Below are 72,089 nucleotides of genomic sequence, written 5' to 3' on the forward strand. Positions count from 1 at the left end.
GTTACAATTCTGGTAGTGGGAGATTTGGAAGAGAAAACTAACAATGGATGAATGTATATTTTCCTAGGTCCTACAAGCTATGTACAATATGGTCACATGGATATATTCCATCATACAGTCTTGCCTCTGAAAAACGAATTTAGTGTTACATAGCCAGATATTTTTTTAAGAAATATTTGTGGATGATGATTGGCCCCTCTGCAGGACACATATAAGGAAGCTTGTCATTTGTGACCCAAATTCAATAGTGCATTGGACTAAAAAGCTTCATTTTTCTTCTCATCCTAAATTGCCCCTTTCTTTTGCTAAAATATTTCCTTTGCTCTTAAATAACACATTGAAGTTATATTGACTCTCCAAATATTAAGGTAAAAGTTTAATACCACCAGTTCCCAATTTGCTAACTAGTTATGTTTTAATCATTTAATATTAAGTAGATATTTACAATTCAGAACAAGCTCTTCTGTAGCAGTCCATAAAATGCATCACATATTTGCCATATAGTACTCTGCTAACTAGTTCAGCCAGGCATACACATGTGGATATCATAGCTCCTGTCAGAAAATCCACCCTGTCCTCTGGCTATGGTTACAAGATCAATCTCTGCTTGGTGGTATCTGGAACAAGTCCGGTAGGAAGAAGAAGGCAAGGTGGACACTTATGGGCATCAAAAATATGGTAATTCTCCATAACTACTTAAGAGTTGGATTTCCTCTTAGTCCTTATTTTCCAAATGATGTCCTGCCATACAGAAGTATCCTAGAATTTGTTTAAACACGTTCTTTCATAAAAGCTTTTTGTGGCTAATGAAGTTGAAGAAGTGTTGGATTAAACATAGTGAAGCAGGGTTCTGTCCTCCGGGATTTTTAGGATTTTTAATGTGGGACATTCTCTGTGAATCTCTAAGTGGGGACCATAGTGTGCAGGGTTCCCTTCACTTATGAGATTTCAGAACCTCTGATCAGGGCTCTACAGGGCCCTAGGTCTCTCTGAAACAGCAAGTAGGAAATGTTCTGGTTATTCCTTGTTTAAGCAACCTCAGCTGGCAGTAGCGGGGGCACGAGGAGCCCCCTCCACAGAGACCTGGCTCGGGTCTTCCATCTGGGGTCTCTGCTATCTCTTTGTGTATGTAAACCATTCATAAATTGGGAACTGACAAGATCCTCCTTTATTGGGCAAAATAATTTATAAAAATATTTCAGCACCTCCTAACGTGACGGTACCAAAAAAAAAAATTATGTGGGAAAAAACTACTAGATAATCTGGCCAATACAGTTCTGCTTGCTTAAAAGTAGGATTAGATCCATTGCAGAGAATACTATCAGCTGTGCAGTAGGTACATATTAATTTATTGCAAATATATAGCAGCTACCTAGGGACTTGATTAAAACATAACAAAGCAATCTACCTTTCAAGACTAACCCTGTTTAAAGAAAAGAAAAATATTTGAATAAAAAGGAAAAATAAAAGAAACCTGATTTATAATCTATCTTTGTATTTTCATCAGGTGCTTTACACATTTCATACTAGACTTTATAGACTGTGCAACGTGGTCACAGAGTGAAATGCTCAGTTGCTGGTTTGCAGCAACCAGGAATGTGGCAGGGACCCACATACAAGAAGCCCACAAACTCAATTATTTCTGCAGAGTGGCGCTATTACTGCAGTTCATAGATGTGATTTTTTTTTCTGCCAAGAAGTCAGTGATGATAAAATCCATCCATTGCTTCACTGTAACTCTTGAGGCAGCATGAGCTGTGTGTTACATCAGTGTGGATGAAGAGGAGGCAAGTTTGGGCATTTTGCAGATTATGTAGACCAGAGGAATGCAGATTGCCACCTGAGAAGATAGCATTTACAGATAGAGGGCTGAAGTATTTTTGCACTTGCTATAACAATTGTGTTATAAAAAAGCAACTGTTCCCACACAGATCAAAATGATTCACAAAGAACCTAAAGAGATTACAGAATGAGGACTATGATGATGAACCTTCAAACAGGACCAGGAAATAGACACTTCCCATAGAAAATCCAGTTCTGCCAGTTCTTTCATGAGGAGAGAATTTGAGTATAATCTAAATTAGTGGTTCTCAAACTTTTGAGTCTCAGGAACACCTCACCTCTTAAAAATTAAGAGGATAAAAGGCTTCAAGAATGTGGGGTTGTACTTACTGATGTTTATTGCATTAGAAATTTAAAGTAAGATTTTTTTCAGATATATGTATAAATTTAGTGAGAAGAGTGACATTACACTTTGCAGCTCATGGTGCTGAACAGAAGACAGGTAGATCCTCCCATCTGCTTCTACATCCAAATCCCTACAATGTCATTAGGCGTCTGGAAAATGCTATTGTCCACTCCCAGAGAAGGAGCGAAAAGGCAAACCAGGACTTAGTACTATTATGAGAAACGTTAGACCCTGCAGACATCTTGAAAGAGTGACAAGGACCCAGAGGAGTGCCCGAACTGTACTTTGAAAACCAAGGAGCTGAAAAACTTTGTGTGTCCAATATATTTACATATATCCACATACTGTATATAGACTTCTCAGGTTAACTACTTACTAACCTGTAGGTAGATCATTTTATAGCATAAGTTCAAACATCCTTCACTGTTTCATTTCTTTCAGCTGTATAAAGCCTGCAATACATATTGTAAACCAGAATGGCAATAAAGATAAATAGGTCACATACTAAATGGAGACTTAACAAGATGCATTCTGGACTGTCAGTACTAAACATTATATTTTCACATGAGGTACTACTGTGTCCTAATAGTGAGGTAGATGGAGTGAGCATTATTCCATTTTGTAGAGGAGAAAAGTACACAGACAGGGGGTAAGTGACTTATCCAAGTACCATAACTAATCTATGACAGAGCTGGGACTGGATCCAGCCCAGTGCTGCTTTGGGCGTATTACTAGGCCAACATATGTTGCCAAAACACATGGTTGAAAAGTGAAAATTATTGCTGGAGTGTTGTGTTGCCTGATCTGTTTCTTCATAATTCTTCACTTACTCTGCCAGATAGCTATTTTGGTAGATATGTGGTTGGTGCTTTGATATCACTTTGCTAAATGTTCTGTTTTAATATTTTGAAAATGCATAATTACTCCCTCTGGCCTTAATTTTCCTTACATGTAAAGTCTGGATCAAAATACCATGAATGTTCCAGCAACAACAATGTCTTAATAACTAATAGAAAAAGGCATATCAGAATTTACAATTTAAAAAAAAAGAAAATGTTCCCTCAAATTGAGCAAACATGTAAGGACACTTTTTGTTTGCTCCATGATGGCGGATGGTACCAGAATTTTTTGGAAGCCAGGGGCTGGGGAAGCTTGACATCCTGCAACATTATGGAGAATATTGCAAAATCAAGTCTTGTCCCATGTCCCCATACAAGTTTGAAATGTCACATACGTAAAAACCTTGTTTATAATTTTCTGAACCTGGATACCAGTCGTGTTTTACATATAAAAGCAAATTATTTGTGCAGAGTTTTAGTATGCAATGATTTTCCCAAAAATACAGCTCCCATGTAAAGTAAAGGACAACTGTACTTTGTTCTGTCTGCAAGTTTACCAAGAATGGCTCACCAATTCAGAAAATTGTGTTGTGGTACTGGTGTTGTCATAGCAGTCCACGTGCACAGCTGTCATAGTCATAGTGATTCTACACGTGGGTGTGAGGATCCCACTACTTCAACAGATCTTCGGGTATATAGATACATATGCATTTACATATATATTAAAATATTTGACTGTAAATTGTTTTCCACAATTTCTCCTTTCTATTGTAATTAAGATGTTTTATCAATATTTTAATGGGGGGGGTGGGTAGCTTATATTATGTATGCTTTTCACTGCAGGATAGTAAAAAGGCATTCCTCAATTTTTTTTTTTTTTAACAGAGTGTTGTGTCTGGTAAGATCAAGAACCACTGGGTTAATTTCCCTCAGAAATTCCAATTTTTTTCCTTTCTGAAAAATTTAGTTTTAGAGTCGGTATGAATAGATACTTTAAAAATTCAATCCTTCCTGGAAAATTATTTATGGTTACTCCCGCTGTGTTAAAACAGCGTGAATACAGCTTGTCATGTTCCTGACTGGAAGGTTTGATGTTGGGGTTTTTTTCAGGGGAAGAAGAGAGGATGATACCTTGGATCAACTTCAAAAGTCATAAAAGCTATACTTGGTTACCTACTTTAGAGAGCGTCAAGCTCCTCCACGTGGGTCAAAAACCCAGGACCCTCTCCACCACCACTGCCAACACCACAACCAAGTACAAACATACTTGAGAAAAGACAAGGTCTCTCTGCTTTACCTACCAACATAAAAAGAAAAGATGTAGATAAAACCACTATTAATTAAATGAGGGAAGCCACAGCTTCTACTTATACTAGAACATTCTCCTGAATATTATCCCTTGAAATGCATGCCATTGGTTCAAAAGGGAGTATTCTTTTTAAAAAAATGAATGATCTTCATTTATAATTAAATATTAAATATTGAAAACAATTTCAGTGACAAATGTGTGCCATTTACCAAAATTAGATAAAGGTAATTGAGAGTTTTAAAATCTCAGTGAAGTTTTGAAGAATGTATTCTACAGAACAAATAATTATCATGTTTATTTTGCTACCTGCATATAAAGATTTCCTTGGTTGCTTTCCCAAGCCAATTATGTTAAGATGTATTTTTCACACTCTCTGCAGGCTGAGATATATATTTTGAAAATTGAAAATAAAATGACTTTTGTTAATCACATCATTTTCCCCTATGGAAGACACTGCCTTTTTTACTAACTGTTTTTAAAAACTGCCCAAATCAATACAACTTTCATAGTTGGGTACTGGACTACTTGATTATGTTAGGAGAATGTGTACAGTGCTGGAAATAGCACTTCCTTCTCCAGCTCTATTAGTTTTGCAGCAATAGTTCATTAACAGCATACACCATTAATTTAGAGTTAGCCCTGCACTAATAATGACAATTGATTTCTTTGTTTAATTTCTCTATAACCATATGGCACACTTTACTATGAACCCCAATTTAAAGTCTCTTTGGGACTTTGGATTACATTACATGTTTTTAAAAGGTTATGTTTGATAACCTAACTCACTTGATATTTTTATTTTTGCAACATTTAAGATATAAAAATAGAGCTAATTGCACTATTACAATTTTACTTATTATGTTTTATTAAAAGATTGATAAGCATTTTTAAAAATAAAAAGAATGCTTCCATACATAAATTTCCCTTTCGACTTGGGCTAACATCCATTTTATAATGAACTACAATGTATAGCATATTTCTAGTTTCAAAAATACAATCTCCATCATTCTCTGTGGGCTAAAAGTAAAAATTTTAGTGTGCCAACAACTACTCCCTCTGAATACATTGACCCTGAGCTACTCAGACACTTTTTCTGCCATAACTTTCTCAGCTATAAAACAGATTGATATCTTGAAATACATGTTTTTAAAAATATATATTAATGAAAACCTTCAATTGTCAACTAATACAACTGACTACATCTCTCAGTATGATGTATAATAAACCCTTGTTTGCATAAATATAAATCCTGAGCACAGAATCCCTGAATTCAAGCTCTGACTCTGTCACTTATAAACTGGGTCATCTTGCCATGTCATTTTATGTTTCTGAGTGTCTATTTCTGCATACATCAAAAGTGCTTAATAATATATATTCTACAATACTTCACTCCCACGGCATTTGTAAACATAAAATAAGAAAACTCAGATGTTTTTCAAATCACAATAATAAGATGATGAATAGAAGGAAAAAATATATATATTTCAAAGATCATTATGTGCTATCGGCTCTCTGGAATTCTGAATCCAACAGATGTATTTCTAAATAATCAACATAGTATAAACCTGAGTGGAATGTTGTAAACTAAGCAAAGTCACATCTATATGACTACCATAAACTGAAATAAGGATAAACTTCATGGGCCACCTGACTGTAGTAAGTCCCAAATAATTCAATTTCATTCCTTCAGCTATGGCCAAAGCAAGGACTTATGACAATAGGAATATAACATTAAATCTATTATTTTGTTAGAACTTCACCTCTTATTTTTAATGCCTAGAACAATTTGTTGGGGGTTGGAGGCTAAGGTAAGCTCTGTACCTATGAACATGATACAAACATTACTCAAAATCATGGCTTTGATTATTATCCTATTTTTTAATTGAATTACAGTTGATTTACACGGTTGTGTTAATTTCATGTATACAGCAAAGTGATTCAAATATATATATATTTACATACACATATATGTTCTTTTTCAGATTCTTTTCCACTATAAGTTATTGCAAGATATTGAATATACCTCCCTGTGCTATACAGTAGGTCCTTGTTGTTTATTTATCTTATATATAGTAATGTGTATCTGTTAATCACAAACTCCTAATTTATCCCTCCTTCCCACCCCCCTTTCCACTTTGGTAATCATAAGTTTGTTTTCTATGTCCATGAGTCTATTTCTATTTTATAAATAAGTTCATTTGTATAATTTTTTAAGTTCCACATATAAGTGACATCATATGACATTTGTCTTTGTCTGACTTACTTCACTTAGTATGATAATCTCTAGGTCCATCCGTGTTGCTGCAAAATGGCATTATTTCATTCTTTGTGGCTGAGTAATATTCCAGTGTGTGTGTGTGTGTGTGTGTGTGTGTGTGTGTGTGTGTCACATCTTCTTTATCCATTCATCTGTTGATGGACACTTAGGTTGCTTCCATATCCTGGCTATTATAAATAGTGCTGCTATGAACATTGGGGTGTGTGTATCTTTTCAAATTAGACCTTTCATCTTTTCCAGATATACGCCCAGGAGTGGGATTGCTGGATCATATGGTAATTATTTTTAGATTTTTTAGGAACCTCCATACTGTTTCCTACAGTGGCTGCATCAATTTACATTCCTACCAACAGTGTAGGGGGTTTCCCTTTTCTCCACACCTTCCCCAACATTTATTATTTGTAGACTTTTTGATGATGGTCATTCTGACCAGTGTGAGGTGATACCTCATTGCTGTTCTGATTTGCATTTCTCTACTAATTAGCAATGTTGAGCATCTTTTCATTTTTTATAGGCAAATCGTAAACATGGATTTCTAGTCCCAACCTTATCCTGAGCTCCAAACTAATTTTTTTCCTCTGTGCTATAAATCTCAAACCGTATATCAAAACCAAACACATCCACTTTGCACTTAAATGCAGTAGAGCTTTTGCTTACTTTTTCTGTGTAGTTCTTAGTTTGTGCACATTTCCTATAAAAGCCCACATAATGGCAAAGGTGAAATAAAATAATGAATTTATATATTTCACTAACTCTTAGTAAGTGTCCAGGATGTAAGTATGAAGATGAACTCATCTAAAACTTTACCTATCTACTAAAAATCAATATTTGACAAGGAAAATATAACTGAAAATGTACATACAAACACCAGTTTATCACAAATTGTACAACCAGTATAACCCTTGTATTTGAAACAGAGAAAATAAAATGAAATCTACTTTCTAATGACTGATGCAACATGCTTAACTGAAATCAACTCTACCCTCTGTTGAGAAAAAGCCCACTGAGAAACAGTTGTGCAGCACATTTGCAAAGTCCAAATAGCACAACAAAAAGACAATGGTTAGGAAATGTTGTAGTAAAGTGTGATGTGAATAATTAACAAACGAGAACTTCTTATTCCCTTCTAAGGGCAGCAAGAGATTAAATAATGCCAACTGAGTAGTTCATTTTGAGAATAAAAAATGAACAGCTTAAATCAAATCCTCATGCTAACAGGTAACAAGAATAGTTCCTTGAGAGAAGAAGCAACATGTTCATAATAAGCAGTAAAAACAATTAGATTGGCACATCTTCTAAGCAGCTGTGAATACTGTTAAGAAGGAGCTGGGGGGAGGCGGGACCTTCAAGATGGCAGAGGAGTAAGACATGGAGATCACCTTCCTCCCCAGAAATACATCAAAAATACACCTACATGTGGAACAACTCCTACAGAACAACTACTGATGGCTGGCAGAAGACCTCAGACTTCCCAAAAGGCAAGAAACTTCCCACAAACCTGGGTAGGGCAAAAGAAAAAAGGAAAAACAGAGGCAAAAGAATAGGGATGGGACCTGCACCAGTGGGAGGGAGCTGTGAAGGAGGAAAGGTTTCCACACACTAGGAATCCCCTTCACTGGTGGACATGGGGGATGGGCATGGGGGGAAGCTTCAGAATCACAGAGGAGAGCGCAGCAAGAGGGGTGCAGAGGGCAAAGCAGAGAGATTCCCGCACAGAGGATCACCGCCGACCAGCACTCACCAGCCTGAGAGGATTGTCTGCTCACCCACCAGGGAGAGTGGAGGCTGGGAGCTGAGGCTCAGGTTTTGGAGGTCAGATCCCAGGGAGAGGACTGGTGTTGGTTGCATGAACACAACCTGAAGGGGGCTAGGGCGCCACAGCTAGCTGGGAGGGAGTCCAGGAAAAAGTCTGGAGATGCCTAAGTGGCAAGAGACCATTGTTTCAGGGTACAAGAGGAGAGGGGATTCAGAGCATGGCCTAAATGAATTACAGAGATGGGCACGAGCCACGGCTATCAGCATGGACACCAGAGACGGGCATGAAACGCTAAGGCTGCTGCTGCAGCCACCAAGAAGCCTGTGTGCAAGCACAGGTCACTATCCACACCTCCCCTCCCGGGAGCCTGTGCAGTCCGCCACTGCAAGGGTCCCGTGATCCAGGGACAACTTCCCGAGGAGAACACACGGCGCACCTCAGGCTGTTGGAATGTCACGCCAGCCTCTGCCGCTGCAGGCTCGCCCCGCATTCTGTACCCCTCCCTCCTCCCGGCCTGAGTGAGCCAGAGCCCCCTAATCAGCGGCTCCTTTAACCCCGTCCAGTCTGGGCGGGAACAGACACCCTCAGGTGACCTACATGCAGAGGCGGGGCCAAGTCCAAAGCTGAACTCCAGCAGCTGTGGGAACAAAGAAGAGAAAGGGAACTCTCTCCAAGCAGCCTCAGGAGCAGCGGATTAATCTCCACAATCAACGTGATGTACCCTGCAAATGTGGAATAACTGAATAGACAACAAATCATCCCAAAATTGAGGAGGTGGGCTTGGGGTTTGCTTTCTGCATGTAATTTGTTTCTGGTTTTATGTTTATCTTAGTTTAGTACTTAGAGCTTATTATCATTGGTAGATTTGTCTATTGATTTGGTTGCTCTCTTCCTTTTTGTTTTATATATATATATATATATATTTTCATTTTTCCCTTTTTGTCACTGTGTATGTGTATGATTCTTTGTGTGATTTTGCCTGTATAGCTTTGCCTTTACCATTTGTCTTAGGGTTCTGTCTGTTTTTTTGTTTGTTTTTGGTTTTTTTATTTTTAGTATAGTTTTTAGCACTTGTTATCACTGGTGGATCTGTCTATTAGTTTGGTTGTTCTTGTCTTTCTTTCTTTTTCTTTTATTACTTATTTATATTTTTAATAATATTGTTTATTTTAATAACTTTATTTTTTTTCTTTCGTTCGTTCTTTTTTTTTCTCCCTTTTCTTCTGAACTGTGTGGCTGACAGGGTCTTGGTCCTCCAGCCAGGTCTCAGGCTTGAGCCTTTGAGTTGGGAGAGCTGAGTTCAGGACATTGGCCCACCAGAGACCTCCAGACCCCATGTAATATCAAAGGATGAAAGCTCTCCCAGAGATCTCCATCTCAACGCTAAGACCCAGCTCCACTCAATGACGAGCAAGCTACAGAGCTGGACACCCCATGCCAAACAACTAGCAAAACAGGAACACAACCCACCAATTAGCAGAGAGGCTGCCTAAAATCATAATAAGCTCACAGACACCCCAAAACACACCACCGGATACGGTCCTGCCCACCAGAAAAACAAGATCCAGCCTCATCCACCAGAACACAGGCACCAGTCCCCTCCATCAGAAGCCTATAAAACCCACTGAACCAACCTCACCCACAGGCACCAGACCCCTCCACCAGGAAGCCTACACAACCCACTGAACCAACACCAAAAGCAACGGGAACTACGAGCCTGAAGCCTGCGAAAAGGAGACCTCAAATGCAGTAAATTAAGCAAAATGACAAGACAGAGAAATACACAGCAGATGAAAGGAGCAAATTAAAAACCCACCAGACCAAACAAATGAAGAGGAAATAGGCAGTCTACCTGAAAAGGAATCCAGAGTAATGATAGAAAAGATGATCCAAAATCTTGGAAATAGAATGGAGAAAATATAAGAAATGTTTAACAAGGACCTGGAAGAACTAAAGAGCAAACAAACAATGATGAACAACACAATAAATGAAATTAAAAATTCTTCAGAAGCAATCAATAGCAGAATAACTGAGGCAGAAGAATGGATAAGTGACCTGGAAAATAAAATAGTGGAAATAACTACCACAGAGCAGAATAAAGAAAAAACAATGAAAAGAATTGAGGACAGTCTCAGAGACCACTTGGACAACATTAAAGGCACCAACATTCAAATTATAGGGGTCCCAGAAGAAGAAGAGAAAAAGAAAGGGACTGAGAAAATATTTGAAGAGATTATGGTTGACAACTTCCTTAATATGGGAAAGGAAATAGTCAATCATGTCCAGGAAGCACAGAGAGTCCCATAGAGAATAAATCCAAGGAGAAACATGCCAAGAAAGATATTAATTAAACTATCAAATATTAAATACAAAGAAAAAACAGTAAAAGCATCAAGGGAAAAGCAACAAATAATATACAAGGGAATCCCCATAAGGTTAACAGCTGATCTCTCAGCAGAAACTCTCCAAGCCAGAAGGGTGTGGCAGGACATATTTAAAGTGATGAAAGGGAAGAACCTACAACCAAGATTACTCTACCCAGCAATGATCTCATTCAGATTTGACAGAGAAATTAAAAACTTTACAGACAAGCCAAAGCTAAAAGAATTCAGCACCACCAAACCAGCTTTACCACAAATGATAAAGGAACTTCTCTAGGCAGGAAACACAAGAGAAGGAAAAGACTGACAATAACAAACCCAAAACAATTAAGAAAATGGTAATAGGAACATACATATCGATAATTACCTTAAATGTAAATGGATTAAATGCTCCAACCAAAAGACATAGACTGGCTGAATGGACATAAAACAAGACCCATAAATATGCTGTCTACAAGATACCCACTTCAGACCTAGGGACACATACACACTGAAAGTGAGGGGAGGGAAAAAGATATTCCACGCAAATGGAAATCAAAAGAAAGCTGGAGGGCTTCCCTGGTGGCGCAGAGGTTGAGAGTCCACCTGCCGATGCAGGGGACACGGGTTCGTGCCCTGGTCTGGGAAGATCCCACATGCCACGGAGCAGCTGGGCCTGTGAGCCATGGTCGCTGAGCCCGTGCATCCGGAGCCTGTGCTCTGCAATGGGAGAGGCCACAACAGTGAGAGGCCCGCATACCGCAAAGAGAAAAAGAAGAAAGCTGGAGTAACAATTCTCATATCAGAAAAAATAGACTTTAAAATAAAGACTATTACAAGAGACAAAGAAGGACACTACATAGTGATCAAGGGATCAATCCAACAAGATATAACAATTGTAAATATTTATGCACCCAACATAGAGAACCTCAATACATGAGGCAAATGCTAGGAGCCATAAAAGGGAAAATTGACAGTAACACAATCATAGTAGGGGACTTTAACACCTCACTTTCGACAGATCATCCAAAATGAAAATAAATAAGGAAACACAAGCTTTAAATGATACATTAAACAAGATGGACTTAACTGATATTTATAGAACATTCCATCCAAAATCAACAGAATACACTTTCTTCTCAAGTGTTCATGGAACATTCTCAGGATACATCATATCTTGGGTCACAAATCAAGCCTTGGTAAATTTAAGAAAACTGAAATCATATCAAGTATCTTTTCTGACCACAACACTATGAGACTAGATATCAATTACAGGAAAAAAAATCTGTAAAAAATACAAACTCATGGAGGCTAAACAGTACACTACTAAATAACCAAGAGATCTCTGAGGAAACCAAAAAATACCTAGAAACAAATGACAATGAAAACATGATGACCCAAAACCTATGGGATGCAGCAAAAGCAGTTCTAAGACAGAAGTTTATAGCAATACAATCCTACTTCAAGAAACAAGAAACAATTCAAATAAACAACCTAACCTTACACCTAAAGCAATTAGAGAAAGAAGAACAAAAAAACCCAGTTAGCAGAAGGAAAGAAATCATAAAGATCAGATCAGAAATAAATGAAAAAGAAATAAAGGAAATGATAGCAAAGATCAATAAAACTAAAAGCTGGTTATTTGAGAAGATAAACAAAATTGATAAACCATTAGCCAGACTCTTCAAGTAAAAAAGGGAGAAGACTCAAAGCAACAGAATTAGAAATAAAAAAGGAGAAGTAACAACGGACACAGCAGAAATACAAAGGTTCATGAGAGATTACTACAAGCAACTATATGCCAATAAAATGGATACCCTGGAAGAAATGGACACATTCTTAGCAAAGCACAACCTTCTGAGACTGAACCAGAAAGAAATAGAAAATATAAACAGACCAATCCAAGCACTGAAATTGAAACTGTGATTAAAAATCTTCCAACAAACAAAGCCCAGGACCAGATGGCTTCACGGGAGAGTTCTATCAAACATTTAGAGACGAAGTAACACCTATCCTTCTCAAATTCTTCCAAACTATAGCAGAGGTTGGAACAATCGCAAAGTCATTCTACAAGGCCACCATCACCCTCATACCGAAACCAAAGAAAGATGTCACAAAAAAGAAAACTACAGGCCAATATCACGGATGAGCATAGATTCAAAATTCCTCAAAAAAATATTAGCAAACTGAATCCAGCAGCACATTAAAAGGATCAGACACCATAACCAAGTGGGGTTTATCCCAAGAATGCAAGGATTCTTCAATATACACAAGTCAATCAATGTTATAAACCATATAAACAAATGGAAGGATAAAAACCATATGATCATCTCAATAGATGCAGAGAAAGCTTTCAACAAAATTCAACACCAATTTATGAGAAAAACCCTCCAGAAAGTGGGCATAGAGGGAACTTACCTCAACATAACAAAGGCCATATATGACAAACCCAGAGCCAACATCATCCTCAATGGTGATAAACTGAAACCATTTCCACTAAGATCAGGAACAAGACAAGTTTGCTCACTCTCACCACTATTCTTCAACATAGTTTTGGAAGTTTTAGCCACAGCAGTCAGAGAAGAAAAAGAAACAAAAGGAATCCAAATTGGAAAAGAAGAAGTAAAACTGTCACTGTTTGCAGATGACATGATACTATACATAGAGAACCCTAAAGATGTTACCAGAAAAATGCTAAAGTTAACCAATGAATTTGGTGAAGTAGCAGGATACAAAATTAATGCACAGAAATCTCTTGTATTCCTATACCCTAATGAAAAAATGATGAAATTCTGAAAGAGAAATTAAGGAAACACTCCCATTTACCACTGCAACAAGAAGAATAAAATACCTAGGAATAAATCTACCTAAGGAGACAAAAGACCTGTATGCAGAAAATTATAAGACACTGATGAAAGAAATTAAGGATGATACAAACAGATGGAGTGATATACCATGTTCTTGGATTGGAAGAATCAGCACTATAAAAATGACTATACTACCCAAAGCAATCTACAGATACAATGCAATCCCTATGAAACTACCAATGGCATTTTTCACAGAACTAGAACAAAAAATTTCACAATCTGTATGGAAACAAAAAAGACCCCGAATAGCCAAACCTATCTTGGGAAAGAAAAATGGAGCTGGAGGAATCAGGCTCCCTGTCTTCAGACTATACTACAAAGCTACAGTAATCAAGACAGTATGGTACTGGCACAAAAACAGAAAAATAAATCAATGGAACAGGATAGAAAGCCGAGATAAACCCACACACATATGGTCACCTTATTTTTGATAAAGGAGGCAAAAATATACAATGGAGAAAAGACAGCCTCTTCAATAAGTGGTGCTGGGAAAACTGGACAGCTACATGTAAAAGAATGAAATTAGAACACTCCCTAACACCACACACAAAAATATACTCAAAATGGATTAAAGACCTAAATGTAAGGCCAGAAACTATTAAACTCTTAGAGGGAAACACAGGCAGAACACTCTATGACATAAATCACAGCAAGATCCTTTTTGACCCACTTCCTAGAGAAATGGAAATAAAAACAAAAATGAACAAATGGGACCTAATGAAACTTAAAAGCTTTTGAACAGCAAAGGAAACTGTAAATAAGACAAAAAGACAAGCCTCAGAATGGGAGAAAATATTTGCAAATGAAGCAACTGACAAAGGATTAATTTCCAAAATATACAAGCAGCTCATGCAGCTCCATATCAAAAAAACAAACAACCCAATCCAAAAATGGGCAGAAGACCTAAATAGACATTTCTCCAAAGAAGATATACAGATTGCCAACAAACACATGAAAGGATGCTCAACATCATTAATCATTAGAGAAATGCAAATCAAAACTGCAATGAAGTACCACCTCACTCCAGTAAGAATGGCCATCATCAAAAACTCTACAAACAATAACTGCTGGACAGGATGTGGAGAAAAGGGAATCCTCTTGCACTGTTGGTGGGAATGTAAATTGATACAGCCACTATGGAAAACAGTATGGAGGTTCCTTAAAAAACTAAAAATAGAACTACCATATGACCCAGCAATCCCACTACTGGGCATATACCCTGAGAAAACCATAATTCAAAAAGAGTCATGTACCACAATGTTCATTGCAGCTCTATTTACAATAGCCAGGACACGGAAGTAACCTAAGTATCCATCAACAGATAAAGAAGATGTGGCACATATATACAATGGAATATTACTCAGCCATAAAAAAACGAAATTGAGTTATTTGTAGTGAGGTGTATGGACCTAGAGACTGTCACACAAAGTGAAGTATGTCAGAAAGAGAAAAACGCTGTATGCTAACACCTGTATATGGAATCTAAAAAAAAAACCAAAAACGTTCTGAAGAACCTAAGAACAGGACAGGAATAAAGACATAGATGTAGAGAATGGACTTGAGGACATGGGGAGGGGGAAGGGTAAGCTGGAATGAAGTGAGAGAGTGGCATGGACATATATACACTATCAAGTGTAAAATAGATAGCTAGGGGGAAGCAGCCACATAGCACAGGGAGATCAGCTCGGTGCTTTGTAACCATCTAGAGGCGTGGGACAGGGAGGGTGGGAGGGAGACACAAAAGGGAGGAGATACGGGGATATATGTGTATGTATAGCTGATTCAGTTTTTTATAAAGCAGAAATTAACACACCATTGTAAAGCAATTATACTCCAATAAAGATGTTAAAAAAAAAATGAAAGAGGAGAACAGACAGCATCAATCTCCTATAGTGATCCAAACCCTGAATTAGAGTGGAGTAGAATGTCTTCTTATTTTTTTGATTTGTATATTACCTAACTTTAGAAATACTTAGATGAGATACTTAGAAATGAAAAAGGATAAGAAAATCAACAAACTTATCACTGACATATCTTTGATGCCAAAAGTGAACTGAAAACTCGTCTGTTTTATCTGAGAAAGAGAGACAATTCTGCTCTATAACTGGTAAAACGTTCATAATTTATTTTCAAAAGTGCACATAACAGTGAATGATCATAATACAGGATAGCTAAAACCTAATATGAATCTATGAAAAAATACATAAATGTATTGCCATATAAAGACCATAAGCAATATTCTGTTTCTTGGATTGAGTAGTGCTTACAAGGGTTTGCATTTTATAATTATTCACCTTGCTATGTGTTTACATTTTATAAATTTTTATATAAGTGGGTTGTATTTCACAACTTTTAAAAGATTTTTTAAATGCTACAAATTAAGAAACAACAAAACCTCAGTTGTAGCTACTCTGTGGCTATTTCTGCCCTCTCCCAAAATATACTTCAGCCAGTCAATCAAGCTGCCAGAAGCATTTGTTAAGAAAGCCTCTTGGCATCATGATAAGATAATCATGTAGACAAAATAATGAATTGATATGTTTCACTAATTCTTAGTAAATGGCCTGCAGGCAGGTATGAAAATGAACTCATGCTAAAGTGTATCTATTTCCCCCCCCAAAAAAAAATCAAGCCTTAACAAAGATAATATAATTTAAAATGAATTATTGTGTATTCACAATAATCAAGACATGGAAGCAACCTAAATATCCATAGACAGATGAATGGATAAAGAAGATGTGGTACATATATACAATGGAATACTACTCAGCCATAAAGGAGAATGAAATAATGCCATTGGCAGCAACATAGATGGACCTAGAGATTATCATACTAAGTGAAGTAAGTCCATAAGAGAAAGACAAATACCATACAATATCACTTACACAAGGAATCTAAAATATGACACAAATGAACTTATCTACAAAACAGAAACAGAGTCTCACAGACATAGAGAACAGACTTGTGGTCATCAAGGGGGTGGGGTATGGGGGGAGGGATGGATTGGGAGTTTGGGCTTCGCAGATGCAAACTAGTATACATAGAATAGATAGATAACAAGGTCCTACTGTATAGCACAGGGAACTATATTCAATATCCCATGATAAATCATAATGGAAAAAAAATGAAAAAGAGTGTATATATGTATGTATAACTGAATCAATTTGCTGTATAGCAGAAATTAACACAACATTGTAAATCAACTATACTTGAATAAAATAAATTTTAAAAAAGTAATTATTAATACCAGTTATCACAAACACAAAGATGTATACCCAGTATAACCCTCTTATTTGAAAGAGAGAAAATTAAAATGAAATCTAACTTACTAGTGACTACTATGACTTGCTTAACTCAATCAAAGCAGCCTCACCCTACACTACAGGGAAGCCAGCTGTTATTGGTCACTCCACCTACATAGCATCTTACTTCTTTGCTTTTCAAATTCACATCTGGAAATGTTACTTCAAACATGATCTGGGTAAACAAATTTGTAAATTTTGTCCTGGTTCTTATTCCCAGGTCACAGAGCATGAAAGCTGAGTATCCTCCAATCTGTGTATAAATATGAAACTGTAAACACATTCATGTGTCTGTATAGGGAAAAGAGAGGATGCTTACTGCAAAAAAAGGGCAAACATATTAAAAAGTTCTGTGAAATCAAGTAATGTACAAAATTTATTAATATGTTGAATGGTTGTAAATATAGGAATGAAGATATAGCATCTAATATTGAGTCTAACAATGAAACACAGTGGGTTACATATAAGAGTTGGTAATACAGGTTTTAAAACCTTAGTCTATAAATAATCTTCTCTAACCCTACACTGAAAAAAAGTCAAGGAAACAAGAGTGTTAATACACATACACACACACACATTCGTTTGAATTGACAAACTGTGGCAGCAGCTAAAATTTAGGAAGTAACCTAATTTCTTTTAGACCATGAGTCCACAATCCTATGTTAATTTGATTGTCTGACATTCATAGCTACCAGATGGAAAACAAACATACAAAAAAAAAAAAAACATTGTGCAAGAGTTACAGACTTAGGCTGTTTGTGGATCATGCAGTTACTCACTTTGAATATTTTAAGATGTAATTGTCTCATGAATTCTTTTCATCTTTTTTACTCCTCTGTCTTATATCTTTAATTACAGAATCACAGAGAGATTATGGGATGCTGCAAGGCACTGGCTGAATCAGAAAAATACACATTTGCTTATTATGAATTTCCCCTATTTTCAGTAAAAATTACTCATAGGAAAAACATATGAAAACTGTACATTCAACTAAAAAAATTTGACCCTGAAAACATATTTTATGAAGTTGGAGATAGATTTAAGAGGAAAATAAGTGTAGGTCAGTGTTTTTCTGTGTGAAGTGGATTATTAGCCAGGGGTGGTCAGAAACAGTCTAGTTATGACTTTTCAGCTAAGGAAGTCATTCTGATTTTAAAAATTTGTGTATTACAGCTGAGCTCAATTACTTTTATTGTTAAGAATTATATTAGTGAAGTTACAATAGCTACTACAACAGATAAACCCTAAAATCTCAGTAGCTTAACACAAATCTCAGTGGCTGAACACAAGTTTATTTTTTGCTCCTGTAAATTACAAACACTTTTCTTGTTCAAGGGTGTCTCTCTGCCAGAGGTAATTCAGGGACTCAACAATTCTACACCATGGAAGAAGCACATGAATCTCTGGCAGACAGCTAGCTGTCTCTTCCACAGAAACTTTCAACTTATCAGGAAAATTCAAATCATGAGTACTTAAACACCTAACTTCAGGAAACTCCTTCATCTAGGTTCTGAGATAGTCTAAAAGTGGAATCACTAGAAAATTCTAGTGTGGGAACCTCCATACACAATAACTTAAAGAAGAGTTTGGGAAGATCACAGTTCTGTAGTCAATGGAACATTCCAGGAAAAAAAAATGGTAAAATTACATATAGCACACACAAAAGGACAAATGTTAAACACCAGTCTTATAGATCAAAAGGAATTCTGATAGATTTTTAAATGTTAGATAAATTATGCTATAACTATGTCAATATACCTGAAAGATATTCTACAATACCCTTAAGGAATCATCTACTCTATCTGGTGATGTTTGCATTTTAACCCATAAGAATTAAAAGCTCAACTAAATCGAATGGAGGATGGCTTTAACAGAAAGAGGGACATTTTTCTGGATTCTCTACTAACGTGGCAGCAAAGGTCTGAAGATGAAGCTGCTGTCATCACTATTTCTCCTTGCTTGTTCTCAAGGATTAGGCAATGTACTGTCTAGTCTGTATTTGTCATCCTATATTCCTTAGAAATATACTGGGTTACTGGTCATTATGTATCCTTTTGTCATAAAACATTTCACCATGACCTTAACTGTTTTGTAGAATCTGAGTAATTCAGATATATGACTGCACATTTATGAGACCCAATTGGTACTGTCATTGTCAAAGGTGTAGAGTTAAGCCATGATACTTTAATGCTGATGGGGCAGGAGATTTCTTCCACAAGGGACTAGAGATCTCTGAAGATAAACATCTCTAAATCAGAAACAAAGATCACAGTGGTAGGCTGACTCTTTCCCCAGTGGTGTCATGGTGACAGATAGATCCTGAAGTTGAGAAATACAGTAAGTCCCCTACATACGAACCAGTTCTGTTCCGAGAGCACATTCATAAGTCCAATTCATTCGTAAGTCCAACAAAGTTAGCCTGGGTACCCAGATAACACAATTGGCTATATAGTACTGTACTGTAATAGGTTTATGATAATTTTCATACAAATAATACATAAAAAAACAAACATAAAAAATAAAGAAAACATTTTTAATCTTACAGTACCTTGAAAAGTACAGTGGTACAGTACAACAGCTGGCATACAGGGACTGGCATCAAGTGAACAGGCAAGAAGAGTTACTGACTGGAGGAGGGAGAGGAGGTGGAAGGTGGTAGAGCTGAAGGATCGTCAGTAATAGGAGATGGAAGGCAAGCAGCAATTTCACTCATGCCTGACGTTGATGGCACAGGTTCTTGTTCCTTGCTGGATTCAATTCTATCTACACTCTTGAAAAAACAATCCAGTGATGTCTGGGTAGTAGCTCTTTTCTTCTCATCATAGATGACATGCTAGCACTGGATTGCATTCTGAACGGCTGCTGCAATCTTTGTGCACCGTTCTACGTTCCAGTCCTGTGCCTCAAAAACTAACAGTGCCTCCTCAAACAAAGAAAATCCCCTTGCCATTTCCTGCGTTGCGAATCTCTTCAGTTCTTTAGATACTTCTTCCTCTTGTCTCTTTGTCCTTTCTGTGGGCCTCCAATTCCATCAGGTCTTCATTAGTAAGCTCCTCATGTTGCATAGCAAGGAGTTCAATGAAGTCATCCTCTTGCAGATCTAGCTCCATCTTCTCCCTGAGGGACACTAAGTTGCTGAAAACCTCTTTGGACTCCTCATCCACCTTCTCAAATCCACCTTCTCAAATCCATGAAAATCGTGAACAAACTCCGGCAAAGGTTCTTCCAAACCCCATTCATAGTGACGGCCATAACCTCACGCCAAGCGAAGTTAATGTTTTTTATAGCCTTGTAAATGTTACAGTCTTTCCAAAGTTGTCGCAAGGTTGTTCCTGATTCGTCACTTGCCTTTACTGCCTGACAAAAAGTGTGACGTAAATAATATTTCTTAAAAGTCGCTGTTACTCCCTGGTCCATAGGTTGGATGAGTGACTTAGTATTCAGTGGCAGATGTACTACTTTGACATTAGGATGAAAGTTGTCCACAAATGGGGGGTGGCCGGGAGCATTGTAGAGCAGCAAAAGAATGTTGAATGGGAAGTCCTTCTCCAAGCAATATTTCCCTACCTCCAAGATAAAGTGGTGGAAAAACCAGTTCTTGAAAATGGCCTGTGTAACACAGGCTTTGGGGTTACTCTTCCACACAACAGGAAGAGAGCACTTGGCTATGTTTTTAAGGGCTCTTGGGTTCTCTGAATGATAAACTAAGAGAGGCTTCAGCTTCATATCACCAGAAGCATTGCCACCAAACAACATTTAGCCTATCCTTTGCTGTTTTATAGCCTGGCATCAACTTTTCCTGGCACCCTCTTCTAGTTCAGTCCTGTCTAATCCACATTAAAAGTCTGCTCGGGTAAATACGCACCTTCATCAATAATTTCTGGAAGTGTTTCAGGAAATTCCTGGGCAGCTACATATCTTCACTTGCTGCCTCGCCACTTACTTTTACATTGTGAAGGTTGGCTCTAGCCTTGAACCAATGAAACCAGCCATGGCTAGCATTAAAAGATGCGCCCTCTGATTCTTCACCGTGTTTCTTCTTCAAGTCTTCATAAAGGCTTTTAGCTTTCTCTCGAATCAGCATTAAGCTGAGTGGAACTCGATGCTGATGCTGATCCTGCATCCACACACTGAGAAGTTTCTCCATCTCCTCCATCACTTTCCCACATTTCTTTGATATTATTGTCGATATGATCGGCACAGCAGAATTCACATATTCCATGATCTTGTCCTTGTTCTTTAGAATCGTGCCAATGGTTAAACGATTCATGTTATAAGAACAAGTGACATCTACTATCTTTTCACTTCACTCCACTCTGTCAATTATTTTCGCTTTTGTTTCCATCGTTATCGCTTGGTGCTTCTTAGTAGTACCAGCTACATCACCACTGCTTTTTGTGCTTGCTTCCAGATAACCTAGGCTTGAAACAAAGATACTGTACTACTGTACAATATACGGTACTGTACAGTAAAGTACACAAAAGCACAACCACTTGTAGAGGATGTATGCATGTGGCAATGTACACCAGGCACATGAACTAATTTATGTGATTGGACATACAAACGCACATTCCCATCTTTGAAAGTTCGCACCTTGAAGGTTCGTATGTAGGGGACTTACTGTAACAGTGAAATAGCAATCAAAATGTATTCCTCTGAGGAAGGAAGCATTCATCCATAACAGAACTCCCATGATGCTGCAAATATAAAAAATCTTCAGATTCCACCATAATATCAATCTGTCTTCATTATACGTTTCCAGGACACCAAGTTATCACAAATTTTACAGAAGAAATGCTAGCATATGTTAGAGTTGACAATTGCTTTCCAGTTACTGCTAGAAAAATTGATTCCTATGTTTACTTAAACTCACTGCAATTATTCACCATTTCATTTATTTAAAAACTGTTTATCCAGTGTCAACTATGAGCCAGACAGTGCTTGGTCCTAGAGAGATAACATTTAAAAACAAACAAAAGCTCCAAAATAATACCTTTCCCTTCATGGAACTGATATCCTAAATGAGGAGACAGTTGAACAAATATTCCCATAAATATAGAAAGCAAACCAACAGAAGTCATAGAAAAGAAAATACACAGAACTATGAGAGCACAGTACTCTGGAAGTCAGGGAAGAACTTCTTGAGGTGGTTGGTTTCAACATGAAAATGCAAGAATTTGTCAGAGTGAGTGACAAATTCTGGACTATGACTGGAACATAGCAAATAAGACATACAGTGATGTTAAATCGAATGAAATTATATTATCTGACAGAAGGCTGATCACACAAAGCCTTATAAGCCACTTAGGTATTTCCATTTTTACATTGAAAGCAATGGGCAGAGACTTACTTCACTGGACTTGTTTTTTACCCAAATCACCCAGGTGGAGGAGGCAAAGACTGGAATGGATGTAGGGAAGACACATGGGAAGCTATTGCCTTCACCCTAACAGGTTTTCCCAGTTTTCAAACCAACTCAACTGAATTATGCAAGGGAAAACAAAGAACTTATTTACAGAAACAAAAAAGAACTGAATTTCACATGCCATAAATTTTCCTGATGCTATTAGACAGCACAACACTATACACATAGCTTCTAGTAAAATAAATGATGTTGATATTTCCATATATATTGAACACTACATGTACACAGGGATATGCCTACAATCTCTTTGGTGGGTATGCTTTAGGTTAAAGAAAATAAGTCCCCCATTCCACTGCTTTCCCATCCTTTCTGCTTATTCCCAAGATGAAATCTTAATAAAAATTATTTTGTGCCACTTGGTTTATGTCTTTTTTCCCCTTAACTTTGAAATCCTCCTAGCAAGTAAGCATCTGAAAAAGGTCATGACATAACACAGGATGTCACCTGAAAGTGAACCACCAACCATCTGTGAACAGGAAATTTCATCTCCATTGGCAAATTCCCCTTTTTGTGAATACCTTGTCTATTTCACAAATAAAGTTTTGTGAAAAATATTGACCAGCACCTAGTTTGTCCCCATTTTTGTGGATTACTAAATTTCAGAGTCTAAAAGGATACTCTGACTTTCTATAATTGTGAGGTTAGATGGTATCAGCAGTCTTACATTGTCAGATCTTATGTTAAACATTTGTGTGAAAATTAAACATGATTTAAATTCTAGTTTCTAAGATTTATGTCTCCCTACTACTATTATAAAAAACCACTATTAATATGCTGTGAAATGAGACATCTACAGCATCACTAGTCAAAGCCTTTAAGTGGTAATGCTTGTGAATCCTTTCTTATAATAGCTGAACATTTGCTGTACAAAACCAATGAAATTCACACATGCTGCTATAGAGTAGTAGAGTGATTATTATGGCATTTTCCCCCCAAAGTACCTTAGGCTTTAGATGATTAGAGAACAGTCTTATGTTTTAAACTTCCTGCCAACAATGTGGCTTTTTAGTTGAATTGGATTGAGGACAAATTGTAGTATAATATATGTTGACAGTTTAATAACATGGGTTACTATCCTTGGTGTACTTTATGATGTAATACATCCTTAGAAGTGTCTCCAGAGAATTGTGCTATGATTTTCGAGGCACAGAAAATTCAATAAGCTAAAACAGTCTGAGTAAGATTTCTGCCTTCTGTATACTTTGGACATTTTCCTAAAAAATACATAGGTGCTACCCTTCTAAAATATTTTTCTGACATGACTTTTCTGTTTTTCTTCTCAAGCTGTAGATTTTAAGATTGGAATGGTACAATTCTTATTAAGTATATGTTAAAAATATAAAAGTCTCTTTCTATATATAATAAACAATCTTTTTCAGGTCTCAGAGGTAAAGTTCTTTTTCTATAAAAAGCTGTAATTGTGGTTTTTAGAAATCTCATTAAATATTTAGATCTTTTAGAGCACAAGTGTTTTCTGTTGAGGTTTAAACACATTTAGGCTAATTATTTCTAATGTTTTGACCATTGTACAAATACTTGTAGTATTAAATAGCTAACAGTATAAAACAAAATAGAAAGTCTTATGTACAGAATTCATATAATTATTCCTGGATTTTCTTTTCATCAGGATATTTCTGGGTGAAACAAAAATGGCAATTCAATGTATTTTTAAAGTGATATAACACATTGTTATTAAATGAATGTAATTCTAAGTACAGATGTTACTTTATATAGCCTTAGTCCATCTTTGTTTGCATTTATATGACCATAAGTACAAGAAAATATTCAACTTCTCAAGCACATTAAACCCACTGTGATTCCAGGATGGACAATTGTGTGGTACTTTAGGGATTTACAGAAGGGAAGACACACTATAATTGTCTAAAAGAAGTATTCTCCCAATACCACCTTATAAAAAAAGAGACTCAGTAATTTTATCATCTACCTGTAAGTGAAAAAGGAGTTCAAGAAAATCTATAGTGACTATAAATCAATGTATTCCACAGCTATCATCCTTTATTCAGTCTTCTCTAAAAAGCTCAATAATATGGGAAGACAGAAAAGCATAAAGCAAGCTTCCTGTCCCAAAGATAATATAGTCATTTTTATTAAGTACTGTGTAAAATATGTGATATATATTATTTCCTTACGGCTCCAAGCAACCCCGGAGGACACCTTCCTTATTATTATGTCTATTTTACAAATGAGGAAAGAGGGGCCAGAAAGGCCAGTGGTTCACCTAAGATCTTAGAAAAAATAGGTGGTGGAGCTAGGATTCCAACCTCGACATTCAGACTTCAGAACCTGGAACACACTGCCTTCCCCACTGGTCAGGCAATTGATTTAGATTTTTTTTAAAGTTTATGTGGGTATTTTAATTAAAAAATAATATAAAGTCAGCATAGAGAATACTAAATGAATGTAGGTTTTATTTATTATTTGTTTGAGGACTAAGAAACTCATCCACTTGGGAAATCTGTTTTGAAATTCCTTCATCTCAGAGTGCTCACCCAGGAAAGAGGCACGTCCACTTCCCCAAGAACTCAAGATTATGGCTCTTGAAAATCGTAGGCTACTTAAATTATCTCGTTGTCATCCTGTGGCAACTCAGAGCCAAACTGTCTATGTGTTCAAAGCAAACACATATAAAATAATCATGTAAAGTTTTGCGAAGCCCCTGAAAGCTGAGAGAAGGTGATCCGAAAAACAAATGGGAGTGAGACTCAAACCAGGAAAAAAAAGGTTAATATGCCCTTGAATTCTGGCTCACACTGAACTTTTTGTTCCAGTGTCTTTGTTGCTTTTCCTAATTTTTTGGCCTGGAGCTTGTGTGCTTTCCACCTCCCAGGGGTTCCGCTGAGCAGGGCTGGTTGGAAGAGATCCCAGCAGAGAGCAGAGGTCTGAGGATTATTGAAGTGGTTTTCTTTTTAATCACTTGTAAAAACAGAGACAAAGCTAATCACCAGCCATGTGATTTGCTCCAAGTCATGGGACCTCTAAATTCCCTGAAGAAAGCCAGAATCAGTGCTTTCCCAACAGTGTTGCATTTTGAGCTTCTCTCCAGTTTGAGAACCGTGTTGCCCTTAGAAGGGGAGGGAGGCAGAGAAAAAAATGTGACTTGAACCCATGATAAAGTGGGGAACAGAGTTAAACTATCATGCTTGATACAGAGTGCACGCCTATGTGTCTCTACTCCTTTCCAGTACTTGAAAATTTACTTTCACTTTATTTCCCAGTTGATGAAGCTTAACATAATCTCTATGCCTTCCTCTCATAGCTCTCTGATTTTTCTTCTGTGGGGTCTGCAATCAAAAAGTACTCCTTAAAAGCTAAATTAGAAACAGAAGATGAAGAGACCGAGATAAATCTGACTGCATTGGTCCTTACTGAAATTTGATTAATTAGCATTTCAATAAACACTCTTTAGGCAATTGCAGGGAAAGAAGAAAGGCCCTGAACAAGGAATCACAACTTCAACACCCTAGTGGTCGAGCATTCTTCAGAATTGTCACTGGTTTCACATGAAGTCCCCACATCCAAAAAACAACAAAAACCCTAATGATTTGCACAAAGGATCAATTTCATCTTATCGCTTATTTGTAATTATCAAGAATTTAGCCTAGGTGATAACACTCATTCCCACCCCCCTCAACCACCCACCTCCCACTTTAAACAAGAAAGCAATCTGTCAACTCAAACCAAATGTTTTCCATTTTTTGCACTCTCTCATAAACATCAGCAGACTTAGTCAAGCACAGGCAAAGTGCCAGCCGCAGCAAGAATACACTAACTCCAAGATGTGGGAGTTGGCTGTGTTCCTCTGAGGCTTACACAGAATGGCATTAAGAGTAATGAACACACAGAGGGACCCTGCAGGGCACGACATGGTTTGTGTTTATGACTCATTGGAACACTGTGGGTATGAGTGAGTCTTCTAAATCTACATGTATTTGACATTTTTTGGCTTTGAACACACATTGACTCACTTTTCAACATGTTCAGGCTTCTTTCCCTTTCAATTGTCCAATCCCCATACTCCTACCCTGTGTCTGTTCTTCCCCTCTTCTCTCTCCCACAAAGTATACTCTAGCCAATTTCATAGAAGATTTCCAGTCCCTGTCTAAACGTCCCTGTCTTCTCAGGGCAGATGACGCCTAGGGTTAGGGTTACATTAAGGTGATGTCAACAAACTGAGAAATTTCAAATTCCACTGTATATTTAAATTATAGTTATAATATCTTGGATCTAAACTAAAGGTATATTAATTAACCTATAAAATGCAGCTTATGGGCCTCCCTGGTGGCGCAAGTGGTTGAGAGTCCGCCTGCCGATGCAGGGGATACGGGTTCGTGCCCCGGTCTGGGAGGATCCCATATGCCGCGGAGCGGCTGGGCCCGTGAGCCGTGGCCGCTGGGCCTGCGCGTCCGGAGCCTGTGCTCCGCAAAGGGGGAGGCCACAACAATGAGAGGCCCGCATACCGCAAAAAAATAAAATAAAATAAAATGCAGCTTAGTGATACAAGTAATAAGTACCTAATAATTTGGTTGGAATAGTCACAGTCTTTAAGAACACTGAAGAAAAGTTGCACATATAATTTTATGTTTAAAATATACATATGAGCTAGGTATACTAAGAGGATTTGAAACTAGAGAGAATCAATATTCCAACATTTACTACTCATTGAGGCTAATGATGTTTGTCCAGTAAGGAAACTGATGCAACTCTTAACTTTCCTTTATAAAGAAAAGTAACAAAATTTAAATGGTACTGTAGTAACTTGCTTGGTCTATTTCATCTTGTGATTGTTATTTGTACTTCTATTCTGCAGGAGGCCCAAGAATTCCATTATCTTACATAGCTTGTAAAATAAGAAGGCAACAATGACAACAAAATTTCAGAAATCAAGGGTTACACAACATACCTTTCCTTAGTAGGTGAATCAAATCAATTGAGTGGCCCTTCTAAATAAAATTGGTTATATGTTTATTTACCTAAGCTTTGGCTCATGGCTGAGTGATTTCCAAATGAAATAAAATCTGTTACTAGAAGTCACTAGAAAATTCACTGTCGTTACACGGTTAACATTAGTCACTTAATAGTGAGGTTACTTCCTATTAAGACCAGACTGTAAAGCTATGATTATTTCTTTGCACATAATAGCAATGTACCAAATAAGCTACTGATTAGATTACAATTATAAGAGCCATTGCAAAGCCCTAAATATATAACTGGCAGGGTTCCTCTGAGCTGAAAGTGCTAATCTCCAATACACAGCAGCTCTGGCTTGGCTTGTCTTGTTAGGTAAACAAAATGTGTCTTGCCTGTCATTGCCATAAAATATTAATGCACTGGAAGTCTCTAAACCTTGCTAAGCATAAGGCCTATTATCACACTTAAGAGCAAAGCAATCTAATAAATCGCTGGCTGTATAAAAACTAAGTCAGCTGGCAGAGACAGTAATCTCCCTAAGGGAGAGGAAGAGCCCCATCTTCAACTACAGCAGCTGCAGTTCCAGAGAAATTATGTTTCTTCCACTCAGTAAAAATACATTTGTGCTGAATTCTGTTATTTAAACTCTAATGGAATCATTAGGAATATCCATACATTATGAGTAATAGAAAATTAACTAAAAGAAATCTACAATACTGTCATATAGTCACAGTATTTTTATTAGTTTAGAGGGCTAAATCTGATGTAATATCAAGCTGCTTATGTCTAATACCCATTTTGAAAGTATGAACCCCCAACCCATACATGAATAGTCATGTGTAAACAACAAGCGCTGAGCTGATATACTTAATTGAAAGCAACTTGCTTGTTTGGCCATGGTATGAGGTCCTTTAGGCAACATGTGAACGTAAATGCAATACAGTTGCTATATACCTTAGAAACTGTAAAAAAATTGCTATTATACCTAACCAATCTCTGAAAACCATAAGAAAGTTGTATTTTAGAATGGACCATACCTTTATTGACCCCCTCACACACATACAAATTGAATTACTTAAATCAACATATTTCCAGTAATAGATGAAAGAGGGGCAGATAGATTTTTAAAATAATAATAATAAGTGCTTTCACATATATTATTTCATTTTAACCCAATAATAACCCAGTAAAATAAGCACAGTTATCATGTCCATGTCAAAAATGAGGAAACAGATAATTTGTCCAGAGTCAACCAGTTAGTGAGAAGTACAACCAGTTCTTAAATCCTGCTCAACTGATTTTGATTTCCACACCTCTAAAAGCAGCACCGTTGCTGTTGTTTTGTTTTGTTTTCTACTTACAATTTCACCTTGCCAAAGACATTGCCTCAATTCTTAAAAAGCATTTAGAATACTAATATGTAATTGCTCCCCAGGGATGATAATTTGAGGTTACATGATTAATGGATGATGTGCACCTTTCATGTGACATTCAATAATAAAATGTTGATGACCTACACATATGAAAAATGTGAACTAAAAAACCCTGCCATATCTAGAAGTAATATTAGGAGATGAAATGTTAAAGGGGGGAAAATAACTTTTTCAAGGGTCAGGGATCATAGTCTTTAAACTTACACAGCGACAGATGTCTAGTAACAAGTATTCCTTATACTTATGATGATGGTGCTTCAATAAAGGAATACAGTCCTCCCCTGTGTATTGTATATGATGTTAATGTTCTTAATAAGGCCATGCTATTTTCTCTATGTTGACAGTAACCCTGGCATCAGAGAAACTAAAGAAAATTGTTATTACAATTAAGTGTGCATTATTTCATCACTTAGGATGGTCTAAATCATAATGAATCTGAGGCACAAAGATCTTCAGTCCTGTGAAAAGTGGGTCTGAAAGTTACACTTACCTAATTACTCCAGTAAGATCTACAGTAGACAGTGATATCAACCTCTCTGAATTCCTAATACTTATTTCATATGTTCAGTCAGCACTTATTTGCTGGTAACATGCTCTATATGCAGCATAATGTGAGCTGCTGAAGTTATAAAGGCAGTTAAGATTCAATGATGATTCTCAAGGTGGCAAAACTTTGTAAAGAAAAATAAAGTGAAATTAAATAATGCACTCGTATATGTTGATAATGGGGACAAAGTGCTCAGTGAAACACAAGATGCAAAAAAACTATATTTTTTCATTTTCTGAAATCAAATCTAACTGGACTCCAAAACTTTATTTGCTACTCTTGGCAAGAAGGACATTAGCAGCCATATTGTCTCCTCTCTCCCTCTCTTTATTTGGTCCCAGGAAAACAGCAGTTTACCTTGAGCCCTAGAGCATGGTGGTCATTCTTGATGTCATAGTTCATTGTGTGGCACTATGCCAATGAAGCCCTTCCTCTCAGAGCTGGGTCCCCACTCTTTATTACCCTTCCTCTGATCTTTGTTGAGACCCAGGGAACAACGAACTTAGTGGCCAGTTTCTACCACTCAAAAATGTCTTACTTTAAGGTGTTACATCCAAGTGAGTTTTCATTCCCTACCTCACCAAAAAACCTGCAACATTATTTGATTGTTCCCCTCCTTTCTACTGTATTGAGAATTATTTTGTTATTGCCCCAAGCTGTTCTCTCTTTCTACTGGATAAAAGAACCAATATTTCTCTCTTGGTTGCTTCCTTTAACAGTTGAGTGTAATGGTATATAGCAGCACTGAATGATACCTGAAGTCAGACTCCAGACCCTCAACCTACCAGTCCCCTCTCCCCACAAGGATGAAGCCCATTTTTTAATAGGGAGCAGAAAATAAATAACAGGGTTGTTTGGTACATCCACACTTTTGAATTCTCAATATCTCACCTTGTTATACCCGTAACACAAGTTTTCAAAAAGCATGCAGATGAAGTGCTATCTAAGTCCTTCAATTACACCATGCTCTTTCATGATCCCATTTCCATATCTGTAAATAACATTTTTTCTTCTGGAATGAAAATGCTGAATTTTCAAGGCTCAGTTCATATGTCAACATTTTTATTAATTAATTCCCAACTTCTCTAAGTAAAGAAATCTCTTACTCTCCTCACTTCTATAGTATTTTAATGTCATTACTATAGTATATTTGAGATTATATTGTAATTATCTGTTTAGTTGTCTGTCTCTACCCCAGATTATTATATTCTGGAGGACAGGCACTATTTCTAGTTCATACATGCACATATTCTAGTTCACGAATTTCTAGTTCATGCAGTCTCAACTTTGGAACACCTAGGATGATAATAACAGGATGACAAAGAAGGGATGTTAAGACAAAAAATAGCCAATATCAAGAGAGTGGCTGGGCCAATACCCCAAAATATTGACTAATCAAGTAATCCAGTTCAGTAGGGTGGGTTATCTCAATAGTAATCAGTGGGCAGTGGTGAAACTTGGCATCAGGCTAATGACAGTATTTATATCTAAGGGGTTCTCCTGGATCAGCTAGTGACATCTAGTGCCGGGGCTGATGAATCATGAAGTGTTCCAGCAATGTAAATGAGAGACCAGAATAGGAGAAGAGACAATGAAAGAGCTGAGCCCTAGGGCCAAGAGTTTTTCCTTTGCATTCCTTTAAAATATCAATACTAATCATCAGTAATAATAGTAACAGTGAATAGTAGCAATTATTAGTATTATCATCAGCAGTAGTAGTAAAGAAAAAATTTCCCAATGTACCCAACATATATTTCCTCATAGCTCATTAGCCAGAATTAGGTAAAGAAAATAATGCACTCAAATATGTTAAGAGTGAGAATGAAGTGCTCAATGACAAACACAATACTAAAATACTATATTTCTTAATTTTCCTAAAAATATCTAATCTAAACGCCAAGACTCCATTTGCCAGTGTTGGCAAAAAGTCACTATCAGTCAGGTTGGTTCCTTCTCCCTTGCTTCCTTTGGTCCCAGGAAAATGGCAGAGCACCCTAAGCCTTAAGCATGGTGCTCATTCCTAGAGTCATCAGATCCCTCCTGTATGCTCACTGTCAACTGGACTTTCTTGATTGCCTTAAAGCAATAATTATGCATTCCCTGGGTCTGAGTACACTGTCATACAAATAAAGTGAACAAGAAAGAAATGGAAATGGCTATTGTGTAGGCCACCAACAGTATCTATCATAATCTGGTTGTAAAAAGGTCCCCCAAAATATCCAGAAGAGACAGAAATGAGAAGAATGAAAGATAAGTTATAAAAAATATTGAGAAAGAGATAGAAATGTCAACATAAGTTAATATATGAATTTACAAGGAAAAATAAAGACAGTACAAGATATTTGAGAAGAAAATAATGACTTAAATAATGAATTAAGAAAAATGTAAGACCTCTGATTGAAAGAACATATATGGCACACTGGATAAATTAGAACAAATCCACACTGAGACATGTTATAGTGAAAATTAAGAACATCAGGTAAAAATAAAAGGTTCTTTAGGTTCTGGAGAGGAAAATCTAATCACTCATAAATGAGTTAGAATCAGAATGACATTGAAAATCTCAATGACAACATTATAGTCAAGAAGACAATGAAGTTATAACTTCAAAGTGTTGAAAGAGAAGTACCTTATACCAAAATTCTATATCCAGTTAAATATTTTCTCTAAATGTGAGTGTGAAATAAAAAATATTATTGGCACAAAGGGCTTCAAAAAGTTTATCACACAAAAACCCCTTTGACATGTTCTCCAGCAAGTAAAGAACTACCCCCAAGAGGATGCTGCAAATACATGGGAACTAAGAGTGAGTAAATAACTTAGGGAAATATTTTATTATCTAAAACAGCAATGACCATAAGAAAAAAATCTAAAATGGAAGAAAATATTCCTAACACTCAAGAATTAAAATTCTAGGTGATGTACATATGGAGGGCTTGTTAGCGTTTAACCTACTGAAATCGAATTTATGAATATTCATAAGCTTAAAAAACTGATTAAAAGAAGACTTGAGCATAAGTTTTAGTAAAGGATAACCATTTTTCAAATCAGTAGAAGAAAATTCATTATACTCAGTGGATATTAAGAAAATAAAAAAAAAACTTTGAATAAATTGAAAAAACAGAATACATTGTCAGAAGTAAATCCCAGTATAATAATAATTAAAAGAAATGTAAATGTCTGTTACCACTAATCAAAAGACTCTCTGATGGATTAGTTTTTTTAAGAGTCAGAAATATTAAACAGGAAAACACATGAAGTCTGAAAGCTGAGGGACAGAAAAAAGTAACTGCACACATATGGGGACAAAGAGAAAGCCAGAATCAAACAAAATAATTTAAAATAAAAATTACCATGAGAAAAAAGAGATACTATATATATTGGATATATATAATAATCATGAATCTATCTCCATACAACAGTACAGCTGAAAATACTACATAATAACTTCTCACAGAACTATAAGGGAACATGGAAAAATCAACAATTGTAATTGGAGATTATTAACTAAAAACTGCCAATAAATCAAACAGACCAAAAAAAAAGCAAATATATTTCTTATAGATTACAAAAAAGCTCTAAGTAATAAACTTTATATCAACAGAGACTCTGAATTTGCTTCAAGCAAAATTAGGAAATTAACCTTGTAGAAGGCCACAATGTCTCAATAAATTCCTAATAATCAATATTGTACAGCCTTTATCTATAAAACAATACAATTACAAATCAATGATACAGAGATAGCTAAAATATTAATGTCTAAAAGAAAATACTTCTCAATAGCACTTTGATTCAACACGGAAAATTATGAAAGTCTTAGAGTCTTATTTTGCTCAAAATAGTTAGCATTTATGACAAAGGATGTTCAAGCAGAGGAGATCTCATGATGCAAGGAGGAACTCCTACAAAGAATGAGTCGTTTTAGAACAGGACATCTATGGCCCCTGGGGACTCAAAATGTCTCAAGTTCTCTTTTTACAATAAAAATATTGACGCTTTGAAAAAAAAGAAACTTTTAATGGTCTGTTGGTGATTGTGTATGCAGGCAAGTGGTGATTTCTACTGAATTTAACACTTCATGCTCTGGTCAATTTTCTTTTAGTTGACAACCTTAATAATATAAGGTAATTTTGCCCATAATTTTGTTTATTTTTTAGCCCTGATTTACCCCTCTCTACTACAAGTAGGGTGCTAAGTACTTGTGTGTTTCTCTTTCACAATAGTGAAAGGCTGAATTCTTGTTTCTATTATCAGCACTGACTGCTTATTAGAAAATGGTCAGGAGAAGAGGTTTCCGGTTTGCAAAGACAAGGGGAGATGTCTTTTAGTAAACGTCTTCAATAATATGAGTTTGAGCAGCAAGGGATGAGGTATTCCTCACTGAAAAATAGAAGAGAAATTGCAGCATAATCCATGTAGAATGGACATAAGAAAGACAATACTTTCATTCATCTGTTAACTTATTTATCCATGTACTATGTGAATGACTCTATACATAATGGTGAAGGGCATGGCACTGGAGCCTGCCTGTGTGGGTCCAACTCCTACTTCTGACATAGGAGAGGTATGAAACTCTAAGCAAGTTGCTTGATTATCCTGTACCTAAGTTCCTTGGTTTGTGAAGGATGATAACCGTACCTACTTCCTGGGTTGATGTGAGGATTAAATGATGATAGAGTGAGAGAGAGAGAACAAGAACAATAGATTACAAGGCACCTACAGATATACAGTGCCTAGAACAAAGACTGGCCTGTGTGCTAAGTGTCAGCTGTTACTACCAGGTTCCAGGGCTAGCTGCTAGGGATACAATATTGGGTAAATGAAAGTTAGTTTAAGACAAAATCATACAGAGTATGATAGGGCGGATTATGGAATTTTACTAATCCTAAAAGTACAGGGGAGCTATTAAAAGCTTTGGCATGGGCAGGCTAAATGGTAACCTTTGCTTGTCCTAAAGATTATTCTGACTGCAGTGAGGAGAATGGATTGATCAGGGAAGGGGATGAGTAGACACAGAGAGACAAGTGAAATGTTATTAAATGCCAAAATCAGTTGCAAAGGAAGGCTTAAATTTTCTAATTTTCTTTTCTGAAAATGTGGGGTGTGTGTGTGTGTGTGTGTGTTTATCGTGACTAAATTATCTGTGGGATCAACTATGCATTTGGAGTTGGAGTATATAACCCTCTGAGCTTTGCAAAGTTTCTAAGCTTCTCTAAGATTTAATTTCCTCTTTCTGTAAAATGTGGCTGTACAGCATTTTCGTGAGAACTAAATAAAAAACTGTATGCAAAAAAAAATGTTAACCTTAGAGCCCAATATAAATATTCTAGCTGTCATAATTATATGGGGGACATGGAAGGGGAAACTAAATCTCAAGGTCTACCTAGGATGTTTATTTCACCAGAGGAGAGGCATAAAGAAGGAAATGTCATATCACGAGGCAAGAAGTTGAGCGATTAATATCTGTTCTTACAAACCAAGTTTTTCTTCTAAGAATGTCCTTCAACTGGAATGATGTTTCAAGGTTCCCCATCTCTGACCAACTGCTCCTACTTAGCCACCTCACTCCCTCATGACTTTAATTCTTACAATTTTTTACCCGACTGGGACATGGATCCAAACATTTTTTTAGCTTTTCCTCAATACCATCATGTCCTCACATCCCTCTTTAACCCAGCTTAAATTCCATGGTCAATCAACATAATCATTCCTATGCACCACCTCCCCACCCATTTCATCATATGGCCCTGGAAAAATCCCAAGCCTAATTAAATTGAACTATCCACATACGCTTCTCTTGCACCCGTGAGCTGAATATATGAACAGCAAAACCACAATGACTGGACTAATTTTATAATCATGACTACTAACTACAGCCTATTCCACTTCCCCTGGTCTATTCCCCCTCCCATTCTTCTAGACTATTGTCTCCTGGTGGAGCCTCTATTCTCCAAATTCCAACTCTTCCTCCTTCATCCTTATCCTCAGCTTCTGCCCATTTCACTGAGGAAAGGAAAAAATCAGAAGATAACTTTCACAGACTCTGCAACCCCACCTCCCATTAACACATATCTGTACCCATACCTTTGACCTTCCTTCTTGTCGCTACAGATAGACACTCTCTGTCCAAATTAAAGCTGGTCTCTCTGTTCATGCACTGGATCCCAATCCCGCTAGCTACTCTAAGACATTGCACATTGCTCCTTCATTGTCCTTTCTCCTTCTCTGTCATGATTTTGCCCACTCTACTAGATCACTACTATCAGCATACAGGCATTCTAAAATCTCTCAACTGCACATTATCCTCCAGATTCCATCCTGTTTTTCTGCTCCCCTACATGAGGACATTGTTCTGGGAATTTGCCTCTCCCTCCCCATCATTCATTTTCTCCCTCCCTTCCTCCCTTCCTCCCTTCCTCTCTCCCTTTTTCCTCCTTTCCTCCCTTCTTCCCTTCCTTCCTTTCTTTTTTCTCTTTCCCTCTCTCCCTCTCTCACATACACACATCAATTTTTCCCAACAGTGTACAAACATCCTATTATTTCTTCCACTGTTAAAAGAAAAAAGGAAAATCCTATAACCCTGTAATTCTTCCAGCTAATGTTCTATTTCATTCTTTCTCCTTTGAGAAAACTCTCAGGACTGGTATTTGATATAATATCTCCAATTTCTCTCTTCGTTATCTTCCTCAGAATCCTTAGACTTCTGCACCTACCACTTCAGCTAAAATGTTCTTATCCAGCTCACCAGTGATCTCTTTTTTGCTGAGTCCAATAGTCCACTGTCATATTACTTAACCATAACAGCAGCATTTTATACTTTTCTATTTAGCAATCTCCCCAACCTGGAGTTTGGACTCATTCTTTGTTTGTGTCCTCTTCTCTTATGGTCACCTTGTCATTCTGACCACCTGCATGAAACAACCATCTCCCTCCAACATAAACACACACACACACACACACACACACACACAGGCACATGAATCCACACATGTGTGCATACACAGACTCATAAGCGAGATCCTATCTTCTTTATCCTACTTGACTTTTTTCCATAGCATATATCACCATTTGACAGAGTAAGTATTTATTTGTTTTTTTACATTTCATATCCCACGATTAGAATATAAGTTCCACAAGGATGCAACTTTGTTTTATTCATCATTAAATCCCCAGTGCTTACAACAGTGTTTGACACTTAGGAGGTATTCAACAAGTTTTATTTGAATGAATGAATAAATAAATGAGTGAAATCAATATTTAAATTTAGGAAATTTTTCAGAAGATAAAAATAATTGTTTATATAGCAATGACAAATCAAACATGTTAACAAGCCACGACAAATATTCCACACACGTATTTATTCATCTGTAGTATTTATAACTTGCCTGTTTCCAAAAAGTGATATGAGGTAGCTGACATGTTTATAGTACTGCTATTTATAAACTGAGTGCAGAGTATTCTGTCTGTCTCTTATGAAGGAAAAAAAAATGCTAATTCCTTTCATAAAATATGAGTAAACCTTCCAAAAAAGGGGAGAAGGAACAGACTACTAAGGCTTTCTTCAAGCAATAACTGACCAGTAATTTGTTTGATTTTTTAATATATTTAAAAAACATACAAGTGGGCAGTGCTAAAGTTGGGGTATATTTTAGTTAATAGAAACCGAGAGGATTTTTTGATTTCAAGAGTGAAGACATCAGGGCTTCCCTGGTGGTGCAGAGTTGAGAGTCCGCCTTTCGCTGCAGGGGACACAGGTTCATGCCCCGGTCCGGGAAGATCCCACATGCCGTGGAGCGGCTGGGCCCGTGAGCCATGGCCGCTGAGCCTGCACGTCTGGAGCCTGTGCTCCCCAACAGGAGAGGCCACAACAGTGAGAGGCCCGCATACCGCAAGAAAAAAAAAAAAAAAAAGAGTGAAGACATCAAATGAGCCTTTACTCTCTTCTTTGATATACCTATGCTTGTTTCCAGTTTTACTGGCTCAAAACACAATTCCACATACACCAAATACAGTATTGAAATTTGCATATTATAAAAAAGTCCTTTTACAATCCTTACTGTTATCACTTTGAATTAAAAACAGAAGTTATCGCTAATTCTAAAATGTTTAAATTAGTCAAGACGTTAAATATCCCTATGGACATTATTTGCCTTATATAAGTTTTTACCCTCTAAAATTGAGATATCTTTTAATTTCTGGTAAGAAAGGAATTTTCATGATGAGATTGGCTAGCCTCTGGAACAAGTTTTCCATAGAAGTGGAGAAGGCTTTGAGGCGATTAAAGTAAAACCATATGAAACAGTGGAAAATGTACTATAGTATGAGGAAAAATGCTGCCCAGATTCCTGGAGGCTGCAGCCCAGAGCTGAATAGGGCTTTTCAATCTCCAGCCATTATGATTCTAGGTAACTATGCTGAAAAGAGATGAAATCAGTGGTTTTTCTATCCATGTTGAGTTCCTATTAGCCCCTTGAGGAAATAGGGGTTTTGCAGAAAGTGTGAGTTCTCCGTTACTGAAATGACCTTGTTTAATTTCCTAATAAAACAGGCAATCTAATAATAGCTACATCTTCTAATATTAACAAAGCTGCAAAGTTACACAAGTTAGAATAATTTTCCTTTGCTTGGACAGCAAGATCTTTCAGTTTCCTTATCTCTCTTTTCCCAATGTGCCACGCCTTTTATAGTATACATTTGCTACTTAATATTTGATTTCACGTTTGATTTCAGTCATCCTGATACAAAGCTGCAGTGTGAAGTTGAAAAATTCAAAAGGGAGAGAGAACATAACTGCCATCCTACCATGAGTGAGTCCACTGAACTGTAAATCTACCCTACATTTAATTACTCAACTAGACGGTGCAAGGATAAGGTCTCCAGAGTGTTGTACTATCATGAGTGATTGAGTCTGCTTGCAGTAATAAGCTTTTCTACAGCGAAGCCAAAAGGTTAAAATTATACATAGAACTTCAAGGCAAGCATTGTTTTTAAATAGCTGCAAAACCAAAAGAATAACAGAAACTTCTTTTGAATGAATGCCTTAGTTTCAAAACCTTAAGTTGACGTAGTAGAGTTTTGTGTAAAGAACTGTTTCCTCAAGCAAATTTACAAGTATTTGGGTCAGTAATGGGATTGGAAAGCCCTCCCCTTGCCAACTTCTACCACATCCACTGTACCATAAGCTGGTGTTTGTATAACGAATAGCAAAGATGATTGCGCTTGTGAGATGAATCAGCAATTCCCAATTAGAGCAGCAAAATAAAACTGCTTTCTTTCTGAATCACTGTGCAAGGCAAATGGAAAAGTGACAAATAGACTTTGTTCTCCATAAGTGATGGGAGGGGAATTCATGTGGGGAGCCAAATTGCCAAAGTAAGGCACACCAGACTTGCCAGCAAAACTGTTCACATCCCCACAGAGACCACAAAACCCTGCAGCTGTAATTTCAGAAACACACATGTGTATAAATCAAGTAATTGCACACCTAAATATCCACTTGAGCCTGTGTGCCTGGCTTTTTTTGCAGGTGCCCGGGGTACTTGCGCTATTTCGCTTTGAAAACAAGGTTTAGTTTAATTGACAGGATATTATCAAATTCAAGCTGACTTGTATGGACAAATCTCAAAATATCAGGGTGGCATACAGAATCAAGCAGCACATATGAATGCTCCATATGTGCGTTCTGCAAGGTCCCTGCAGCTGACTGAATGCTAAACAACAGAACAGGACAAAATTTAAATGTCGAGTTAGTTCTAATCCATGAAAGTATGTTTCCAGAGCATTCAATGAAGCAACATCATTTTGGAATGTACTTGTCATTTACAGGAAGGGACAGAGTGAGAGAGAGAGACAGAGAACATTGAGCAAGTATTCTATTGCTTTATACGATGATGTTTTTAAAAGGGATAAGTGGGTGCTTTGGGTCTACTGGCCAGAAGAGCAAGCAGATCTATGTTTCTGTGTTCCAGTTGGCTGGAGCCCCAGCAGACAACCATGGAGCAGGCTGCTGCCTGCCCAGGAAAGAGGCACTCATCACAACATGGAATCTGCCTGCATGCTAAGCTTCTGCTCTAATTCTTCCAGGAGAAATTCAGGTTTGTAGGACTTCAGAACAGGTGTAGTTGCTACTAGTCCTCTACAAATGCTTCACATGTTCCAGTAAAATAAGATTAATGTGGAACCAGTTCATCCAAAAATTCTGCTGCAAGTCAACACAACACACTCCTACAATTTTCACCTTGAGAGAAAGAAAAACATGGCATTTATTTCACAAAGATATTTAAACCACCAACCTCTCATCTACCCCCACAATCCAAGAAGTTTATAGATTTGTTTCACACACACACACGCACATTGTAAACCAACAAATTCCTAATAGAATGATGCCAAAACTCACTAACAAATAATAAGATGTTGTAAGCAGTATCTCCCATATCTTATTCTATTTCTAAAGCACCTATTGTTAATATTGCCACACACAACAGGGAATTAACTGAGGTTCTAAATGGACTATGAGAAATTCAACCTCAGCATTCTTTGCAGCTGGTTCATGCTTTACTATTTAAAATAAAGAAATGGAATCAGAGGTCCCTTGAAAGTATAAAAGGTGATCTGGTAACTATAGGTAAAATCAATCGTGTGATAAAATGTCCCATAAAGATGATGTTTCTTAAGACATAGTCAGTGGTCAGCCAGAGGAAGGAAAAGAGAACTCTATGCAATATTTTGTCCTAAAAATGTGTGCAAAGTCCCACTGGTCCATTTGGGTAAAATTTCCAGTAAGTCTTGTTTTCACACAGTGATTATCAAAGAAATCCCTTATATCTTCATTTAAACATTAGCCAAAAATAACATTTCAATGTGACAGCAACAAAATTTAACCCTACTTTTTAAAATGACTTACTGGTTTGTTTTATTGAAAACTTTAACCAAAGGTCTGGTTTTGAGGCTTTTAGAACTGACAGACTCTTTTTGCTTTGTTATCAGGGAACTTGAAAATGTATAAGGTATTTATGGCCTATTAAAGAACCATTAGGCCATAAAAATAATCTGCCTGTAAAAACGATGAGGAAAGGTGAAATGTACAGTGTATAAAGTACAATCTGATCACTGTATAAAGGCCTAGTAGGAAAGCTATTGATTTCTTTTCCATCAGACAAACATATTAAATTTCAGATGGATTAATAGCTTAAAAAATAAACTTGAATCTAATATGAAGGAAAGAAAGGAAGCAATATAAGAAAAAGAATGCCAGAAAGCTACCATACATTTGAAATTATGTCTATGTGTATTGTGAGGGAGGCATATGGAATTAACATCAATAACAGACCCAGGGAATACCTGTAGGTTGGGCTATTCACTGTTCAAACACAAAACATCTCCCAAAGTAATAATTCTCACCTTAGGGTATAAAATTTGCTGTATTATAAATATTTATTATTTTTTTTTTTTTTGCTGTACGCGGGCCTCTCACTGCTGTGGCCTCTCCCGTTGCGGAGCACAGGCTCCGGACACACAGGCTCCGCGGCCATGGCTCGCGGGCCCAGCCGCTCCGCGGCATGTGGGATCTTCCGGGATCGGGGCACGAACCCGTGTCCCCTGCATCGGCAGGCGGACTCTCAACCACTGCGCCACCAGGGAAGCCCTGTATTATAAATATATGAGGAATATAACAAGTTTCTTGGCACAAGTTTTTTGGTAAAGTAATAATTGTGGTTAATTGTTAATCATTGTATTAAAGGTATTATATATCATAATAAAACTATATTGTTATATAACTATTATAAATTAGTTTAATAATAATTATATATTATAGATTTAGAACTTGAAACTGGCTTACTTTTTAAAAATAGAGTATAATCAAAGTTACTCCTATAATAATGTTACTTTATTTAATTTGTATTCCCAAAACCTTTCTCATGAGAATCTTGGGAAAACCATGAATGCTTCACTTATGTTAATGTATATATTAAATGTTTTGTGGCAAGGAAACAAGTAAGGGACTTCCCTGGTGGTGCAGTGGGTTAAGAATCTGCCTGCCAATGCAGGGGGCACGGGTTCAAGCCCTGGTCTAGGAAGATCCCACATGCCCCAGAGCAACTAAGCCCGTGTGCCACAACTACTCACCCTGTGCTGTAGAGCCTGCGAGCCACAGCTACTGAGCCCGCATGCCACAACTACTGAAGCCCACGCACCTAGAGCCTGTGCTCTGCAACAAAGACAAACCACCACAATGAGAAGCCCACGCACTGCAATGAAGAGTAGCCCCTGCCCGCTGCAACTAGAGAAAGCCCACACAGAGCAACAAAGACACAATGCAGCCATTAATAAATAAATAAGTAAATTTATTAAAGAAAAAAAAAGGAAACAGGTAAGAACTAGTTCCCAAAAGGAAGCTTATGATATTATTTTAATTATTTTAAAGGGCAAATGAGTAGACCTAATAAAATATTGATACAGTCTGTACAATATAATTGAAAGTTGATTGAAAATGCTTGTGTGCTAAATTGGGTACATAGAGATAAAAGAGAGGCACATTCTAAATTCCCCCAATGTCTCTGCATTCCATGTCTACTAAAAGAGTCTGTTACTATGTTTTATCAATTTTATGTATTAAGATACTTCTTTAAAGCCATGATTTTCTTTAATAGAACTCTAACCCTATTACTCTTAAGCTTTTTCTGGCAAATAATGCACAGGAGTTTCCTAATGTACCAGAAAATGGCCCCTAGGGGGAAAAAAAAAAAAAAAAGAACTCATGAACGCCCCACACAGGGGGATAAATTCAGAGATAAGCTTCCTAATCTCATTATTAAGCTTTGCTTTACTTGTATTATTTGTTTTATTGTCTAGGCCAGTTCTCCAAGTAAGTTCTGGGAACAGCTATCAACATGAAATTGCAACTTATTAGAAATGCAAATTCTTGTGGGGCCCAGTAATCTGTGTTTTAACCTGCCCTCCAAGTGATGGGGATAACATGCTAGTTTGAAACCACTGCTCTAAGCCACATATTAAATCATACTATTTTAAAATGTTGAACAAGAGAGGCAAAAAATAATACTGCATCCTAGCTGTTTTCTCTGTATTATAGGAAGTTATCCCACTTATGTGTTCCCCATAGCACAACACTGAAATATCTCACCAAAGTTCGACAATCTCTGAGGTGCACTGTATATAAAATATAATGTGCAGAAGCGCACGGCCCCATGATCAGTTTACAGCTACATGCTGATTCTCAACCAGTCTTTGGGAAAACACTCCCTCCAGCAACCTCTCACCACAGAAATCCAAACAACCCATATCAACCCCTCTCCTCATTTCCTTCCAGTTTCAGGAGAATTTGCTCTGCTCTTCAAATAGGTTTTGAAATGAGTAAGAACCAGGATGAACAATAACAGGATCAATATCATTCTGATGTTTTTGGATGTGTTTAAGTGTGAGAAAGCTATTCACTGAGTAATTTCTTAATCATTCATGTGACCACTCAGCACTGCTAATACAGATAATTCATTCAACATTTATTAAACAACTACTTTGCTCAAAACTGTGTTAAATATTTTGTGGAACTGAAGAAGAAAAGAAAGAGGGAAATATCAACAGGAAAAAGACAATCTCCTCCTGTAACTTAAGTTCTAGTTTAGGAGTAAACTGGATAAATACATTGTAGTATAATCACATATTATACTAAGGCAATGGGAAGAAATTAACTTCAGCTACATACAACAACATGAATAAATCTCATCCACAGAAAGCTGAATACAAGAAGCCAGAAACAAAGGAGTACATACTGTGTGATTTTGTTTATAGCTCAAGAGCAGCAAATTATGCTACAGTTTTGGAGGTTAAGATCGTAGTTACACTTGAGAGGAGAGAGGTGAGGTTTGTGGGGCTGGCTAGTAATTGCAAGGGGGCACAAAGGAACTCATGGGGTTTTGGTAATTGTATTCCTAGGTCATGTTAAATGTGAGTGCTTATTTTGTGAAAAGTCATTGAGGGATATAATCATGATTTGTACACTTCTCTGTTTGCAATTTATATATCAGATGAAAATGTATGTTTAAAAATACTCTAAGGGAGATCAGCTAGGTGGTTTGTGACCACCTAGAGGGGTGGGATAGGGAGGGTGGGAGGGAGGGAGACACAAGAGGGAAGAGATATGGGAACATACGTATATGTATAACTGATTCACTTTGTTATAAAGCAGAAACTAACACACCATTATAAAGCAATTATACTCCAATAAAGATGTTAAAAAAATAAATAAGTAAAAAAAAAACCTCTAATATGCTTGTACATCAAATCATATATAAGGGCTAATGTCCCCAATATAGAAGAACTGCAAAATATTATATTAACAAACCAAGACCACCCAAATGAGAACAAGCAAAGGCTTATTCAGAGTCTGCTTCAGTAAGGGAGTCAGCCACCATCATCTGTGTTCTGGCAGAGACTCAAGACCTGCAGGAGTGGGAAAGCTTTATTAGAGTGGGGAAAAAAAGGGAAGGTTTCTGGTATGCCCAGACTAGACGCTGTTGCAAGGGGAAGCTGTAAGCAGGCTAACTAGATGTGGGGTAGCCTATGTTGTTGTTTAGGGGTACTTTTTTTTTTTTTTTTTTTTTTTTTGCAGTACATGGGCCTCTCACTGTTGTGGCCTCTCCCGTTGCAGAGCACAGGCTCCGGACGCACAGGCTCAGCGGCCATGGCTCACGGGCCCAGCCGCTCTGCGGCATGTGGGATCTTCCCAGACCGGGGCACCAACCCACGTCCCCTGCATCGGCAGGCGGACTCTCAACCACTGCGCCACCAGGGAAGCCCCTAGGGGTATGTTTTGACTTTCTCCATTTGGTCCTATATTGGAAGCAGGGGCAAAAATAAGGGAAGCTGTCAGTTATTAATCAAGTCCTGGCCATTTGTGGCTGATTGTTACAGGGGTTATTGTTTGGCTTCCTGGACTGGTTGCTGCAGGTTGTGACTGAGAGTCTGGCTATAATATACAGTCTGGTCATTATCTCTTTGTGTATTCAGTCTCTTAATATCAATGAAAAAAAGACCAACAATCCAACTTAGAAAGGCAAAAGGCAAGCAAAAAAGTGAACACAATCAACAGAAAAGGAAATGTAAATGACTTTTTAAAATTAACAATCTCATTTATTGATATAATAAAAGATACACATTACCATTTTTATCAATCCAGTTTGAATAACACATTCTGAAAAGATTGGCAAGTTTAACAATAAACTTTGTAGACAGAGGGTCTGAGGAAACAGGTACTCTCCTACTTTGATGGTGGAGTTTGGAGTAACCTCCATGGAAGACCATCTAGTAATATCTATGAAAATCACAAATGCACAGACCCTTTAAGTCAGAAGGTCAACTTCTAGGAATTTTATTCTACAGATGCTCTCGCACATGTGTGAAATGACATAAATAATGTTATTAATTGCAGTTGCTTAATTAATGAAGCAAAAGATTGGGAAGTACCTAAATTTCAATCTAAAGGAATACCAATTAAATATGGTAAATTATAGTAAGCCATACAGTGGAACACTATATAATCATAAGAAAGGATGAGAAGGCATTTTATCTGCTGATATAGAATAATCTTCAAAATACTCCAAGCAAAAAACACAAGAGCATATAAAATAGTGGGAAAAGTAAATAATATATAGAGACATATATACACTTACATGTATACACATATTGCTTGTATATTCATGAAATACACACAATATATTTCCATGGTTATGCAAAATCTTATATATACATAAGAAATTAATAACATGAACTACCTTTGGTAGGAGACTTTGAATGGCCAATGACAGGAATGAGAGAGTGATTGCTTACTGAAGGCATTTCTTTACTTTTTAAATCTTGAATCATTGAATATATAAGCAATTTTTTAAAAATCTAAATTTAAATCTTAAAATTTCAAATGATAAGCTAAGAGAAAATATTACCAACATATAAGACAGAATCTCTGTACACAATAAACAGAGCTCCTATGTATCAATAAGAAAAAGACATGAAAAGCAGAAACAAAAATAGTAATAAAATATGATAGAAAATATTATAGAAGTTGAAATTTAAATCACCAATAAACATGTATAAACAAATAAACATATAAACATGCTCAAGTTTAAAATAGTTAAGATGTAACAGATTTAAGATATAATAGATTTTATTATATGTTGCTACATTATATTAGATTAGATCAGATCAGATCATATTACATTAGCAAAAGCTGTAAAAAGCAATATCCAGTGTTGTTAAGATTAAAGAAACACAGGCATTCATATATTTCTGATGTTTATATGAAAGCCTTAAAATATTTTTATAAAATAGTCTGGAAATCTGTACTTAAATAAACACACATAACTCCTTTGACCCACGCATACCATTTTGGGAAAATTGCACTACGAAAATAAAAGTGTCAGTGTGCAAAGCTGTCTGTGTTGTAAAGGTATTTATGGCAACATGTCTTGTAGAGGCAAACTGTACCAAAGCAAAAGTCATAAGCAATCTGAAAATTCAACAATAGGAAGATGGTGAAATAGGTTATAGGATAGTCATACTATAGAATACAATTCACCTTTCAGAAAGGATGGGTAAGTCCTAGTAATATTGCTAAATGAACAAAAAAATTAGCAGAATAATACATCTAGTTTGTTTCCATTGTCTAAATGAAATATATATAAATATAAATATATCACAAGCTGCTTGTATATTAACACAATAAAGGACTATATCTTCCTCACACAAAGCTGGAGGTGACCTCCATCTGGAAGTTATGCCACCTGGAACTTAGAACCTCTAAGTTTGCCACAGCAGGGCCTCAGTACCAAAGTGACACATTTCACCTCAACTCAAATTTCGTTGGTCATTAGTCAGCACTCATCACATGAACCCAAACTATCAGCAAGGAAGCAGGGCTGGGAAGTGCAAGGGATACTCAGTAAGTGCTAACAATCTCTTCCACAATATGTATAGCTTAGCATGAACACATCAGATTGTTAATATAGTTGTTCTTGAGCAGAAGTAATAGAGAGGTAGGAAGATAAAGATTATGCATATTTCTATATATAATATTTAACCTGTAACAAGGAACATGTCCCACTTTAATAAGTAAAATTCTATTAAAGTCATAGACATGTGTATAAACAACAAATAATATGTGTATTATACCACACACACATGAGTCTATAGATAAAGCCTGCTACATAATCAGCTAAGAGGGAAAGTCTGAATGTAAGAGAAAGAAAAGGAAAAGTCACCCAGTGTTTTCAGGTTCCTGAGATGGTAAGAGGGGATGGGACACAATATACAAACTGAAGAACTGATCTTCAGTAAAAAAAAAAAAAAAAGATAGCTCTTCTATTGTAAACAAGAGGAAACAAATACAGAAGGGATACAGACAGAGGTGAGCTGGCACCTTGATGTTTACAACATGAGAAAGTATCTTTCTCATTACTCCTATATTCTCTATAAATAAGAAGCCAACATTTTCTGTTGGGTATGAGGGAATAAAATAGCTGCCAGGTTGACTAGATAAAGTTTGAAATAATGGTTGTAGAGGATAGAAGACTGAGTTGGCCAGAGAAGCATATTAGTGTGACCAATGTACTAGACACAAAGGCACCTCCTCAGGTTACATCAACTGTTTTCTTCTTTCAGAACTTACCACTCACTTCCAAGACCACTGCTCTACTGGCACTGTCACCATTTCTGAGACATGCAAGCCAGCTGTAGTCTACAATGGAACCCAAGATCAACTCCATAGCTGGTATACGTCACACACTGTCATCCACACAGCTGTCCCTCCTACTCTGGATTTGGGTGAAATAATGTACTGCAGGGGTAGGATCTGTTTCCCAAAGCATCCACCAAGGAGCCAGGTGGATAAGCCAAAAAGTTCATGATAAGTATATGCTGTGGAGTGAAACTTGACCACTGGGAAAGAAGAGATGGGATGGGCCAAGACAGATGGCCCCTTTCTTTCCCTCTTTCATCTACCTCTCAACGTGTAGTTCTTACATGTAGCACAAATCAGGCAAACATACCTGCCAACTGTCCTGACGTGTCTCTTCAAAACTTACCATGAAGCAGTAGTCAGTGCAATGATACATCGCATTTTATTGCTCTGTGTGTACTTCCTTTTCTGGCTTTCCTTTTTACTCACCATTCCCACCTTGACTTGAGTAGCACAAAAGTAAAAATATTGCACCTTTACCTTTACTTAGCTTCAGCTTTTTATAAGACCTGGACTGAAACAATTGGTGCAGGAGGTGGTTCAAGAAAATAGATGCTCTGGATAGGAGCTTGGTGTTGAATTGCTCATTTGTGTAAAGCCAGCAGAGACCCTATTAGTGGCAATTGGGATGTTACTTAAGCTTCCCCCTATGATTAATAGGAATGAAGCGTATGTAGAAAGCAAGGCACCGGGAAATCAGTGGCTGTGGCACTTAGTATAAAAAAATATGTTAATGTAAAAATGTGCATTAAGATGGCTTCTTAAGACAACTCTAGAGACCATGCAAGAAGAAAACAGCAGGTGCAGTACAATCACTCCCAACCAAAAAAAAAGAGCATGTTTTAAAAGCCAAAGTATCTGAGACAGGTTTAAAGGAGCCCCTAATCTTCTGTACCTGCAGTAGACTACACTGGAAATCAAGCCCAGGATCTAGTTATTTGGGTGACAGAACCTCAGTGGAGGCTAACTGTGCAGCTTTCAGATGTCTTATGTTATAGTTAAGGCAGTGAGAAAGAAGGTGGGACACTGAGATCTGGATGGAAATATTTTGGTGGGTGAACACAATAGCCTTGAAAGCCCAAATAATACTGAACCATCTTTGTTAAAAGAGCAACTCCTTTCCTGGAAACTAAAAAATGAACTAACCTGAAGCAGGTGCCTTGCATGATGAGGCATGTTCTTTCAAAGCATGGACCCACCATCCCTTCTTGCCAATTGTGAGAACTACAGCTTTGTTTCACTAACACTCTTTGCTTAGTCCTCCAGGAGGTAAAGACTAAACACTGCCTTGAAAGGGTCTCTGTGGCTGACTGGACTCTTCAGAGAGGAGCAAGGGCATCTCCAGTCTCATACACAAAAAATTTAAGGGACCTGGATATAATGGAGGACATAAGAGGCTCGTGAAGGTATAAGTGGTAGACCATAGTGTACAAAAACCTTGTTCCCCTCTGCATCAGTCAGGGTTTCACAAAGAAATAACTTCTAGGTGGTATTTGATCTTATGTAGTTGTGGACAGTGGTGCAACAGTCACTGGTGTCTTCTTGTCTGACGTTGGAACTTGAGGGCAGGCGGGAGAGAAGGAAGATAGATGCAAAATGAGAAGAGCAATAAGAAACTAAAACCCATGAGGACAAACTAAAATTCAACCTTGATGGAGTAAGTATCCTTGAGAGGAAGCTGGCACCTGTCATCATGGAACTAAACACACATTTAGCCCAGGAATGAAAGTGAAGGAAAATCCATAGGAAAGTAGGACATTTTCATGCAATGAGTTAAGCCAGCAGATGAGCACCAATACATGTGAGCTATAAAAGCTCCTGCCTCAACCTTCTGAAGGTCAAAAATCAAACAGCTGGTATTTCACTTTTGTCTTTTATATCTCATGTAAAAATGTCCTTGGTGGCCCACCTACAGGGAAATGTACAGGAAGAAGAAATCTGGGCAACGTATTCAACCTAGCCACGTTAACACATTACAATGCCACCGTACCTTCCTTAAATTCCCTTGATTGTTACTTTTTTTAGAAAAGACTGCCTCCCTCCTGTATCATGCCAAAGCCACCACTGTTGTCTTTGGCAAGCTTCCCAGGGTGGATTCTGAGTTAGAGTGCTGCGCCCATAGGGCTCCCCATCCCACATACTGAGCCTATCCATACCAAGCCACCTTTCCACTCTGGCCCTGAGTAAAATGCTATACCATAGACCTTCCTGCACATCCACCAAAGAGCAAGAAAATGCACCGTAAAAACATGAGAAATGGGAGACAAGTAGATGTTACACTCCCCTCTTTTCACCCTTCCATGGGCTACTCTGAAATACACATCATCCTTAAAGGCCACCTATACAAAGTCTCCCTGCCTGATGGGAGAACATGCCTGCTAAGTGACCCACTATGTCATTTGACAGCCCGCAGGACGTAGGGAGGCAGCATCACATGGCGGTGGGTCACATTTGTTCAGGCCTCACTTCCCATTTTCCATACCTTCACCTTCGTCCTCGTCAAGGACAGCATATTCATCCTTGCCTCAAGCTCTGTGCTGTGGAGAACCTGAATAAACCCACCAGGCCAACTGAAGACCCATTTGAGGCTGGGGGTGATGAATGTAGAATAGAAAACTACCTGCTTTATTTTGGTGATTCCCAAGTCGCACCTTCTTGTTCAAGTATAGACACAGAAAAAGATGACTGCGTGGTTCATCCAAGGCTAGAGTTTTATTAAGAGCCTTAATGAGAAGACAGACGACCCATATCTCATACCTGTTATCAGTGAGTGACTTTTTTTTTTTTTTTTTTTTTTTTGGCTTTGCTGCACGGCTTGCGGGATCTTTGTTCCCTGAGCAGGGACTGAACCCGTGCCCTCAGCAGTGAAAGTGCAGAGTCCTAACCACTGGACTGCCAGGGAATTCCCAGTAAATTTAGACAGAATTTTCTATTACATCTTTTCCAAACGTTCTGTCAGTAGAAACAAGTTTTGTTGGAAAAGGAAGAGAAGTGCATTCTGGAAGTATAACTTTCCTAAAGAAGCTAGGTAGCAACATGGAGGTAATGGTTCTTTGGGATGGAGAAGGATGCACTGCTGGAGAGGATTCTGAGGCTGAAAGAAAAGGTTTTTAAAATTCTCTGCCTTTGGATGTTAGCACAAGCATATTGTGGACTCTTTTTGTTTTCTTCACACTTAAATTGCCTTCTGATTATAAGCAGAACACTTCTGGAAGACTCCTTGAGATTTTCAGACACAAAAATGCCATTGCAATATATATCTGCTTCTATAAGACAAAGAGGACTTACGTGCAGACAATAGAAGAAGTAGTGAAAGGACCCTTCCCTACATTTTAATTAAACCAACATTCATCGAGCATTCCTCATAGGCCACATATAATTGATGGCATTGAGTATGTAAAAAACCTTAACTTTAATATAATGTGATGATGAGTGTGGTGAGAGAGGAAAAAAAGAAGGACTGTGACAGGAAAAGCATCTATTCCTGGGACTTCCAGAGGACTTCTGGAAGAAATGACAACTACCTGAGATTTGAAGAATAATTAGGAGTTATCCAGGCAAAGCGGGGACAGTGCTGTTTCAAAATGGGTGGGAGGGAGGGAGATGCATGAGGGAAGGGATGTGGGAACAGATGTATATGTATGACTGATTCACTTTGTTATAAAGCAGAAACTAATTTTTAAAAAATGACCTTTGATGTGTATTTATCACACCGCTTACTAAGCAGTTAAATATGTTCCAAAAAATGTCTTACACATCATTTCTCAAACCTCATTTCTTTACCTGCTTTACTCTTCAAAACAAAGAGACCAAAGTGAACAATTCCTTCATTTGACTGGAACATGAAGACACTGTCAAAGAACAAAAAGTGACTAAACCGGAGGCTTTTCAGAACCTGAAATGGATTTTAAATTTAAATAAATGTATTAATATTCTATTTGTAGCTGGTTTTCACAGATGTAGAGGTTTTTTTCAAGTACACTTATTTGTAGCTCAAGTTATTTCTGTAGCTAAATGTATGTCTGAAACCTCATGGGGTGAAATGAAAGACGGAGAGAAACAGGGTGTCAAAGAGCAAATGATTTTCATTTATTTACATAGTAAAAAGAGTTTTGCTTCAGGATTTCTGGTACATTAACAGCACTAATTTCTTTTTTTTTTCTCCCCCAAAAATGAGGTCTCCTTCTGCATCAAACAATAACATCAGCCAAGCTGGTGTTCAAGACAGAAAGGTACTTCCCATGATACAACTGGAAATTTTACCTGGCCCAGTACTTGGTTCATGGTGGAGGAGACAAAGGAAGCCCCTATGTGTTATTTTGTGTTCCTGAAAGCTGGTTATTATAACAAGTTAAATAAAACCAACTTGGTGAGCTATGTCTTTGTCTATTATTTTTGCCCATTTTCATGTCTTCATTTGAGTCTTGAAGATGAACTATTAACAAACCGCATTTTCAGTGAATTTTCCAGGGACTTCCCTGGTGGTCCAGTGGTTAAGAATCCACCTTCCAATGCAGGGTACACAGGTTTGATCCTGGTCAGGGAACTAAGATCCCACTTGCCGTGGGGCAACTAAGCCCACAACTACTGAGCCTGCGTGCCTCAACTAGATAGGCTGCGTGCTGCAACTACAGAGCCCACATGCTCTGGAGCCCACGTGCCGCAACTAGAGAGAAGCCTGCATGCTGCAACGAAGAGCCCACATGCCACAACTAAGACCGGATGCAGCCAAAAAAAAAAAGAATTTCCAATATTTTCTCTAATTCTTACCTGAAAATCCACTCAGGCAGTTAAATGAGTATCTTTTAATCTTTTTTGAAATACCTCTGAACTATGAAGAAATTTATAAAAACCCTTAAGCCATAACAGGTTAGAACCTCAGGACAGGGCCTTGACCCAAGAAAGATTACTCTTATTTCCTTTCTGTGAGGTCTCTGTGTAGATAACTCCTCTTCCTGTCTCTTTCTCCTTATGTTTGGACATATGCTTCCAGTGAGTCTTTGAAGCATGTAGTCTAGGAAAAGATGATAATGGAGGTCCTCCAGAGATACCCTCAACAGGGCAAGAGGGTAGAGATTGTGCCCCACATCTTCTCAAATTCCACACTTTCATGATCAAAAGTCAAGTAGGAGCCTCACAATTCACCAGGTTCCGACCAGACCCCTTCCATACTTCATAACAAATCCTTTCCACCATTATACTCATCACTTTATCACTGTTCATGTCAGTAACTAAAACCCACCAGTTTAAAACCCATCCATCAGACTATCCACTGTCCTTCATTCTTCTGATAATCCCGAGGTCACTCTTCTTATCACATGAAGATTTTATCTACGGCTCACGGGCACTACTTCATATATAACTGTGGTTTCTACGTCACTTTTTGTCCTGTGGTAATTTTGAATAGATCCACATTTTACTCTCAAAAGTGTTCCTTCCCATTTGGTCAATAAATTGTATAGTCACCTTGATCATAATTACTGGTGTCTGCATCAGGCAAACAAATGATCCTTTAGATCTCTGACCTCCTAATCCCTTATCTCCTCTCATCTAAAGATATTACCCTACAGCCCACCCTGATTATTCATTCCTATGAACCTACCCTAAATCAAACATGAAATCCCCTCTTCCAAAACCTTAATTTCAGTCTTCCCACTCTTTGAAATTTCCTATCTTTTCAAGTCACACACATTATTACCCTAACCCCAACAGTTCTTCCCCCCATCCTTACTTACCATTCATTGTTTCTGTGACCTTTTCCTTTTCCCTCACTCCTGCATGTCCTCATTTCTCAACACAAGCAGTTTACCCTAACCAGTCATTAAAACCCTTCCATTGCATAAACCTTCAGTTCTTTAGTTTCTCTCATCTTACTCCCTTGGCTAAACCAAAACCTTAGGAAAGTTTAAATTTTCTTCCTACTTCACACTTGCACCCAGGTAGTTGAATGAGATTGAAAACAAACAGATACACATGTACATGCAGAGTACGCACACACACACACATCACTATTGTAACCATGCTGACTTTACTTACTTTAATTTCTGATCACTTTAAATGGGCTCATAATGCTGCCTGGCAGTTTTACTCTATTCCCCCAGATAATTCACTCTCCCACTCACCTAGATAATTCCATGTAGTCTCCCCTATACTCAAATTTTTAAATTCTCCTCCCTCATCCTCCCTCTCAGCTCATCAACTTGCTTCCTGTTTCAGTGAAAGAAGAGAAGCAATCAGAAGTAAATTTCCACAAGACACCTCCATCACATTATTCTGCCCCCTGCATTTGTGTCCAAATACCCTCCTACCTCTCTTTTTAACTGTACAAGCTGTAGAAAAGGCCAGCTTCTTCAATTACCACTATATCTCATCCACTGACCAGTCACAATAGATCTCACCCATTCTCCTAGGAAGAGAAAAGACAGAAAGAAGAAAAAAATATAGCATTTTAAAAAATAGAAGATGGACCAAGGGAAAGTAACATAAGGCACCAAAAGCATCAGAAATGATTCCAGCTCCAAATTCAGAAACTAGAGAAATACCCACAAGATGGGTCTGGGGTCCAGCTGGATCTACTAGTGGTAGTCTCAGGCCAAAAATCTGTCTCAGAATATCTGAAAGTCTGATTTTAGGCCATGGTGGCTATTTTATTGCTTGCTTGTTTTCATCTAGGTTTCCCATAAACAATTAAGTACTACTAAAGATTCATGTGGTTTAGATTATTCAGTTTACCAGACTGGTTTTGCTGTCTATTATGGTAACGAGTCCTCTTTGCTTTTAATTAACTTAGCTATTAACTAAACTGCTTCTCGGCCTTTGCCATCCTCTGGGTATTCCCTTTCCATGAAAGTCACGGAGCCCGTTTAAATTGCAGTGTTCCCATCAGCATTAATACAGTAGAGAGAGGAGCCAACACAGCTCTTTGCTGTCACCATCTCTGTACTTATCAAGATAGGCTTGGGTGGAGGAAATGCTGCAAGATCTACTCAGTGGTGAGCAGGTGGTACATGATAAACCCACACCAATAATTCTCTCTTCAGTAATACATCAAAATAGAAGAACAAAATTCTGTGTGGTGTTATAAACTATTAGTCTTGTATCAACTTTATTTTCAAGAATAAAGAATGCATTATTAGTATATACTAGTTCAATTAGTTACCACAGATCAGGGAGGTCATATTTAGTGGGTTAATTTTTACAAAGGTTAATGAGCAAATTTAATCTATTCTGATAGAGGAGTGAAAACACATAATTCTTTATGACATAAATTTTAAGATATGTAGTTTTTATAAGAAATATAAGTTATTTATAAATTAGTAAGTTAGCAGTCCTTGGAAAGTAACCATTAAACCAACTTCCAAATATTATAGAAAAATTATTTTGCTCCTTTTAGTAAACAAGTATAGAGATTCATCTTCATGATGACTAGAAAAATAATGTGTGGATTTAATTTAAATTTTTAATGAGTGTTTGGTAAATAATCTCTAAATTTCTCTAAAACTAATAGCTTTTCCTTTCTCAAAAGCACTCATGCCAATAACTTCACTAAATGTTTTTCATTCAGTATCCTTGAAGTGTATAGTCAAAGACTTCAATTAGAATTTTCACCATGCCTAAATAAAATGATCCATAGTTTTTAATTTTTTTTTACAAAAATTAATTTCTGATAATTCCCTTTAGTGTGGGGCACCATTGCGTCCAGTGTTCTATCAGCCAGCAGAGCAGAGGGCTCCGTGAATCAGTACTCTAGTATGTGTATGTACGTAGTTAAATTCAGCCTGATGGAAAATGTTTCTCTCTTCTTGGATGTGAAACTTTAAAAAAAGTTCCCACATTATAGTCCTTAGATGTTTTTCCTATAAATTACCAAAGTCGTACAATTCTTTTCTTTTGTTAGTTTCTCACTTCTTCCCAGATTTTATTTTACAGCTGGCCCCCTGGGTCCTGTTGGGATTTGACTCCATCTATATGATTGGTTGTTTGGAGGGAAATAGGCATCTGGGGAATTGTACCCATTTTGCAATGTAACTCTCATAGATGAGGGAGATATAATATCTTCAGGCAAGGGAGGATATCCTCATCAAATAAGGGAAAATATGCTTAAATGATCAATAAAGGCCCAGTGGGGGATGAGAGTCCTTCAATTACTCTAATTGATCCCCATCTAAACTGTGGAAGGCTATTCTTACCTAATCAATACCCTTAACATTCGCAAAAATGACCTGGTAAGGCTGTAATTCAAATAACAATGTGTTTCAGCAATATGCTGCATCATATTTTTAGTTTGATTTAGTTTAGTCACCTTAGCCCTGTAACTAAAAGATAGGAAGTTCCTGTTGACAGAGTCATGGGAAGTCTCTTGATTTCAGTGCATCCCTGTGACAAGAATTTATGGATTTGAGTTTGGTTATTCTCCTTTAAGCTGTGCAGCATTATTAGAAGGAGTTAATACTTTTTATAGTGTTATATAGCAACAGCAACATGGTCACTCCAAACCTTAACCTCAATAAGCACTTCACTCAAGGTGGCTGTTTTTAGATAATTTAATTAACTTCCTGGCCACTACTAAGAAGGGCTTCCACAGTATCATCACAGGATGTTAATGGGGTTTTCATGACCCTGACCCAACCCAGAACAGAAGACCAATCCCAGATCCTCTATAGCCTCATTTTCCTGAGGGACTTTCACCTAAAACCCATTCCTTTGTGCCAAAATCTATCTATCCAGTGTTCTTGATTGCAAGAAAGAGAATAAACTATGGTAAATTTAAACAGGAAAGGAATTTGTTTTAAGGATAACAGGTGGCTCATGGGATCAGTGAGATGCCTGAGAATTACAGGCTTAAATGGCAGGCAGTGTAGTGTCTAAGGGCGGCTAGATGGGGGAACACAGCCAAGATAACATACAGAGTAATCGCACCAAGGGTTTCAGCAGAACCCCACTTGACACGCAGCACCATAGTTGCTTGAACCTGGTGCCTTACAAACCCCTGGACTTTCCTTAAATGACTGGATCATTGCCTTAAGAGTCAAAGTCCTGGGTAAAAACAAGCAATTAGACAAGCCTATGCCCATGTCTCCTGCTAAGGCTGAAACTGATCAGCCCTTAGATACAAAGGTATATGGACATTGTCTTAACATGCAAAGCCAAATTTGTACTTACACGAGCAATAAGCAGAAAAAATATATAGTAGAAAATATCTTATTCTGTATATGTTAAAAACTAAAACATGTTTGAGTAAATATAAAATGACAGATTTTGTATGAGGAAAACTACAAAATTTTACTGAATGACACAAAATAAGATCTGAATAAATGTTCAGAGATATACTATGTTCTTAGAAGGGAAAATCACTGGTATAAAAATACTTAAACTCTTATTAAATTTTATGATTAAATCCAAGTAAATCACAATAAAACTTTCAGTTCTTTCTACTGACTTTAGTTAGCTGATTTTTATAATTATATCGAGGGAGTGTGCAAGAACAGCAAGTCTAGGCTATTTTGAAAAATAAAATAATGGCAAGGGACTCACACTATCAAACTCTAAAAATAACTATAAAGGTATAGAAATAAAAATGGTGTTGTATTAACCAAAAATATCAATAGCAAGAAAATGAATGGAACAGAGTACAGGTTTTGAAATTCTTATGTGCATATGGAAATTTAAGGTCTAATAAGAGTACTGCTTAAAATCAGTAGGAAAGGATAAATACTAGATAAATTTTATTGGAGCAATCTGCTAACAATTTGGAAAAAATTGTTAGATCTCTATCATTTACAAAAATAAAATCGAGTTAGATTAATATGTAAAAATCATACAGGAAAATAAAATATATTTTTACATGTTGAAGGAAGTTCTTAAACAAGGAGTGGAGCAAAAACAAATGTGAAAAGAATGATACATTTGATAACAAAATTGAAACTGCTGTTTGACATGAGACACACTACTCATGTTAAGGGAAGTGCTGCCTGGAAAACCAATATTTTCAATTTAAAATATTGAAAATATATAAAGTGCATAAGTAAAGAACAATGAGCCCAACAGACAGTGGGAAAAATAAAGGAGCAGGCAATTCAGAGAAGAGAAAAAATTCAAATATTACTAAAGCATTTTATGCTTAATATCCTTAAAAACAAAATAAGACAGGAACAGGATACAATTTTTCACCTACTACTTTGCAAAAATTAAAATGTGGTCAAAGATTTTGGGGAATGGGGACTCACATTATTCTTACAAATACTATAAATGTGTACAAAATTTTGAAGGCCAATTTGATAGTATTTATTAAAATTTAAAATGTGCGAACCTCCAGAAAATCTGCTTTTTGGTATCAGCTCTAGTTAAACACTGCTTCATATGCAAGAGGGATATAAACAAGGATATTTATTACAGCAATGTTTGTAATAGCAAAAAAAGAAAGCAATCTCAATGTTTTTTCAATAGGAGAATGACTAAATACTGTATTATAAGACTTGTTTGACAGCATTAAATAGTAAGAGATAAGCTATTGAGTGAAAAAGGCAAGATACAAAGGAATACATAGATTACAATACTTGCGCTAAGATCATACCTAACACACACAAAAATTCTATATGTTAATTCATATAAGAAGTTGAGAAAACTATACGTTGAGTTGATAAAATGATTGTTTCTAGAGAGGAGAATGGAACTGTATACAGTAGTTAAGGGGTACATTAAATTTATTTCTTGTGTTTTGATATTTTTGAAATGATAATATATTCATCTATTACCTATATAATTAAAAATTACATTAAAATTTGAAACAATTTGCCTGTTAATTGTTAAAGGAAACAACAAAATTTATTAATACAATGACAGTACAGTCATCAAGTACATATGCTTTTAGATGTGTAAAGAAATGAGTCATGTATACAAGACTGTCTTTCCCAATGAAATTGAGCTAACTTTCCCTGAAAGGTAAGGGAAAGAGTCACATGAATTTTTGAAATAATGGACGTGATAACATTTCTTCATGTAATTGATAAAGTCAGTAAAGACCATTTCTGTTAAGCAGCTTACTCAAGTAGCAGATCTCAGCAATCTGTTAAGTATCTTGTGGGGGCTGAACCTACATTTCAGGACTAAAAAAATGCATAATTTTGAATTTTGATAAGATGTCAGGATTTTTTTTTTTTATCAAGACCAAACGGGGCTGCAAATGGTTTCATCCCCAAGATCCTGACTTTTCACATTTGATTATTTTTTCATTCATTGGAGAAACAAAATTATGAAGAATTTTGGGCCAGTTTTAAAACCAGAACCAAATAATAACACAGAATGTAATGAAATACATTTCAGAACTGAATGCAATCAAACCTGAGAGTAGGTGTCCACCCACTGGAGGCCCAGAGAGAAATATTCAACCTTCCAACTCTTGTCCATGCTCCTTCTGGGAGCATCTGAAAAAGTTCAGGAGGTACTATTCAGGAAGAACTCACTCTACCATTCCTGGGTCCATATTTGATACAAATATCCATAACCATCTGTTCTAACTTTCAAACACTTGCTACCATCTCAACAACCTCCTACAAATTAGGCTTTCTTGATTTAGTAGAAATAAAAAATAAACAAATTATCCTAAATATGGAATGTGACCTAGAGTTTAAGCTCACTGTCATCAGGCCCAATAGACAAACTCTGATCAAAGTTTTAGAATATTTTGTCCCTCTAAATTGTGGGTCAAAAAGTATTTTCTGACTGAGGTTTTGTGGTTTCTATCGCAACTACCCAATTCTGTCATAGTAGCACAAAAGCAGCATGTACAACAACTAAATTCATGTATGTGGCTGTGTTTCAATAAAACATTATTTATAGACACTGAAATTTGAATTTCCAATAAATTTCATGTATCATGAAGTCGTATTCTTTTTATTTTTTTTGCAACTATTTAAAAATGTAAAAGCCATTCTTCACTCACAGGTCTTACAAAAGCAGGCTACAGGTTGTATTTGGCCTTGGGCCACAGTTTGCTCACTCTTATTCTGAATTATAGAAAATGGTTACTAATATTTAAACTATGATTTAATTCCATTTATTACACTATGATAATTTTTCAACTTGTCTAAAATTAGTGGTTATTGGTGGGCCAATTAACAAGTGGTTAGTAAAACATGAAAATAAATGCTGCTTGAACTGTGTGACCTTGGGTAAGTTTATTTATAAAATTAGGATAATTACAGTATATCCCCCCAGCAGAACTTTTTGATGAATAAATAAGACAGAGCATCGAAATCATTTAGGACAGGTGCCTGGTACAGAATAAGAGTTCAATAAATGACATATTAATAATAGGCTCGAAGTCTCTGGTTCCATGGGCAAGCTCATCCTTAATGTGAAAATAGACGCTGGTAGCTACAGTAAGCAGATTTCTAATATTTCCATCTTGTTGGCAAGACCACCCCAATGGTGAGAAGGATGCAATTAAACATTCAATTCATCTAACTCCCCTGATTCTGGTTCTATACTCATCAGGAAACAACTTTCAACAACAATTAGGCTGCTCATGTAATCTATTTTTAGATCATCTCAGGCTCCATAGTACTAATGTATTATTCACTTTTGCAGTTGATTGTAAGCTGAATTCATGAGAGTGTATCCCCAAAGTTAAATCCACTTGTGGTATTCTAAAAATAAGATTTCTGAGGCTAAAAACCAAGGGTCAGACCCTGAAACTTGGTAAATTCACCAGGGTAATGAGAGACAGTCATGAAGGTCCCCTCCAAAGTTTATATCATCATCCTGATATCATCAGATCCATGTGGGTGCTGAATAGCTGTTCTAGCTATACTCTTCCCTCTGGGTGTTGGTGCTTACCACATTCCTGTTCCTCTGCCTGGGTACTGAGGTTTCCATTTAAGTGTTAGGTGATCAGGAAGGACAGTTTTTTAGTAATCGCATCACATTACAAAGGAGCTAAATTAATACTATAACTGGAAAGGATGATATTTTAAAGAAGTGACAAAAGAAAATAAACAGAGGAAACAGAGGGCATTTTCTTCGTACCAACATTATTAATTCTGCTTTTGTCAGAAATATTTATTAAAACACCAGTAAACCCCCTGCTACTTAAGGTTTTTTAAAAATACACATTTTGTCCATGGGCTTTATACACAGACACAGGCAAACTGTCCCAGTGTGTTATTGGCTGGCTGTTGTCATTATGAACTTCAGCTGTCTCTGGGGACTCATTGTAGACTGTGGGAAATTGCATTGCACTGACTAATGACCAATTTGTGGTAGAAGGTGGAAGGCTCTGCCCATCTCACAGAAATGCTCATTAATGCTTTAATCTTTCTCCTTCAACCTGATTGCATCTCTTAACCTTCTTACTTAATGTACTTCTGAGTGGGCAGTGAGGATTTGGGGTGAGGTTTTCATTATCTGTGTCACCAACTTTTTTCCTTTAACATATCTATATTTCCTTTTATATGCACAACAAATGCATTTAGCCCACAAGCAGAGCAAAGCACTCTCAGAGTAACTGACTCATTTAGCGGTGCTTGGCTTCCTGTGCGTGTCAGCAGCAGGTGACATTTAGCCAAGGCTTTATCTCAGTTGTGGTAATTACGGGGCTGACATGAGCTCTCACGCACAGCACAGATTGTTTTCAGCAGATGTAACCAAGCAACTCTGCTTTCTCTCTCTAGAGCAGTTTATCTGGCTTCAAATTGTGCCATTCCACACAGACACACACACACATATGCATGCACACACACACAAATAGTTTAATGTCATTTTTATGGAAATACTCTATGTTGCTCTGACTATATTGATTTATGCCATGAGGTGGTGGAATGATATCTTCATTGTATGCAACTTCTGCATTACATGCTGGTAGTGAATCCTATTAACAGAAAGGTTATTGTTATTGTAATGTATCTCAGCAGTGCACCAAATGCTACTTTAATGATGTAATTAATATGCCTGGATTTACCATTTGATGTTCTTAGGCACCAATTGTGTTACTGATGGGATAGCAATGATTTTTTTTTTAATTCCTGAGAGCAGTATTTTTTCCTTAGAGAAGTTGGAATGGAAATAAAATGTTTTAATAAAAGAAATCACAATCCCTAACAACTTAATTATTTGTGTCAAACATATCTCAGTGATGTGGCAACTTTCAAGATAATTCTTAAGTTCAGACAACTTAACATTATTTATGTTTAATCAAACTATTTATCCTGAATACCTAGATATGAGAAAAAAGAATTGCTTGACTCTTTATTATTTTCCATTTTAATTGACATTCTTATATTTCCAGTTTCTAAGATTACTCTGGTAGTGAGCAACTACATTACAAAAAAGACATAGTCATCCAGAACCATAATTTAAAACATGTCAGTTACATTATCTTTGCTATAAACTGTAACTATATAAATGTTGAAATTTTCATTTAACTGATTTGTGTGACTAGACATCATGCTGTTTAATGGATAGGGACAAGAAGTAGAATTACTACTAATAAATTACTACATTGTAGATCGTGAAATACATGCAGGTTTCAGCCCAAGGGCTCTGAGTAAAGTGCCGGACTGTGGCAGTAAGTTTGAAAGAGGCTTAGGTCATGTCAGGGCTGAAGGGAAATCATAGGTGAGAACCTAGCTAATCAGAGGACAGTTGCCCACCGCCATTATGAACAGAGACAGAAAGAGAGAGAGCAAGAAAATGAGAGAGGGAAAGAGAGAGAGAGAAAACTAACTTGGCCATACTACTTATGAAAATCGTTCCATTTGTTAAAAAAGAGGAAAAAACATCTCAGAGGTATTTCTGAGATCTTTAAACGTTATAATAGATGTTAGATGAATTGAGGTTGAGGCAGATTGTAATTATGCAAATAAAGCTTTCTGTTAAGTAGAATTTCCATAAGAAATGTTAACCTCTGGCATTTAAATAGGAAGGCAAGGGATGAGATGCCATCACCTCAGGGATGAGTAAATGTTAAATCTGGGCAAGATATGGACTTATCAAAAAAACTGAAAAGAACTTTCTAGCCTGTCCTCAAATTCCATCAAGGGATTAAATGTATTTGATGAAGTATCTGCCACTTAATATGCTGAACAGGGATGTGAAATAAAAATACTAAGTCATATAGTACTTTTACTTCATTATGAGGGAAGCTGTCTTTTGATGGAATTCACTTACCTTCCATAAGGCACTTTAAGTGGCAACTATATTTTCAGGATGCATTTACTCATAATACAATTTTTCAAACAACTGAATGTTGATTGGAATTAAAATTCCATTCACTTGACACAAATTCTGCTTCTATCTAGTATAAAATGCCACTAGTGCCAGGTTATTTCAAAGTCTCGTGTTAACTGATAATTGACCTCTGTGATGCTCTGAATGCAGGTTTCCATCACAGTGCACCTACTTACAATGCACACAGAGGGATAACTTTTGTATTGTTTCTTTCAGTGTTTTCTCTGCCCAGAGAAATGAAGGAAACCAGATGGGCCAGACAATGAAGGGAGAAAGATTCTGAGTAGGAAGAACTCATAAGTTCAAAGGCTGGCTGGCACTCTACCACCTTGCCAGTCTTGAGCTCCTTCATTATAAATAGAAAGTCATTGATATTTGCCACTTCCCTCCCCTGAAGAGCAATAATCACACCGATGTGTCTGAAATCTTTACAGGGAAGCCTTGATATTACTAAAAAGGGTTATCGTTGAAGTTAAATCTCAGAAAATCTCCTAAGATCCATTTCCAGCATAAAAATCCACCCTCTTTGAAAAGTGAATTTCAAGCTTAGCAAAAATCACCACAATAACAGGGCTGAAAACTGAATGCGTCCACTTCCTTATAGACCACAAGAGAAAAGCAAACCACGCCGTAAGTATCCTCCCAGTGAGATGAAACAGAACAGAGCGTGACCAGCCCCGCACACAGCCTACACCAGGCCACGGACACGTGCAATCAATGCACAGCCTTGGGCTGGCTTTGGAGAGAGACCCTGTCTCATAGCCCAGCACTTAGAGGTCATAATATTTTGTGGCTCTTCTCTCTGAACAGAATAAATCCTGAAGATAGTTAAAGAGAATGAAAGTTCTGTTTAAAGCAGCTGGAGGGCCATGTAAAAAATTAATCCAACTCATGCAGTTCTGCTCAAAGCCAAGTATGTACACATAATGAAAATGTAACCCAAATATGACACATCTGGGTTTTTTGACAACATTGTGTGATGCAGGGTTAATCTGCCTTAATAATTGATTAAGTTGGCAATTTATTGTGGGTTTTTTTTTCCCCCTTACACTTTAGGAACTGGCATAGTCAGGAATGGAAAAGATGTCTCTTCCTACTTAGAGAGTAAAAGGATTATGAACATTTACCCTCCTTTCAAGCAATATCACTTTCTAATAGATGTATGCTTAGTGGTTACTCTTTTCACATGTTATGGGATAGCTAAATTCTTCTAAGAGGTAACAAAGCTTTGTAAACCATTAACAGAACATTCTGTGAAGCTCAAGCTCTGGTTTCTACCCTTATTTTTTACCTCATTAGTTGGGATGGCAAGATTTTAAAGAGCTGTTCTTCCAGATAATTTTAGTAGAAACAAAGGGCAGAAAGAATGAGCTTGAATGAGATCAGATGTGAAAATGGGACCGCTCTTAAGTGTACACTGATCCCCATGTCATTTGTTTTCCTCTGCAAAGCATATGCAGAATGAAATGAATCAAGTTGTAGCATGAATCAACTGAATAATTCAAAGCCTATATGCCAAACTAGAGACTGAAGAGAAGCACATACAGATACCAATTTATTTAACAGTAAGGTTTGTGGCAGGCAATCAGTTCTACAGATTTGTGACAAAATACAGCCCTCTTTCAAAGAGGGACTGAGAGCTTTGCAGGAGTGTTAACCTAGAGACAAGAGGCCAAGATTCAGTGTTACATAGTGAATATTCAGTATTATAAGCATTTAAAAGTGTCTCTGGCTAATCATTCCCTCATATTTGCTCCCCTAGCAATTATATATGTCTGTATTATAGCACTTTTCCCATTCAGTTATAACTGTTTACTTGTCTTTTTTCCTTACTAGACTGTGAGCATCTTATGATTACTTACTGTTTTATTCATCTTTCCTCAAAATGCTGCACAACGTTTAAGACATAGTGGTACTTAAGGAGTTAATCCTATATCTAGTGTGCCCACTGTTTCACACATTGCTCTGGTACTGTAGGTTCAAAATTGCTGACACCCACACAAACCCTGCCTTCAGAGAGCTCACAATCCAGAGAGGGCAGATCTGAGCTGATGGGCAATTGCAAAATCACTGCGGAACTTGACTTCTAATGTTCTCACACAGCGTAAGGGTTGTACAGGCCACAGGGGCACCCATGTTGTCCTTTCTTCCTTACCTCTCCTGGGCTAATTGTAAGTGGGTGCAATGACTGAGGTGGGTTAAAAAAGAACCTTTTATTTGCCTCTGTGTTATGATGATACTAGCCCAAATGGGGAAAGCAGAAATATAAGAACTAATGGAACATTTGAACAGCTTTACCTCATAAACAAATAAATTAATAAACAAAAATATTAAAATGTGACAGCCTGGGAATAAGAAAAATTAAGCAGCAGCATTGCCTAAAGATTAAGCTGAGGACACAGTTTCTAAAGGACTTATAAAAGAAGACCAGGAAGATGCACAGACTTCATGATGTAGTGGTAAGATAGGTGGGGAAACTCTAAATTAGCCTGCCACTGTGGCCTGCAAGCATGATTACTAGAAAAATGTAAAGGTTAAAAGAATCTACAAATAGCTTTAATCAGGCACAGGCTAAATTGTAAGGATGAAGATTAGCAACTTCATCCAGTGGCTTTGGGGTTCCCACCGGCAACATCTGTTCACATCTCTGCAGAAGTGCAACCTGCCCCAGCCCAGGCCTGCATGCAGAGCTTAGCTGATACATAAGGTGTGATTGGTGATCACTTAGGGGCATTTATTTACATGTGTTGCCCCATATGAAGACTTTCTTAAAAAATTCTTTTATGTTTACTTTGTCCTATTCCTGAGGCATGAGGCCTGACATGAGGACCATGGAGAGGACACACAGAGAGGGAGGGCACTGTGGGCCTTCACTTGTGTTGTATTTGGTGGAGAGAAAAGGCAGGGGCAGGGCTGAAGGAGTTTTTCCTATGAGAGTGTTTTGTGGGGACTGAGTGCCAACGGGTTTGTGAGCTCCTATGACCCAACAGTGGGGTCCCCAGAAATAGTTGAGTGTATTTGCAAGGGACATAAAAGTTGAATTAACGGTAAGTGATAAGAACAAGAGTTATTTATGTCAATGTGGCTTTTGGTTTTATGCTGGTGAGACTGATGACACTGGGGTACATTGTGACATGACCAATGATGTTGAACTACATGTAATCTGTCAACTTCTTCATACCCTGGACTCAACTTTCTTGCTTCCTCTTTGACTTCTATTTCTTCTTCACAGCTCTTGAGATTTTCATGTATTTTTGCTAGGTGGGAATATTTCCCTCTGGTGGATCTATTTTTTTTCTTTATAAAATATTTCCATTTCTTGATGTTTTTGAAATTGTAAGATTAATACATGCTTATTGTAACAAGTCAAATAATACAATGAAAGATGTAAAAAGGCAATGCACATCACCCCCTGCACAGGCTCCAAACCTCTAATCCCACTCCCACTGGGGTAACAAACATTAACATCTGGTGGGCATTATTCGCCCCTTCCCCTGGCTCACACACATATAAACATATACACATATGTATGTAATTTATTCATTTGTTTGTTTTACCAGAATAGAAGAATAAGTATATACATATCTTGCAACTTACTTCCTTCACTTAACAACGTAATTTGGATATCCTTACAAATCAGCAGATGTAGATCTAAAACCATTTTTTATCTATTCATGCACCACATCAGACATTTTATATAAAAATAGGCTCATACCATTCATGGTGAATTTAGACCTAGTTTATTGAATATACATTCAGAAAAGAGTCCAATTATAAATGTATGTAGCTTAATGCATTTTCTCACAGTGAACACACTTGTTTAATAACCTCCACCCAGACAAAAATAAATAAAATAGAAGCAGCACCCTAGAAGCTCCTTGCCCCTCACAGTCACTAGTCTCCCCTGCCCAGTGTTTACTATCCAACTTCTAATGTCATGGTTTTGCTTTTTAAAAAAAATTATATAAAGGAAACCATCAGTATGTATGCAATTGTGTCTGGCTTCTTCCATTCTATAGTATGATTACGAGTTGTGGGGGTTTTTTACATATTTTTACATGTAATTTGATCATTTTCCGGGCTGCATAGGAGTCTAGTGAACAAACATAACACAGTTTGGGTTGTGTCCAGTTTGGGAACCCTAATAATGCTGCTATGGACCTCAAAATATGGAAGCTACCCAAAACTAGTCTCCTATGAATCAAAAAACAAATGAATTACCTTCTCTCACAAAGCTGTTTCCAACAATGGCACCGAAAGTTTGTTTTGAAATTCAAAGTTGAAGTTTGATTGATTGATTTTTTTCAGCATTTCTGAAATACCAAAGACAGTGTGGGTAGAATGTTCTAGCTGCCTGGACTGAGAGCTAGAGCCTCATGTTTCAAGGAAGTGCAAGTGTAGACAATTGAAAGGCACTGGAAGATACTGGCACAAACTCCCATAGCATTCTACAACAATCCTTTTGCACTAAAGAATAGCAATAGTAACTATTACTCTGTATATCAGGATACAAAATAGAGGCCAGGAATCCAAGACAGGTTACAGCCAGAGGAATTGTTGAAGAATTTCAATTTGTCCAATAAAAGGTGGAAAAAGAGAAAATAGAACTGATGCAGGGGAAACAGGCGAAGTCTAGGAAGGAATGTTGGAGCAGGAAATTTGGAAAAGGGAAGAGTGATGATTTGACAAGTGATGAAATAGCTAATACAATATTTTTAAGTAGTTATAGATATAGGTGAAGGGGGTCAAAAGATGTAAACTTCCAGTTGTAAGTCCTGGGGATGTAAGGTACAGCATATTGACTATAGTTAACAATACAGTACTGTATATTTGAATGTTACTAAGAGAGTAGATCCTAAAAATTCTCATCACAAGAAAAAAATTTCTATAATGTTATGTGGTGATAGAGGCTAACTAAATTTATCATAGCGACCATTTTATAATATACACATATATCAAATCATCATCACCTAAAATTAATACAGTGTATCATCATCACCTAAAATTAATACAGTGTAATATATAAAAAAAATAGGAATGGATAAATCTAATTTAAGTGGTTTTCATTGCTCTATTTTATTTTCCATATCACTGAATACAGCTGATCTTGCAGATTCTGTATTTGCCAATAACTTACTTGCTAACGTATCTTTGTAACCTCAAAATCAGTCATAGAGTCATTTTCACAATCATCTGCAGACATGTGAAGAGCAGTGAGAAATTTGAGTTGAACAAAGTACACAGTCCCAGCTCAGGTTGAATAAGAGAATGCTCTGCCTTCCTGTTTCAGCTCTCATGTGGTAAACAAGTGTCCTTTTGGTCATCTATTTAGTGCCCTGTTTTCTCATTTTTGTGCTTTTTCGCTTGTGAATCCACTGTTTAAAATGACCCTCATGGTCCTTTTGCCTTTGGGGAGGCCATGGTGTCTGCTCTACATGGGTATGGACGGGGAAGGACAGTGCAGCGCACTTAGTCCATGCTGGAGCAGAACTGTGGGACACCTGAGTGACGGGAAAGCATGTGCAGGCCGGAAAGAAAACACTTGCAGTTTCATCTCCATGTAGGAGCTCACTGTTCCTGAATCGCTCCTTTTCAAAAGGTTGGCATTTCAAGGTGCTTCTACCTGTGAGTGTGGTGAAATCTTAAAAATAAATAAATAAATAAATGTGGCCCCCAAGCATCGTCTGAAGCACTGTCTCATGTTCCTGAGCACAGGAAGGCTGTGATGTGTCTTACAGAGAAAATACACGTGGTAGATAAGCTTCCTTCAGGCGTGGCTGTGGGCCATGAGTTCAATGTTAATGAATCAAAATGTATATGAAATAATGTGCCTTTAAACAGAAATGCACATCAAGTTGTGTACTGATGAGTTGGTGAAAATGTGACTACAGGCTTGCTGGAACCTCACCCTATATTTCCACTAGAAGCAATAATTCAGTATTTGCTAATTCAGTGCTCACAGTGACTGTCTACAACATAACTACTGCAAATAAGGATAGACTGTATTTAATAGTCTGCTGCATACAAGGGTTTTTTGAGAGGAACTTTATCCACGTTTGAATAGAGGCAAGGGTACAAATTTGGAAAAGAGAGGGAGTTGCCATTTAAATTATGCTGGTGCTGCATATGCAGGGACTATACCTCGTGGTGGTGTGATGCTTGAATAACATCAGTTCTGTATGAACAGGAGAGCAACTAGGCCAGAACTGGATACTGACAAGCAGTTAAAACATGCTTTTGTATGCTCAAATAACCTCTTCAGTATGACAACGTCTCTATCTGGAGAATGAACAGCATGTCATCTATCAGTCTTGAGGGAATGTTGTCAGCATGAAAGTGACAATATCTAGAAAGTGTTAAGACTGTTTCTAAAAGAATTGTATTATGATGAACTTGTTAATTATTGCCAAGTAAAATACAGTAAAATAATGTTCAATGAAAATTAGTACATAACACGTTATATAAATTCCATCTTCAAAATCAATTATGTAACTTACATCCCTAAGAGGAACATGAAGTTAAAGGAAAAAAGGTTTACTTTTTTTACTTTTAGAATACATAACTGGAATATACAAATAGTCAAGCATACAAGAGTAGCATTATTTATATCAAGTTATGCAGAAACACAGAATCTAGTGATTGCACCACTAGTTTCACTGTCTCATCAAATATAAAATGAAGGTCAAAAGCAAAATGAAAAGAATATAATGTATAAATGAAACTTCAGCATATGATTAGTTGTGCCTCTGAAGAATTCATTACATTAGTATGTTCTGACTTTTTTCTGCTTATGTTTGCATTAAAATCAGACTCTAAAAGAAACCAACAAAATGATATACTATGACACTATAAAAGGGACGACATTGTCCATTGAATACCATTTAGCTTGAATAGTGGTAGTACTATTAATTTCTCCCTTTTTAGTGCACACTTTAGCTAGCACATGACCCATACCACGAACATCAGTTCCACCCCAGGGACCAGATATTAACAGCATGTGCTACCAGTGGTTTATTTTACAATTGCTGTGAAATAAAAGCTGATGGAAATGAGCCACTGGTGAATTACTTGCCAGCAAAAACAACAATATTTGTATCACTCCTGAAAAACTGCCTCCTGAAAGGCGGGGTGTAAGCAAGGGTTTTCTTGTGCCGTTCATGCAGAAACACAGGGATAGAGGAGGTTAAGGAAGTAAACAGTTAAGAGTCTGAAGTTTATTATTTGCAGTTAAACAGAATACATTTTAGTAGCTGAGCTTCCATACCATAGCTAGTTAAAGCACAATTTGGACACGCACACACAATCACACAAACAAAATAATAAAATAAAAATTATTTCCAAATAAACCAGTCCATCAGATCTTTCTTCTCATAAAAGAAACATTAATATGACTTCAACCTTTTGATGTAGGTGATCTTTCCAGAGCTGTATGGAGGAAGAAAATTAAAGTCTCAAGCAGGTTTTTCATAGAACTAATTTATCCCCGTTTTTTTGTTGTTGTTGTTTAAATATAAGATCGTTGCTTCTTCTTGCGTATTGCTTACCTACTAAACTCAGTCAATAACAGAACTATTTATGTTCTCACAGAAGATATGCAAATGGGCTCTGATATTTTACCATACTTAGAAAATACATAATTCTAACTCAGTGTAATCCATACAGATAGACCTTACTGGTATTGAATAGATGCACCTGACTTATTTAAATACAATGCTCAAATATAATATAAATTACTCCCAGCTTCTTGTTCTTAACTGGATTTAATCTGTTAACCTCTCACCTTCCTTTAAGGAGAGTCAGAATGAGCAATAGACGTGAGAGAAAATGGGGTTTTCAAGAATAAAATGGCACAATGGTATACAATAAGAGCAAGGAGACCCGTTAATTATCCTGCTTACAGGTTTACACACACAGACTTTTGTCTATGATTAACTGGATTGTAAGGCTGTTGTTCCTTTTGCTGAAAGGTTTGACCTTTTGCTTACGTCCAATCTAACACAAGGAAATCATTATTCATTTCTCTCCCACTCAAAGTCTAGATGCAGATTTGAAAATGTTATTTATTGTCTGGCGGTTAGTCTTTAACGTGCAGCAGTTATTACGAAAAGAGACAGCTGGCTGCGTGGACCTATCCTTTACTGCCCCCAAGGCCACACATACCTAATTCAAGGATATCAGATAATGGTATGTGGCATGATTTACATGTAGAGAATTCAGAATTCATTGTGAGCCTATTTATAACTACAGCACCTTCGATAGAGAAGATAATTTAATAGAGGTTGTAAGGGTTCTCTGACAAGAAGCATTAATATTAGAACCTTTTCCCAAGTGCTGCAAACAGTGGTGCGGTGATGTAGCTTGCCTGAGCTATTTTTCATTGGCGACCCTTCTTCTGTTCATTAGCACTTACATTCTTGGGGTTGGGAAGCCACTGTTTTAACTATAATTTGTATGTAATGAACGTATTCAAAGCATGGAGACTTTCCTTCATTAACAAAGCTGAAAAACAAGGCTGGTAACTCTGATGAAAAAGGACATCTAATCTCATGGAAATTTAACAAGTCCAGTTTTTGAAGATGGTATTAGGAAAACCAAGGGTCTGCTCTCTAGAGATGGTCAAGGTGGATGATAAAGATTCTGTAATGCCTTTTCGAAAGAGTTAGAAACAAGCTGATGACTTAGCCAGTACACCTCCCTTCAATAAAACTAGCTCTAATGGATAAGGCTGCCTCTGGGTATTGCTAAGAACATACAGGCAGGTCTATTTGCTTTCACAGATGCTGCACTGCCAGTTACTTCAGAAGGCATTTTGGAATGGCTCAAGTATTTTTTTTTTTTTTTTTTTTTCCTTTTGCGGTATGCGGGCCTCTCACTGCTGTGGCCTCCCCCGTCGCGGAGCACAGGCTCCGGACGCGCAGGCTCCGGATGCGCAGGCTCCGGACGCGCAGGCCCAGCGGCCATGGCTCACGGGCCCAGCCGCTCCGCGGCATATGGGATCCTCCCAGACCGGGGCACGAACCCGTATCCCCTGCATCGGCAGGCGGACTCTCAACCACTTGCGCCACCAGGGAGGCCCTCAAGTATTTTTTTTAAAAAAGAAAAAAAAAACATGATACCATTTATCTAACACTCACGAGAATTAACCACACATTTGAAAATGCAGTTTAATGGAGCATGTTATCAAAGAAGTCTTTGTTTTTAATAAGACTTCTGGTTTACAATAGATGAAACAAATCAGTACCTTTGGGGTGTATTTTATTATTAATTTGAAATGTAAAACCAGTGTTCTAGTTTTCAAACAGTAATTTTCTCATAAAATGTATCTCTCAAGAATGGAACTGGTTGGCCTTTATTTTGAAAAGCATGTATAGTATAGCTTGGGGTGGGACAAGTCTCCTTTGGGGATAAAATAGTTCCTCTAGATTACTATGAACTCATATTCATTATAGATGTCATAATGAATGGCTTATGTACAAGGTTGGATTTTGTTGTTTGTTTACTAAATAGGAAAAAAAGATTCTGAAGTCTGAATTTGAACTAATACCTAATTTTTATTAGTATCTCAGATTAATCATTCTAACCTATCTAAAATTATTTCTAATTAATTCATCATTTACAACAAAAATAGCATCGTTCAAGAAGTCTTCTAATAAAAATAAAAGTAGCCAGTGGAAAGTAATTTCCCTAGTATACCCAACATCCTGAAGCCAAGACCGTCTAGCACCCTCTCTGTTTACTGCTGTTTTGTGTTGTTACTGCATTTACATACATTTGAGGGTCTTCATTTGATTTCCTGGAATTATGGCTGTGCAGGTAAAGTACAGAATTCAGGCTATGCAAGTTCTATTCTGTTTGAACCAAAGGGAAATAAGACACTCCTATTTC

The sequence above is a fragment of the Mesoplodon densirostris genome, chromosome 3 (genome assembly GCF_025265405.1).
Source record: "Mesoplodon densirostris isolate mMesDen1 chromosome 3, mMesDen1 primary haplotype, whole genome shotgun sequence".
In the NCBI taxonomy this organism is placed as follows: domain Eukaryota; kingdom Metazoa; phylum Chordata; class Mammalia; order Artiodactyla; family Ziphiidae; genus Mesoplodon; species Mesoplodon densirostris.